Consider the following 72,089-nt stretch of genomic DNA (forward strand, 5'->3'; position numbering starts at 1 on the left):
CTTATTTGACAGAGAGAGAGAGAGCACAAGCAAGGTGAGTGGCAGAGGGAGAGGGAGAAGCAGGCTCCCAGCTAAGCAGGGAGCCCAAAGTGGGACTCCATCCCAGAACCCTGGGATCATGAACTGAGCCTAAGGCAGACACTTAACTGACTGAGCCACCCAGGCGCCCCTGATCTAGTCCATTTTTCAATTTTTGTTTTATGTGGGGTTTGGGTTCTGGTTAGGAAATCTTTGTCTAATCCAGTATTATAAAGATTTTCGTTTAAGCTTTCTTAAATAATTTTAGCTCTTACATTTAACTTTATGGCCCATTTGGGGTTAACCTTGGTATATGGGGTGGGATAAGGGTTGGAGTCTCTTTCTTCCCCCTGCATTTATTTATTTGTTCCAGCACTATTTTTGAAAAGGTGATATTTTCCTGCTGAATGACTTTGGAACTTTGATTGAAAATCCACTGAACATTTAAGTGTGAGTGCCCTTTCTGATGCGTTTCTACAGCTCCAGCTAGGAAACACCACATTAAAACAGCGGGTCGCCCATTTAAGCCTAGGTGGAGCCGCTTGTAATGGGTCATTTTTAGGAAGAACTCTCAGAAATGTAGGCAGGTTTCACTGGTGACTTATACAGCCAAGAAGCTACCTGATTCTCCATCTCTTTGAATATCCAGGCACTTTTTGGCAGGCACCTGGGAAGAATGAAGTAAACAACATATTTCTTTAGATATTTTAAGCGTAGTTTGGCTGTCCTTAATCTTTGATTTTGGTGAGGGGATTTGATCACTCTGAAGCATCATATAAATTAATAAATGACGATTGAAAAGAGTGCACGGGTTACGATCAGCCCTTGTGAGTCTTTGTCTTATAATCCTGCATATTATTCTAAATTTTTGCAATGTATTTATAATAACTGGCATTAAGGGAAAACAACAGTAATAAATGTTGTGCAGGGAAAATAACAGTTAATGTGTTGTCGTTTTATGACTGATACTGGCTCTTAATGCAACTGATTCATTTTGTGACCAATGGCAAAAAAGAGAAAACATGAAATTAGCAGCTGACAGAGCCACCTAGCCATCATCCTGATCAAGGATCACTGTTGAAGCTCCCAGGGCCTGCATTCCCATGATTCTTTCCCAGTGCAGATGTGTTCCCAGCCTCTCGAGTCCTCGTTGCTCCAATCTGCCTGTCCCTTCCTATCTGCTCCATCTGTCACTCTCCTGCCTTCCCCACTGGCCGGGCCTCACTGTGGATTATGAGCTTGTCTCTTCCTGTCTGCACAGACTTCACCTGCCTGGAGTAATGAAATGGTATTCTCACTTCTCTGGACATACAGTCTCCTCATTTGAGCCCACAAATGACACGCCGGGACCAATTACAGATCCTTGGCACATCATTTGGTAATTTTAAATGATCTATGAAAACAGAATAAACATGGATTGATTTTTATGTCCTGCTTTGATTCTACTCAGCCGCAAATTGTGATAAAACTTGTTTTGAATAGAAAACGAGGGAAAGGTGAGGTGAAAGTCACAGAAAGATGGTCTGTAACCTATAGGTTGCCAGTGTCTTTCTGTATTTCTCCCACCATTTGCTCATCAAAGATACTTGCAAAATCAGGTTATATCACTTAGGACCTCATGTGTCAGAGGTGGGTACTTCATAGAGGTTTAGCTGCCTGCCCCATATATGCAAATATTTAAATCATAATATCATAGAATTTCAGAGCTGTAAAAGAGCTTAGAATTAATCTTGTAAAGTCCAAGCTCCTAATTTTACAAATAAACTAAATCTTACAGAAGTAAAGAAATTAACCTCAAATCACAGAACAACTTAACGATAGAGCAAAATGTTGAATCCCTGCTTCCAAAGTCCCATTTTAATGCTACCTCCTCAGACTCTAGAATCTGGAACAATACTCTACACTGTAGAGAATCTCATGAATAATAATCTTGAAGGATGGAAGGAATCCATTTTCTCAGATACAAATAAGAGTCCATTCTTATAACTTACGATTTACATGATTTTCAGGATAAGCATATTTTCCATGCATAGAAATATGGAATGCATAGAAAATGTAGCCCAGATGAGTGCTAAATGTTTTAAAAACAAAATATGCCTGGAAAAGAAGCAAAATTACAGCAGTACAGGAGGGAGTCTCACAAATCCATAGTCTGAGACTTTGAAGACTATCTCAAGTCTGTGGTATCACAAAATAGTTGCAAGTTTCTAGATACTGAGATCTTGGAATGACTAACTAAGGCCTATCTGTTAAAATGCATGCCCTTGGCATTGTTATGATTCAGTTAGATGGTATCATTTTAATCCAAACTGGGCCCTTGATAGCCCCTATCCACACCCTGAAAGGAACCGCCTCACCATCCCGAGATCACCGTAACCAAACTTTGTGCAGATAACCCTCCTGAAACATTTGCACGGTCCATGGCACATCGATGCTTAATAGGGAAAATTGTTGAACAGGTGAATTATCTCTTCGCAGAAGACTGAGAAATTTGTAGTATGAGACATTGGAAAATACGTAGTTTGAAGGTACACCTGCAGATAGTGACCAACCCTAATACTGGTGTTACTAAATCAGCCTCCATACCACTTGTAAAGGAAAAACATACTGACCATAACTTTCTCACCCTCTGGAGCCTTGTCTTGAAAAAGAGATAGAAATCTTCTCTGTATTTCGAAGAAAACAACAGTCTTTAAAAAAATTCAATGTACTGGAGCGCCTGGGTGGCTCAGATGATTGAGCTCTGCCTTTGGCTTGGGTCATGATCGCCAGGTCCTGGGATCAAGCCCCACATTGGGCTCCCAGCTGGCTCAGTGGGGAGTCTGCTTCTCCCTCTCCCCCTGTTTGTGGGCTCTCTGTCTCTCTCTCAAATGAATAAATAAAATCTTTTCCAAAAAAATTCAATGTACTTATTTTTCTAACTACATTAGTTTCATGCCAACAATGGATTCTCCTAAAGACAGAGCAAAATCTTGACATCCATTGTAGCTTCAACCTCCCCATACCTCAGGAAGAAAGTTCTTTTCCTGTGTCTTGAACTAATAGAAATTCATCCTGGCACTGTAGTCCCTGGGCCATGGATGGAGGCAAACAACTTCAGGTAATGCCCTTTGGATACAACTCACAATCCACACATTTTGGCATCAAAGAAAGTGTTGAATCAGGGGGGCTTTTTGGTCAAGCATTAGCCAAAAATATTTTTAATATTAGGAGAGAAGGATACATACATAAGTCACCATACTGTAAAGCAAAAATTATTGCTACAAAGGAAATATAACCAAAGTACTATAAAGTACAAGTGGGATACTCTATGTAACTGATAGCATGAGAAAAGTTACAAAATGCAGTCAAATTGGGCTTTGAACAATTTGTTAAATTCCAATAGGAAGAAACATAGAGACTGCATGCCATGCTGCAGTAGTGAAAGCATGAACATTTGTCCTGTGTTTAGGAATGGAGAGAAGACCAGAGGTCGCAATGTAAGTTGTGGGGAAGAAAAGAGGTATGGGATGATCCGCTGCACCTTCGCCTCCAGATCTGTTTCTCAGGCAGGCACCTCATTCCACCCAGTGTCATAGAAAAGCCCACTTCTGGGCATCTGGGTGCTCAGTCAGTGAAGCATCTCCCTTCGGTTCGGGTCGTGATCTCAGGGTCCTGGGATCAAGCCCCACATCAGGCTCTCTGCTCAGCAGGGAGTCTGCTTCTCCCTCTCCCTTTGTGCTCTCTCATCCAAATAAATAAATAATCTCTTAAAAGGGAAAAGGAAAGGAAAAGAAAGAAAAGCCCACTTCTGCAGGCTGCTTTCTCCAGGCTCCCACCTCAGTGGGTTTATATCTGGGTCTGGCCAGTGCAAGGTACCTGCTAGAGATGGGAGGGCAGACGTGGGAGACCCTGGGCTCCTCTCTCACTCTTGGGCATGACCTCTGGCAGCAAAAGCATCCTCTTCCTGGCTTTAGCTTCCTGGGATAGCCCCACCCAGAGCAGTGTCACTTGTCACAAGGAAGTTCCCACTTCTGTTAGCTTCCTCCCAAAGAGCTTTGCCTCTTGGTCCTAGGAACTCTATCTTGTCACATTGTTCTTACCGCCCTGAGGGTGGTAGCGGCTTCCTGTTTTAGTTGAAGGAAATTAGAATACGTCACCCCCAAAATATGCCTCTTGGACATAAAAACTATTTTGAGCTAAAGGCAATTAAGAAGCAGGAAACCCAAGAAAAGCTCTCCCTCTCCTCCCCTTTTCTGCCTAAAGGTAAGCTATAAATTCTCCCTTTACTGGAGACAGTCTCCTATCAGCCCAGGGCAATCTGCGAACAAACCTTACTCGATGAGTGCCCTCCCATGTACTTACCATCCCACAGCTTGCCGTCCTTGGAAACCTAGAACGGCTTTCCTTCTCCTGTCATTTCCCTACAAATTTATTGTTCTTCATTTAAGATGCTACATAAGCTGGAGTGGTAAGCCATAACTTTGCGTTTGCGCGTGCGTGCGTGCGTGCGTGTGTGTGTGGTTTTTTTTTTTTGCAGTTGACATACAATGTTATATACATTTCAGGTGTACAACATAGTAACTCAATAATTCTGTACATTACACAATGCTCAAGTGTAGTCACCATCCAATGTTATTACAGTATTATTCACTATATTCCCTGTGCTGTACTTTTCATCCCCACAATCTATTTATCTTATAAGTGGAAGTTTGTACCTCTTAATCCCCTTTACTCATCTGCCCACCCTCCACCCCCAACCCCTCTGACCATCAGTTTGTTCTCTGTATTTGAGTCTGTTTATAGTTTTTTTTTGTTTGTTTGGTCATTTGTTTTTCTAAAGATTTGTTTATTTATTTCAGAGGTGGGGTGAAGGGCAGAGGGGGAGAGAGAATCCTGGAGCAAACTCCCGGCTGAGTGCGGAGTTCAAAGACACCGGGCTCAATCCTGTGACCCTGAGATCATGACTTGAGCCAAAATCAACAGCTGGACGCTTAACCAATTGATCCACCCAGGCACCCCGTTTTGTTTTTAGATTCCACACTTAAGTGAAATCATATGGTATTTGTATTTCTCTGTCTGACTTATTTCAGTTAGCGTAATACCCTCTAGGTCCAACCACATTGTCGCAAACAGCAAAATTTCATTCTTTTTATGGCTGAGTAATATTCTGTTGTATATATATTTTTTCTCCATTTATCCACTGATGGGAACTTAGGTTGCTGCCATATCTTGGCTATTGTAAATAACGCTGCAATGAACATAGGGGTGCATATATCTTTTTCTAAGCCACAGCTTTGAGTTACTCGTTGAGGTCTCTCCCTCATGATGTGCAGTGTGCATGTGTTAATAAACTTTTTTCTCTTGCTGATCTGACTTTTGTTAAAGAGCTCCAGCTAAAAACACTGAAGATGGGTAGGAGTAAAGTTTCATCTCCCATACTTGGCTAACCTATGGTTTGCTTCTCTGTCTTTCGTTTGACTTCTCGGCTTTCCATCACTTGCGTAGCCAAATTTCTACATTAAATTACATTGCTTAAACGACCTGAAGTTCCTTCTATTTTCTGCCGGAGTCTGAAGAATGCAGATAGCCATTAAGACTGACTATTAAAAGGAGTAATGGCTTCAGTTCCGCCTTTCTTTGCCTTTTCCTACTTTAGTTTCCTACATTTAAAAATAGTTTTTTGTTATTGTTCTCAACTGGCATTAAATGAATCAGAAGGTACATTCCATCAACCTTCATATGTTTTCTAATCACTTCATTTAGTCTCCCAAAACATTATTGGACATCTACTATGCACAGAAACTGTACTGTGTGGACTCCTGCCCACAAGAAGCTGTGTGCTATGTACCCAGTCATGTAGCGAGGTGATTCACATAGAGTGTCGTAATGCCTGAGCGGTATCTACAGAGTCCGCAGAAGGCCAATGGCAGAGAAAACAACTCTTTATTGGTAGGTGGTAGATGGGAGCGGGAGAGGAATATTATACAAGATCAGGGAAAAATGAATAATGGTCAAAGGCAGCTATTTAGTGCTTACTGTGTTTCAGAGGCTTTTCAAAAAAAGTACTTTACATATACTTTCTTATTTAATCCTCAAAATAATCAATGTAGGTAAAGTATCCTATTTACCAGATGAGAAGACAAGGCAAAGAGAAATTAAGTAACTGCCCCCAAAGTATGCCTCCTCCACGGATGCAGGAGGACGCACGAAACAGTGAAGAGGAGGAAGTCACTCAGTTGAGCTCTTGTTTTAGGGTCTGAGATCAAATATGTCCAGATTAGGAAAACCGTCCTAAGAAAGGGTTGGACTCAATACTATGTAGCTGAAAGGAATCCACTGTAAATCTCAATGCAGGCAGCACTGACATGGAAACGGGGCATATTTTCATGATTTTATAGCAATTTGTTATAGTAACTAATTTGCAAACTCTTGGTTCATATGTAGTAATCCTAAATCAAATAGAAATTAAAATTGACAGAACATGGCACTTGAAGTATAATGTTTCTCCTGTTCCCCACAACTGTGATTTATCTATACAAATCAATTCCTGTATAAGTGGGTTCAAGACTTCATTATCCAAAAGTAATATAATTGGGGGTCACATTTATGAAAAGCAAAAGGCAAAAGTACCCATTTTGTGTGTTCATTGGTCACCATAAGCCTTAAGTATTACCTATTAAATTTCTATTCTGGAGGTTAGCAAAAATGCTAAAATAGGACACATTAATGTTTAGCTTAAAATGCAAATATGCATACATAATAAGTCTAATATAATGCCAGAAACATTAGAGAATGCAGACCACAGCATTTCCAAGTACTACCACATCTTCAACACCAGGAGAAAATTATCTTCTATTTAAATGTTGCGTACCTTTAACAAAATAACACATTTGAAAATTTGTCTGTTGTGATAGATTTTTTAAGAATTAGAAACCTCAGCAGTTTCTATTCAAGCTTTCAAATTCAACCTTCAGCATCCTTTCCACTTTGTAAATTAACCAGTAGGGGGCAGGCGTGACCAAGCCATTTAATATGTTTCTATTTGCTATTATAAAGCAAATGAATTTGAGTTACAGTATGCTTTTGAAGCCAAAGGTATGTTTTTTATAAAAAATCGCATATCAAACAACCAAAAGCAAAAACTCTGATAATTTGGCTTTCGGTCTCTTTCATTTTTTTATGAGCTATCAAAGTCCAAGTCTTACCTTTGTTTTCAACTACAATAAAATTAAATTTACAATAGAGAGACATAGTAACTTATCAGTTTGTTGTTATACAAGATTGGCAATGTCCATCAGCACCTGAGTTTCTAAGTGCCTGCACTGATAATCTAGCTGTATCTATTATCTACTTTAGCTCTTACAACATATCTATGAATAAAGTGTTACCATCATCTGTAAGATAGGAAAATGAGAGACTTCTTAAAGTTCACATATTATGTAGCAGAGACCCAGTTTTGTCTAATTCTAATGTTTGTATATGATATCACTTATCATTTTTTTCTGTTTAATTATGAAACATATAATACATGCAGAAAAGTACATAAAATACAAATGTACAACTTAAAAATAATTATAAAGCAAAGATCCATTTTACCACCACCCTGTTTAAAACAAAGGACATTTTTAGCTTCTGCAGAACCAGTAGGTGAGCCCCTGACTCTTCACAACTCCAAACCTTTGAAAGGTAATTACCATCATTTCCTCTCTTTTATTCAGAAATTTTGTGCGATTTACACAAATCTATTCATAATGTATAGATTCATTCATGTCTTTATCCTTTTGGTCAATATTATATTTGCAATATTTACACTGATATATATAGTTATAGTTCTTTAATTTTCTTTGCTATATGAAATGAAGTACTCTATATAATATACCACAATTTATTATCTTTTCTACTATTGATGGGCATGTGGGTTGCTTCCAGTTGGGATGCTACTACAAAAATTCTTATACAAGTATTTTGATGCATACTTAAGTACCCTTAAGATATGTAACTGAGAGTCAAAATGCTAGTTCATTGGGTCTGTCTGCATAGCATGTCCTTTACTGGAAACAATCCAAAAGGAGTCTATTAACAGGTGAATGGATAAAGAAATGTGGCATATTCACAAAATGAAATACTACTCAGCAATGAAAAGAACTATTGTTACATGCAACAGCACGGCTGAATCTCAAAACACCCTGAATAAATGAAGCCAGACACAAAAGAGTATATTCTGTACAATTTCATGCATACAAATTCTAAAAAATGAAAAGTAACACAGTGACAGAATACAAACCAGTGGTTTGTCTGAGGACCAGAACAAGAGGTAGAATAAAGAGAATGGATTACAAAGTCACTCTGTCATTTTTTTTTTTTTGGAGGCGGGGTTAGAAATATTTGTTATCTTGACTGTCAAGACTATTTTACAGGTGTATTCATGTGTCAAACCACACTCAATTTTACACCTTAAATATGTGTACTTTATATGTCAATTAAATTTCAAAAAAAGTAAAAAGAATCAAATTATTTTAGTTTGGAACTATATCTATATAGATATAGATGATATAGATATAGAACATGTTTCTTCTGTACTGGATATTTGAATTTCCTTTTTCTTTAGAGCACCTTCTCAAGTCTTTGGTTCATTTTCTTTTATATTTTAGCTTTCTTCTAGACCTGTAGGATTTCTTTGTACACCCTTTCATTAGTTCTTTGCTAATATGTTCTCCCACATTTTGCTGTGTCTTTTCACTATCTTAATGGGATTTGTTGAATATAAAAGTTACTGATTTCAATGTAGTTGAATTTTCAGTCTCTTTTGAGATTAAGCTTTTTGTATCTGGTTTAAGAAATATGACTTAAGAAATATTCCCTTACCCCCAAGTCATAAAAGTACCCTTCTATTTTATCTTCTAAAAGCCTCTTAGCATTTAGGTACTTAGTCCAACTAAAGTAGACTTTTGTGTATGATGTGAGGACTTCGGTTTTATTTTTCCCCATATGGATGACCAATTGACTAGACCATTTATGAATTGTCTGTTGTTTTTCCATTCATCTGTAATGCTACCCTTATCATAGAACAAATGTCCAGACATGTTTAAGTCTGCTTCTGGACTCTCCATTCTGTTCCATTAATTTATTAATGCACCACAGTCAACTTACATTTCTTAATATGTCTCTTTATACATGTTTTCCCACTTCGTTCTTCAAGAACGTCTTGGCTATGTTTGACCCTTTACACTACTCTGTAAATTTTAGGATAATGTCAAATTCTTCATGATGCTACTTCTCATTTTCAATCTATACTTACAAATTGAAATATAGTATGTTTCCATTATGGAATCTTTATTATTATACAAAATTGGAAAGACCCAAAATCATATGGTTTATTTCTATGTAGCTATAAATCAGAAAAATGCTTAATGCAACACATATGGAATGTATTATTGACCTATAAGGAGAGTATTAGAACTACCCATTAACATCACGATAATAGGATAGATGAGAATAAACTATCTTTACCTATGTGCAATAATATGAATCTAACAAATACACTATCTCATGAAAGAAGTCAGACCCAAAAGGGTAAATAGTGCATAATGTTATGTAAGGGATAAAAAAGGACAAGACTAATCTATGCAATTAGAAGTCAGAATAGTGGATATCCTAGGTAGCTAGACTGAGGCTTAAAGGGGACTTCTAGAGTGTTCTGTTTCTTACCTGAGTTCTAGTTTCATGGGTTAAGTCTATCAAAATGTATTGAGCCATATAATTATGAACTGTGTACTTTTTATGTCTACACGTTACTTTAATAAAAAGCTTTTTAAAAGTAATTGTTAGTCATTTTAGACTTATTAATAAGACTTTCTTTATAATCTAAGTGAGAAACTAGGTAGAAAACTTCCCTAACCCATAAGATACATATTGAGGTGCCCCTCCAGCTCAGTTAATCCAACAGTGGCCAGGTCCATGATTAACTCCCTTCTTCTAATAACAAATCACTCTTCCTGGGAAAGTATGACTTAAGATGGGATGATCATATTTCTCTCTCTTCTGCAGATAAAGTGATTGTTCCTGGGGTAGGCATATGATTTGAACGAAATCAACTGCAGTCCTTTTTTGGATTATTTCACAGTGAAACTGGAAAAGAAAAGCCCTCTTCCTTTTTGGGTCACAAGACTGAATGAATGTCAACCTGAAGCTTGGATTCAAATGGCTTAAGATTTATGGAGAATGCTAGCCTGAGAGAATGACAGCAATAGACACGAAGAAGGAACCAGAATGTGTGTGTGTGTGTGTGCGTGTGTGCACGCGTGCGTGCGTGTGAGTGTGAGTGTGCATGCATGTGTGTGAGAGAGAAAGAGAGAATAGCTTTTGAATCCCTAGATTCAACCATTTCTGAGGCAGTTAAGTTCAATCCCAGCCTTTTATATAGTTTGATTATTTTTTTATCATGTAATTCAGGTTAGGTTTTGTCACTTGTAACTAAAATAGTCATAATTGACAGAAAAATCAAATTATAGTCTTTGTCAGTTTTAATCCTCTTAAACTCTTACGAATATTGTCACTTCTCGGAAGAGGGTTTCGGATATTAAACAAACAAAAAAATGGCTTTAGGTTAAAGAATATAACATTAACTGGAGACCCAAAGAGAAGATCAAATACTTTAGAAATAAAACAAGAAGACAAATTTAAGATGATGTGGGTGAAGACCAGAAGACGCTGACAAATTAAAAAAAACTTTTCCAAAATCACACACACACACACTTAAGTTAAATTCAGGTTTTGTAAAAAGAAACTTTCGATTTTCACAGATACAGAACATAAATCCAAAAAAATTATGATCATTTTTTCCCACCACTAATGGCTTTAAGCCCACTGTTCCTCATTAGTTGCAGGTATTATGATTTTATATATGTATCTTCATCCCAGACATAAATAAAACATGTCCCTTCTGTTTCAGCTACTTCTCTTTTTCCTGTGTTTTCTTATTTCTCAATTTTCAATCTTCTATGATGAGATAAATATTATTAGTATGTGAAGGGTTCACATATTTTTTCCTTCTTTTACACACTTGATTATTCCTTTTCTTTGATCTCTGAGAAAAGAGAAACAAAATATTCTTATTGGATTATTTAGGGAAAAGCAACCAGAAGGAGGAGGAACACTGGGCTACTGGGGGGTCTAAACCAACCAGCCCTGACTTAGGGAGTTAATGCTCCATGAAGAAGAAAAGACATGGAGAAACCAAGATGGTGGAATCAGTAGTAACCCGAGAGTTTCTTAGTAGTTTGCAAGTGAGAGAGAATAAAGAGGATATGATATTCTAATTTGATTTCTCACAGACTAAAATAAGATTTGAGAATAAACTGAAACTTCTGTCTGATCTTTGATTGAAACAGTACCGCATATATTCTTGGGAGAATTTGAGAGAGAATACATGTAACGCTAAAATCTGAGGCCAGAAATATGAAAGGCACATACATCTACCTAGCACTGACCACATGGCATTAAGAGGAACTCTGAGGTGGGAGACACGTCAAAAAAGTCGAGGCAAAAAAGGCAAAAACATAAGTCCCAAGAAAGCAGCAAGTAATCAAAGATCACATCTGATCAGGAACAATGCTGATCCAATTCATTTCTGGGTCCCAAGCAAAGAAGCATATTTTTTGAGAGAAGAGAGCAAGGATACAACTTGGGGTGTTCAGACAGTAGAAATGACAGAGGTGCCTCATTTCAAAGATTCTATCTTAAGACATGGGGGAACGAGAAGTAGTGCAAATTCTCTAGGGTGTACCCTAAGTGTGGGAAATCAGGAAATGTGAGGGGAAAAAAACACATCCAGCCAGTGAGTTAAAGGGTAGGACTACTCACAAGACAGTGACCTACAGTGACACAGTGAACTGCCACATACCCAATAGATAGATCCAAGCAGGGATAGCCATATAGGACACCTTCAAGTGTTGATACCACCAAATGCATCTACCTGTTTTCTCAAGAGGCAAATCCTCTAAGAAGTCATCTGCAGCCCGCAGCATCTGTCTCAGGGCAGAGAGGATCAGAATGTCTTTATAGGGTCCAACTCCTACTCTGAAGTATAATTACAAACCACCAAGATGTCAGAAAGAGCAAATCCAAGTTCTCCATGGACTGTCTCTAACTGCAATACAGAAACAGTGACAAAGACTATTTTAGGTCAATATATATTGTGAAAGCAATAACAAAAACAGGAGCTTGGCAATAGTATTCCTGTTGGGGAAAATGAAGGTAGAGATCTGATCCCATAAATACTTTCTTAAAGAGCTTCACAAGTCAATCTCCAGTATCACTACAAATTTTCATCAAGAATACACATAATAGATTCCGTATGAATTAGAAATGAAAGATAACTAATAGTTCCATATAGATTACTTTGAAACTGAAGCATTTTTAATACCCTTATGCTAGAGTCTGTAATTTCCCTGTTTCCTATTAAAAGTTATTCTCATGATTAGTCAAATTTACTAGACTAGTTTAATAATGATATTTTAATTCCTGCTTAGACTAATTTATCTGGGGAATGACACTGCCTGGGTTCAAAATAGGGCTCTGTTATTTCTTGTCACTGTCAAAAACACTGGCGAATGCTTTACTCTCTATGCTTTTGTTTCCTCGTCTACAAAATGTGGTAATGACACAAGGTTGTTGTAAGTATTGAATAAGAAAATTTATCACATATTTAGTGCTCAACAAATACTAGCTATCATTACATCTTCCCAACCGGTATTCCCAAGTCCAGATTCCTTTCGACTCAATTCATTCTGCATGTAGGTAGCAGATTAATTTTTGTGAAGCTTCAGTTTGGTTATACCACTACTTTTTATAGCAGCATTATCTACAATAGCCAAATTGTGGAAACAGCCCAAGTGTCCATCGACTGATGAATGGATAAAGAAGATGTGGTGTGTGTGTGTGTGTGTGTGTGTGTGTGTGTGTGTACACATACATATATATATGTGTGTGTGTGTATATATAATGGAATATTACTCAGCCATCAAAAAGAATGAAATCTTGCCATTTGCAACAATATGGTTGGACCTAGAGAGTATTGGGCTAAGTGAAATAAGTCAGAGAAAGACAAATACCATATGATTTCACTCATATGTGGAATTTAAGAAACAAAACAAATGAGCAAAGGGTAAAAAAAAGAGAGAGAGAGAGAGAGAGACAAACTAAGAGACAAACTCTGAACCATAGAGAACAAACTGAAGGTTACCAGATGGGAGGGGGTGGGAGGGATGGGGGAAACAGGTGATGGGGATTAAGGAGGGCACTTGTTGTGATGAGCACTGGGTGATATATGGATATGTTTATCACTATATTGTTCACTTGAAACTAATATTACACTGTATGTTAACTAACTGGAATTTAAATAAAAACTTAAAAGAAGAGAAAAAATTTGCTATGATTCCCCATAATGCACCTAATTAAGTAAAGTCACCTCATGCAAATATAACTTCTTTATCTCCCCCTACAAGGATTCAGCCCTCCACTAAACTGAATGACCCCATGCTTCCCACTCACACTGCCTCTTCCTACACTGAGGTATTGACTTAGGCTATCCTCATAGCCTGAATTTTTTCCGCATTTTGTCTCTTCACCTCCTGAAATCCTCCTCCTCTTTGAAAGCTATTTCCCAGTGACACTCCAGGAATGAAATCTTCCCCATCCCCTTTAACACAATATTTTCCTCCTCTAAACTTTTGATTTTGAGTCTCTTCGTGAGATTTATCATACTCATACTCTGTTGATTTTTTCCTATCCCACCCCCCCATGCCCTCACCTCCACTAATAAAATTATAAGCTTTTGAGTGCAGAGAAATTGTTTTAGTTTTCTGTGTATCTGGTTAGAGACTATCACACTGACTCGATTATGAAAGGCAATCAATAAATATTTGTTGAATTGAACCTATTTGGGTTAAATTATAATGAATGGAATGATCTGTGTCCTTGTAAAGATGAATATATATTTAATTTTTAAATCTTGAGACATAAGTCTAAATTACCCAAGCAATTGTTTTAATTCTTAAGTTCAGTAGGTGTCCATTTTTATTTTTATTCACAGTAATATCATGTGATTATAGTGACATATCCCAGAAAATGGGTCTACAAAGAGGAACATCATTAATTACCTTGAGCTTCACAGGCATACATCTGTATATGTCTCTAAGGTCACCTCTTGTAATCAGATCCATGCTATTCACAAGAGTGAGCAAAACCACATGTGCTACACCTAGGCCGAACAGATCCGTGTCACTTTGATCATTAAAGACAGCATCAGAAAGAAAGAAAGAAAAAAAGAAAGGAAGGAAGGAAGGAAGGAAGACAGCATCAGTATGTTTCAGTTAATCAGCTATCAGTTATGCAACAGGCTATCTATGGAGCAATTTCAGAGATTTGGGAAGGCCCACCACCCCTAAAAATAGCCCGCTCAAGTACTCATCAGTACCTGGAATTCGTCTGACAGAGGAAATTCCCTTCATTGCTTTCCATGGTAAGAAATGAGGCTTCAAATGACAGCACCTCTTGGAAAAGATAACTGAAGAGATAACTCTTGATGCTACAATATTGCTGACTGGTCTTCTGTCCTGTCCAAAGAGTTGTTTTTATGGAGACTAGAGAAAAGAGATCCCATAAACAAGATGGGGGAGAAGAATCCTCAAGAAGGAAAGAGCATGTGTCAAAGCATCACAGATACATTGCTCTTCTGTCACAGTTAGCAGGCAGCTCCCTGCACCCCTCCCTGGCAAAGTCTCAAATTTCAGTGAGCAAGTAAATCACTCCATGCTTCTAACTTAATCAAAGTTGTGATAAACTGGCTCTTTCCCAGACAGAATGGGTAATAAAGCCAAGAAAAGCCAGTATGGGGCACCCTAATTCCCTGATCCTGTTTACCTTCTCCAAAACCTTTAGGCTACCCCGCCCTACCTAACATCTTACTTCCCTGCCGCATTTTCTTACTGAAATACTGTTTTCCATTTCTAATCATTTAAGGCCCAAGGGGAAATCTAGAACTTCTGGCAAATTAATTCATGTTAGGATACAGTGGTAGCAGGTAGTGAAGACTGTGTTAAACTCTTCAAATATATGGATTTCTTTAATCCTTATAATAAATTTCTGAGATAGGTGCTATTGTTATACTAATTTTATAGATTAGGAAATTGAGACATAGAGAGTTTAGGTCATGGCACGAAGTCATACAGCTATCAAGTGCTTGATTTGCTTGAACCACACTGATGGGCCAGGGAAGATTCATATATGCAATTTCTCAAATTTTTCATCCTGTTCTAAAATCATTCTACAATATAGTCTAATTACCCTTAATAGCAAAGTGGAATGAGACTCACCACACTTTATCAACTCCCTTTGAATTTTTTTGATCTTCGCATCATGTCACAGGAGAGGTGTTCAACAGAGTTGATGTTGAACGCAAATGCCACACAATGGATTCTGTCTTTCAGCAATGGGTAATCAATATAGTTACTATGACCTGGTGTGATTGGTTTTGTGGAATTAAACTGTAAGGTAAACATAAAGCAACATATTAATTCCATAGATATTCATGAGCACATATCAGACAGTGTGCAAGTCTCTGATATTATGAGGCTAACAATCCTATAGAGAAGACAGTTTATGCAAGTAGCTAGCAGCCCATTCATGCAGTCAGGTGAAGTTTCTGCAAGAAAGGGACATGTAATCTGGGAGCTACAAAGTAGGGGGAGTTGGTCTGATAAAGGGAATGAGCATATGGACGGAAGTGTTCTAGATAGAAGTAATGTGGTGGAGGTGAGAGCGTTCATAAAGAAATCTGGTATCATCACACAGAATGTAAGGGCCAAAAGTGGTTTGAGATGCATTTACTCTTGAACTAGCAATCCCTCTTGCTGGGAATCTGTCACAGGTATACTGGTAAAAATACAAAATGATGCATGTGCAAGCCTATTAACTTCAGGACTATTTGTAGTGGCAAGATTCTAATATATCAATAACATAGAGTATTTCGTGACTTCTCTAAAAAGAGGAGAACCACAAATCTGTAAGTATTTTCTTATGTACTGAAAAAGGAAAGTAAACCATAAATTTTTATATGGTTGCTTATAAGAAAAGGGAAAAATGTATTTGAAGGGGCAGAGAAAGAAAATGGATTCTTTGACTCTGCCTTATTTTGTAAACTTGAATTTAAACTACATTTCAGTACACCAAAACTAATTGCATGTGGTTTGGGTACTAGTTGATTAGTAAGGGTGGGTTAGGTATTTGTCATCAGAGTTCTGGTGTACTTGCTATGATTTATGGATTAAATGTTATGATGTATTAAATTCGATTCCAAGTAATACAGGAAAGGAGAAAGTGGATAGACACAGATGATGGGACATGAGTCAAAAATTGTTGAAGCTGAGTAAATGGGAATTCATTAAATAGTTTTGTCTACTTTTGTGTTAGTTTAAAATTCTCTATAATAAAGTTGTTTTAAAAAAAGAATATTTAAAAATAAACTTTACCTCCACAAGACAATGCTATACTACAGAATGAAACGTCCTTGCATGAATAGAAAAATAAAACATGCTGTGTTTCTGGATAAGAACACTGGATATGTGAAGATGTAAATCAAATTTTGATATAAAATTTTAATGTAATTTTAATCAAAGCACCAACAAATCAAACACAAACAATCAAAACACAAACAGGCTCACTTGGAAAATAATATTGTGAAAATAGTCAAGGGGGCGCCTGGGTGGCTCAGTTGGTTAAGCGACTGCCTTCGGCTCAGGTCATGATCCTGGAGTCCCGGGATCGAGTCCCGCATCGGGCTCCCTGCTCGGCGGGGAGTCTGCTTCTCCCTCTGACCCTTTCCCCTCTCATGCTCTCTATCTCATTCTCTCTCTCAAATAAATAAATGAAATCTTTAAAAAAAAAAAAGAAAATAGTCAAGAAAAACAAATGCAAGAAATAAATAATGAATATGACTTGTCCAATGAGGTATCAAAACATAGTTGATTGCTATGGTAATTAAAAAAATTAAATGATATGGCAATAAAAATAATATCATAAAGGAATTGATAAATACATCAATAGAACAAACCAATCCCTATATTTGGTAGGGAAAAGATGCAAAGACATTCAATGAAAGATGCTGGCACAATTGACTATTCATTTGGAACAAAGTAAATTAATGATTAATTCAAAATCTACATGTCTATAAAAAGGACTAGAAAGTTTTAAAAAATGACAGACTAAAGTGGCTTTCTCTTTAATCCCCCATCCTCTTGCCTAGAACACAGACAGTGCTCAGTGCGAACATCTGGAGAGCATAAGGATGAAAGCTACATGTTTTAGTCAGCTTGGGCTGCTATAACAAATTACCATGTTTGGTGCCATAAAGAACAAAAATTACTTCTTACAGTTCTGAGGGCTAGAAAGTCCAAGATCAAGGTGCTAGCTGATTTGGTGTCTGATGAGAGCCTTCTTCCTGATTTGTAGACAGCTACCTTCTTGTTGTGTCCTCATAGGGCAGAGAGAAAGATCATCTCTTTCCTACCTCTTCTTGTAAGGACACTAATCCCATTCATGAGGGATTTACCCTCATGACCTGATTACCTCTCAAAGGCCCCACCTCCAAAAACCATCACACTGGGGATTTAGCATGTGAATTTTAGGGGGACACAAAGCACCCCATACTGAGGGTCTCATAAGAGAAAGTGAGATGGACTTTTGAAATTGATAACCTCAGAGAGCTTCCACACTGACCCAAAGCTGCCTACATTCAGACTTCTGTTACATAAGAAAAATGACCTATGTGAGTAATTGGATTTCTGTTTCACATAGCCAAAGGCAATTGAATATATAACAACATTCAGAGTTGTTATGACAGCTATGACAGAAGAGTCTTTCGGATGTTTTAATTCTTCATAAAATAAAATATCAAAAAGGAACAAATGACCTTGAACAAGAATAGTTCAAGAAAATAAATGGCAATGCATTAAATTAGACTAGTATCTGCTGTTGTCAATAGTGAGCAAAAACAAACATTTTAAATATCAGTTATAATTTCTCAATGATTAGCCCAATCATACCTGGTATCTGTCAGAAATGTGGCCTTTTAAGATGTAGACTATGTCATCCATGCACAACCCTTTTTCCTTCTCACCCAGCCCCATTGAGTCACACAGAATAAACAGCAGGGAGTTGCCATCCTTCAGCTCCTTAATGGAATATGTCCTGTACTACAAGAGGAGAAAAAAAGCAATTTTAAGAGTACATTTTTTAATTGCAAACGGAGATAAAGTCTACATGGAATGAAGTCCATCAGCAAAAGACTTTTCAAAACTAATTAACTTGAACAAAGAAGCAAAGGCTGAATAACCTTGAATGGACATAACTTGTCAGATACTCCAGTTGTACCAGAGCCCACCAGAGCCTGGTGTGTTACATGGCCTCGGAAAACAGACTTTACTGAGTTGAAAAGCTAGGCTTCCCAGCCCCATTTGGACCCAGGAGCAGAATCCGCATCTGGTGAACAAGGTCTCTATGTGGTTTGTAAGTTTTCATGTCAAACGGTAATCTCTTGTGGAGTCTGTTTAGACAGGACAATTGACTGAGGGTAGATCACAAGAGCTTACCATAAGTTGTCCTAGAATTTGTTTTCTTTTCTTATATATTATTAATTATTTTTGATTAGCAACTTGCTTTCCTGTTAAAAGGACAAGCAACTATCCTACTTCAAAACCTACTATATAAAAGAAGAAAAAAGCAAAAATAACACTTATAACAAAGCCAATCAGACATAAAACCTTTCAGATTTAAGCAACCAGACACATATAAACCTTGTAATAAATATGAACTGTGTTAAGTATGAAGATAACTTATTAATAATAAACTTCAAAAAGCACAACATAACATGTGACTTTTGAGGTTTATGGAAGTAGATAATTTCTAACATGTTCTTGAAGTTCATGTAAGTATTCTCCACCTACCAGCCACCCCTTCCAAAGCAATTCCCTAAAGTAGTTGAAACTGTAACTTCAAGATGTCTAGCAAAAATGTAGACATGCAGCCAAATAATTATTTTCCTTCGAGTATATAAAAACATTAGGAATGTTTTCCCTTTACTCAGCATTCTTTCTGTTTTAACATTGGTATTATCAAATAGTCTTATGATTATAAATATAATTATAGTTTATTCTTGATGATCCACAAGTTATGTTATAATCTGTGCTACCAATTTGACAGAATCTATAAAAGAATAAGTCTAAGGTAATAAACAGAAAAACAGAAGATTAAAACATTGACTTACTAAGTAATCCCTTTCATGATTCTTTCGTCCAATAAATCTAGGGAAATAATCAAAGAAAAATGAAAAGTACAAGTTGTTGAATGACTGGCTAACTGAATGTCAAGGCATTCACTAGGGAAAAATACAGAAGCAGCTTTTCCATGACAACAGCACAACATAAGGAAAGCAAGTGGAGAAAATTCTGGCAAATCTCCTTAACATCTCATGTGGAGAATCTAGAGCTAGAGGCAAGATGGACACGGTAAAACTAGATTGTCCACAGATCTCTTCTCACACAATTACTCAGCAGTAGGATGTGGCTTGCTCCAACATGGGCAATGAAAACTGGGGTCCTTTCTGAATCAGAGAAGCAAGGCATAAAGGTGTGGACAGGCCAGGGAAAAACTGGGAATACTTTAAAATAGTTCCTCTCCATAATCCAAGAGGTCTGAAAGGGATAAGGTACAGAGACATACAAACAAGAAAAAAATCACAGACACCAAATTCTCTCCAAAACCTACTATCTACAATTGGGGTTCCTGGAACTTTCAGCCCAATTGATTTTCTTTCCGGCTCCAAAGAGAATGTAGGACTCCATCCCTCACCCAATCAGAGCACAGTGAGTGGTTCAGGGGAGGGCTGAGGACTTTATGTGAACCAATGAGACTCAGGCCCAGAATGACTTACTTTCTGTGAAGAAGAGACACTCTTTGGTGGTGGATTTAAAACTGAAAGGATCAGCTGCAGGGTGCCTGGGTGGCTCAGTGGGTTGAGTGACCAACTCTTGGTTTCTGTTCAGGTCATGATCCCCCAGTGGTAGGATAGAGCCCAGGTCAGGCTCTGCGCCCCACGTTGGACTCCATGCTCAGCATAGGGTCTGCTGTTGATTCTCTCTCCCTTTCCTCCCCCAACTCACTCAGTCTCTCTCTAAAATAAATACATGAGGGCGCCTGGGTGGCTCAGTTGGTTAAGCGACTGCCTTCGGCTCAGGTCATGATCCTAGAGTCCCGGGATCGAGTCCCGCATCGGGCTCCCTGCTCAGCGGGAAGTCTGCTTCTCCCTCTGACCCTCCCCCCCCCATGCTCTCTCTCTCTCTCTCTATCTCATTCTCTCTCTCAAATAAATAAATAAAATCTTTAATAAAATAAAATAAAGTAAATACATGTTAAATAAAATCTTAAAAAGAAAAAAAACCTGAAAGGATCAGATGTAGTGATGCTGGCAATTCTCTACACTACAAAAGAATACTATGTGAAACATTTAAAAATATGGCTATACATGTGGAAAGAAAACCTCTTTAAATAACCGAAAGTAAAAATACTGAAGACTTCATACAATGACTATAATAAAAGGAGAAAAGAATAAGTATAAACAAAGAGAAAAGCAACCTTTTGGAATTTTACAAAGAACTTCTTTAACATCCAAAAGGAAATTAAAAATCAAAATTGTAAATATAAAGAAAATAATAATATAAACACTTTATATCAACCTTGTGATAAAAGTACACTTGGCTAATAACAAGAAAGAAGGAAAGTTTTGAAAATAGAAACAGAAAAGAATATAGAAACAAACTTTAGAAATATAAGAGGGAATTAACAAAAATACAAGACACATTTTATAAATTGAAAAAAGGATAAATTAATATAGTAATTGGTTTAAACTGTAAAATAAATAAATTACTGACTAGTCTAATCAAAGAAAACCAAAGTCACAAAATGTCATGCCACAGTTCACATACCAGAATGGCTACATATTATAACAAAAAGTGTTGGGAAAACTTTAAAAGTGACAGAAACTCTCATGCACTGCTGTGGCAGTGGAAATTGGTATGGCTACATTGGAAAGCTTTGTCAGTATCCACTGAAGCTGAACATACACAAATCCGATGACCCAGAAATTTTATATTTATATTCTTCAAAAAATATAAATGTGTGAACCAAAACACATGTACAAAAAGGCTTATAGCACTATTACTTGTAATAGCCCCCAACTGGAAAACTCAAATGTCCACCAACAGTAATTTTATTTAAAAAAAAAAAAAAAAAAGCAGGTTTTTGTTTTTTTTTTTTAAAATAGCACCTAGGTGGCTCAGTTAAGTGTCTGACTCTTGATCTCAGCTCAGGTCTTGATCTCACAGTCATGAGTTCAAGCCCCGAGTTGGGCTCCACACTGGGCATGGAGCCTACTTAAAAAAAAAAAAAGTATGATGGAATCATTATACCGGCATCCTATTTGACAATGAAAATGAACAAATGACTCCAACACACATAATATGGATGAATCAGTAGGGAGGTAGGGAGCTAAAGCAGCTGTCCTGAGATGCATTCACTCACTTTACCAAGTTAACACTCAGGGAAAAAAAGAAAAGTGACCCAGCCTAATTTCTTTGAAAATATGCTAATGATCTTATCTCCAGGTAAATAGACTAATGATATTTCCTACAAGGAAAGTACTTATCTCTTGAATGTCCTTAACAGGATGCTCCTGGCTAAGGATTACTTAGAATAAATAAATATAGCCTCTATGGATTTATGAGGCATGTCTTCATGGGAATTGTCATGTGAGCTGATTGTCTTAGTTGGCTCAGGCTGCCATACAAAATACCATGAACTGGGACAACAGAAATTTATTTCTTACAGTTCTGGAAGCTGAGAAGTCCAAGATCACTGTGCAGCAAGGTAGATTTCATCCTGAAGCCTCTTCTCTTTCCTGGCAGGTGGCTGCCATCTCATTGTGTTCTCCCATGACCTCTCCTTGTATGTTTGTGGAGAGAGTGTGAGCTCTCTGGTGGCCCTTCTTATATAACTGCTATCCTATTGAATTAAGACCCCACTCTTATGACCTCATCTAACCTTAATTACTTCCTTAGAGGCCCCTTCTCCAACTATAGTCACATCAGGGATTAGGGCTTCAACATATGAGTTTGGGGTGGGGGGAGCACATTCAATCTATAGCACTAACATATAAATGTTCCATAACGTAACCACTCTTCAATACGTAAGGTGGCCCACAAACTTCATAAAACAATCCTGCCTGTTCTTTTATCCAGAAAGCATATGCCTAATATGCAAAGGAAGGACCTAGGAGCCACAAAGAATAATCTTGTACCCTTTCTGCCTTCTCTGAGATTTCTGATTGCCTTTATCCTTGAAATGATTAGTCAAACCTAATACTACGTAAGATATCTGACTTGTAGAAGTCTGATTTTATAATCCACTCCCTTGTTTAGCTCAATCCCTCAAATGTAATATTGAATGTAAGAGGTCAGACACCCAAGAGTACATATTTTGATATGATTCCATTTATATAGAATTCAAAAAGAAGAAGTTATTAATGTCGACACAAGCCAAAGTAGTAGTTACCTTTGGCTGGTAATAACCAGGAAGAATCAACAAGGAGTCTTTTGAAATGATGATAATAATCTATTTCTTCATCCAAGTAGTAGCTATATTAATGTGTCTAATTTATAAAAGTTTGTCAATTGGTACATTTATCAACTGTGCATTTCTCTGTTTATGTGTTATACTTCCATAAAAAGTTTCCTTAACTGATCCAGGATTGTCAACATCATGACATATCCAAGTAAATTGACCAGACATCAACAAAAAATTTTTTAGATGTTTGAGGCAGCCAGGGAGAAAGATCAAATCATTCAAAGGGGAAAAAACAAAAACATATAAGTAAGTCTGGCCCTAGGTTTTCCACAGCAACATCAATCCTGTAGAAACAGTACAAAATCCCCCAAAGAATTACATACTCTGATGATCATTCAAGTATAAAGACCACAGACAAGGAGTTTGGAACATGAAAATACTCAGGGGATATTATTCCTAGGGTCCCTTCCCTTAAATGGATAGACATAAATAACTATTTCAGAGAAGAAATGTAAATGGCCAATACACATAGACTTGCTAGTAATCAGGAATAAGCAAAGAAGAAAATGAGAAACCATCTTTTGACCATCAAATTGCAAATATTCTAAAGTTTGATAATATCAAACATTGGCAAGAAGATAAGGAAATAGGCATTTCTATAATGCTCTTGGGAAAGTATAAAAGAAGTATTTTTGTGCACAGTTATATTCACAAATACATTACAAAAGCATTGTTTATAACAGCAAATATTGGAAACAATGTCCTTTAGCAGAAAAATAAGTAAATTCATTTTGGTCTTTTAATATAATAGATACAATGGGAAACTGCAGGATCTAGTACCAATTGAGAGAAGTTTGAGCTTTGGTTTCATTCCAAGAGAATCTCACAATCTAAGTCTGCTGCCCCTTTCTCTCTCTCTCTCTCTCTCCCCCTTCTCCTTCCACCTTCCCCCTACCCCTTCCCCCACACAAACACACTCCAGAACTCTATATATGCTACTTTTGACCACAGCTGGGTCTCAGCAAACAGTGTGTGGCCAGGTTTCAGTCTTGGTCACCCAGAGATAAGGACATTCTTCCTTAAAGAGATGAGTTGCCTCAAATCCGCCGAATGTTCAGGAGAGAGCTCTATATAAGATTATCTGATTAAACCTACCTTCACAACGAAAAACTTCACATTCCTCAAAGGAAATAGGTTGATTTTGAAGCAGTCCAAGTTCTTTAATTGCATCTAAGTTCATAGTCACTTTTTTTTTTTTGCTTCGGATTAAGGAGGAATTTGAAACCATCCCATCCTTTATGATATTCATAAAGAAATATAGATGGTGAATATGTTCCTATATTGCATTCTGAAATTTCATTCCTTTGAAAGGCAAGAAGGACAATGGGAACTTTGTCATCTTTCTTGTAACTCTCTTTTATATAGGCCCCCAAAACATAATGTCCACCATAAATCACCATCACAGTAGGCCCTTGGTCACAGCATTTCTGTCCAAATTATGTCCAGAGAATTCATGGACACTAGGTTTATATAGAAGGGTAAATTGTTTTCCTCCAAAATAATTTTGCAGCTTCTTTTCTTGCATCCCCGTCAAACGAGGTGTCACTGCCATGCTTCTCAATCTAGCAGAAAATCAAATATATTTTCCATTAAATATTGAAAAACAGGTAACATATACTGTCACAAAGCTTGCATTTCTGCCTCTTATTTACTCTACATTACACATAAGATGAGTAAAAAGAGGATAAGCAGATAGCATGAAAAATCATTAACTAGTTTTTCATTCTAAATGATTTTTTTTTTAATTAAAAAGGAAGACTACTTTGCAAGTGGCTAGGAAAAGTGGAAAGCAGCAAGTCACTTACCTGTTTGTAGAACCTGTACAAGGACTGAGGCTGAGTGTAGCTGCTCTGTCTGGACAGCTAAGCAGATACAGAAAATTCTTCAGCAACCTCCATGGTTCAGGGACTCGGAGAAAAGGAAACTGAACCGTAGTGAAGGCCCAGCCCACATGGCAGAGTGCCAGCCTCCACCTGCCAGGGAACAGGAACTGAACCAGTTAAGTTTTCACAGTCGAGTCAAATAAAAATATTAGGAAAATAAAAGAATTGAAGTCAGAGAGAAGAAAACCTCACAGCTCACTAGATTTTTAAGTGACTTCTTTAAAGAAAAATTCAGTTTCTGTATGTCGAAATACAGAAAAACTGCTGTCAAGTCCAACTCCAGGACACATGCCTCAAATTCATCCACTTCTCTGCTGTCAACTTACTCTCATCAGGGTCCTCTGTTTTCTGTGCTGCTGGGGGTCAGGCCGATTTCAGCAAAAACCCACAGATTTCTGACAATCTATGACAGAGGAGCCGCAATCCCAAACAGAGAATCAACTGAGGTAAAACAGAAGTCTTTTGGAGATCAGCAGGTGTTGAAGACCATGTCACCACCATCTGAACACCCTGCCATGGTCAGGTCCTCCCACTGTTCCCTGACTTAAAAGAGCAGGAGATTCTTTCTCATTTTGCAGACCATCTCAAGAACTCAGACTGAAGCTGGAGGGCCTAACATCACTCGGCAAACAGCCATCACTTCACTAAGGAAACCAGGAATCTTCATGTTTGATGAACTGCTTGTATCATCAATGGAACGGAAATAAAAAAGGCTTAGCTCCTTAATAATAAAGAAACAAGACATGGAGATGGTAGAAGACATCATTTGGTAGTCTGTACTTAGCTCATCTTCTTCTAAGAGAGCCTGTAGAATTGGCATTGAAGACACAGTTTCAAACCTGCCTCTCATTCCCCTACACACACAAATAATCCAATAATTCAGGTAGCCCTTGCTCATAAATTGTAGCATTTGAATAAACAAGCACCTTCCAGAAATTAATATTCCCAGCTCTCCCTTCCTTGAGCTTTTGGAAGACACCGGCCCCTCACATGAGCTCAGAGGTGTGATAGGTCCCATCTAAAAACCTGTGTTGGAGGGCGCCTGGGTGGTTCAGTTGGTTAAGTGTCCAAGGCTTGATTTCAGCTCAGGTCATGATCTCAGGGTGGTGAGATGAAGCCCCACATGGGGCTCTAGGCGGGGCATGGAGCCTACTTATGATTCTCTCTCTCTCTCCCCCGCCGCCCCGCTCTCCCTCGGCCCCTCCCCCTTCTCCCTGCTTGTGAATGCGCATTCTCTCTCTCAAAAGAAATCAATTGTTTTAATAACTTTGACAATTATATTTACACACCATTATTTAACATAGCTTGTTCTTCTTCTTTGCCATCTCCACCCCCATTCCTACAATCTCTACCTGCAGTTTTGCTTCCACTGTCATTCCTATCCTGGAGCCTGGAACAGCTCAAATCCATTGTGTGAGCAATGGATATTGGCCATAATCCTAATTCCATTGTCTGGCTGAGCCCAGCGGTCTGCATTTTCTCCAACTCAGAACAAGATTTTGCAAAGATTTGCAGCTAGTATGCAAGTTTCCATCTTGCTCAGATTGATGGCAAGAATCAGATCTACTTAAATCTGCTCTCTATAAATTGGCCCAGAGACTCACCACATTTGGGATGGGATTTGGGAACATCCAAATTCTCCCAGCTTTTACAACACCAATGAAGACTTCAATCAGCTGTGCTATCAAGTAGCTACTTCAGCATCAGATTGAGTTTGGTCACTTCGAGATGATTACTCGTCAGCTGGTCTCTGAAGCATCTGGGGGCTTTCTTGAGTCTCTCAATCAGTTTTGTTGTATTCAATATGAACTTGCATTTTTTATGAAAAAGCAACATATAATCTTTAAATTTAGCTTTCTAAAAAAGACACAGGCTTACACATCACCCACCATAATACTCCTCTCGGTATTTTATTAAATAAGTGGATGCTGGCTGAATTTGTACAACGCTACAAACTTTTGTCAGAAACAGCCACTTTGACTTTATTTTTTTTCCAACTTTATTAAGATATAATTGATACAAACAGACTCTTACCTATAGATAACTGATGGTTGCTGGAGAGGTGGGCGGGGGGATGGGTTAAATGGGTGCTGGGGAGTAGAAGGGCACTTGTTGTGATGAGCACTGGGTGTTGTATGTAAGTGATGAATCACTAAATCCTACTCCTGAAACTCATTGTACACTATATGTTAACTAACTGGAATTTAAATGAAAACTTGAAACTACCAAAAAAATTAATTAAAATAAAAATAAAAATAAATAAGACTGAAGAAAGTTGATTGTTTTCAGACTTCATGTGTTACTCAAGAACCAGTGGATTTTAATACCAAATAAATAAATAAAAATCCCCAGAAAAAAAAAAACAAACAAAAAGATATAATTGGTATATAAAATTGTGTAAATTTAAGGTACTCGATGCAATGATTTGACACATGTCTTTATTGCAAAATGGTTACACCATAAGGTTAGTTAACACATCCATTACCTCAAATAATTACCTTTTTTGTACATGCAGTGAGAACATTTAGGATCTACTCTCCTAGCAACTATCAAATATATAATACTGCATTGTTAACTACAGTCACCATGTTGTACATTAAATTCCCAGGACATTTTCATCTTATAACTGGATATTTGTACCCTTCAACCAACATCACCCATTCCCTGCACCCCTCAGCCCCTGGCAACCATCATTCTACTCTGTTTCTATGAGTTTGGCTTTCTAAGATTTCACATGTAAGTGAGATCATGCAGTATTTGTCTTTCTCTGACTTATTTCCCTTAGCATAATGCCCCCAAGGTCCATCCATGTTGTCTCAAATAGCAGAATTTCCTTTTTATGGCTGAATAATATTCCAGTGTGTGTGTCTGTGTGTGTGTGTGTGTGTAAATGTATATATCAAATTTTCTTTATCCATTCCTCTGTCAATAGACCCACTTAAATTCAAAACAGTCACTTTTTAATGCCACAACCCACCCCACCCACCCACCCACCACACAGTCTCTAGTATTGATGCTTAAAGTGTCTACAACATCCCTCTCACTTTAGGTGATATTCTACCTCCCACTACATTTATGCTTTATCCACTATGTCCCTTAGCACTGTTATGGTAAAAAATAATGACTTTGGCTGTACTGTACTTCTAGCTCAAATTTAAATTATGTAAACTTTCAAAAATCCTGGATGGCCTCTAAAGTGTGGCAAAGTGGTAAGTCCTACTGTTAGGATGGTAAAGAGAGATCAGCAGAATCCTCAAAGTCAGGAAAGGTCCTTTCCCAGATAAAAGAGACGTCTCTCCCTTTTTGAGGCACCCCTTACCAATCCTTTCCAGCCTAACCCCCAAATATACATTTAATTCCATTAAAATGTTTAATCATTCCCAAAGTAGTACAGCATTAGAGAATTAGGAATTGTGACATCCTTTACCTAACACTGTCATTTGTAATACAAAAAGGGAAACTTAGCCTCAGTATTTATACTCTCAAATGATATTGATTCACCTGGACAGTCCCTCATTGTTTATCTCTCTTGATCTCTCCATTACTCCTCTTCCTTTCAAGGTCTCCATCTCCTGCACGAGGGTATTCTACACTACCCCTTCAAACAGAGTAAAGAAGTTCCACCTTGAATCTAATTTGGCATCTATCAAAACCTTACTCTGCCCAGATTTTTGCTGACTCCACCTGGAGATTGATGAGTTACGGCCTTAGAGGTGGTGAAGCACAGTAGTGGGTCTTCAATCACCTTCAGTCTTCTAATCAACAATGGTTGTGGCTTGTTTTTATCGTGGATTACATGGAGACAAACCCATCTTACTTTTTGGACTTGTTGCTCCCTACATCCATTTCATAATCATCCTGGCAGGAACTCTACTTTTGTTTCCAATATCTACTTCTGGCTCTACTCTTCAGTATCTGTGACCATTCTATTCCTTCTTTTAAAGACCCCAGCCATCTCTTCCACTGAATCATGGCTCCTGAACATTCACTGGAGCACAGCTTTACCTGTAGCTTTGCTTTAGAAAATAGTTCTTTTTCCAAAACTATCCCTAAGTAATTCTTGCCCTCATCATACCCAGGGCTTGCCAAAGAAGACAATAATTCTGACTAAAAGTATATTAGATGGCTTTAATATAGATAACTATTGAACTAAACATATTCACTTGAAAAATACTAAGAAACTGGGAGAAGAGAGTTAAGGTTTTAGGGAGAAAAATCTAAAACCTATCTTCTGAAATTCCTTTTTTCTTTATTAATGGTCCTAACTTCTACAGCTACCCAGAGGATTTTCAAATCATTTGGGGGCACTTGTATAAAATAACCTTCTTATTGACTTGCACTTGTAACCTCATTTGATCACTCTACTTGGGAGACATGGCTAGGATGGTTTGGAATTCAATTAATGAAAATCAGGTATGGGTTCATTAAGGGAAGAAACTTTGTTTTTTCACAGAAATAACACATAAGTCCTTAAGAAATATCTGTTCTTTTTAATTAGTTTAAATTCATATCTTCATCCAGAGACAAGTGAAACATTCTCCCTCCTCTATGTTCACTTCTTCTCTCCAGCATTTCGTTCTCTTCCAGTCTTCCCTTCTATAAGGAGAAAAATTTTCAGTACATGTTATCAGTCTGGGAAAGTTGGGAGGGATGCATAATGGCAGGCATGCTTGCTCGCTATTAGGCACTGTGCTAAGTTCTGTGAATACAAAGGTATGTAAAATCCAAACTCTGCTTCTTAAAGAACTCACAATCTAGGGAAGTGGATATCCATGTAACCATTTTTAAATTGTTATTCAAAGTATTAGTACTCACATAGAGTTCTAAATAAAGTGCTAACGACAAATAAGTAAGAGGATAGTCAATTTTGCTGGGAAGGTTGAGAAAAATGTCACAGAAATTAAAATCTCAAATGGTAGTTTGTGGTAGGGCATATCTTGGCCCACCACTGCTCAAGGTTGACCTTTGAGCTTGAGGTATGACTGATCCTAGAAGAAACCATCAGTTAGATGCTCTCAGGGATCAAAGGCAAAACACGAATGAAAGCATAAGTCATAAGGAGGCTGTCAGCAGAGACCGACTCTCATTGGGGCCTGCCAATCCAGGATTGGACCAAGTATCAGAACCAAGGCAACTGATGGAACATGGAGAGCTGGAACATTCCTACAATTTTGTCTGAAAACAAAATAAAAAAGAATAGAAACAAAGCACATATCCTAACATGGCTGTCAGGTCTAGAGCAAGCTGATGGGCATCAGCCATCCAGTGAGGTAGAACTCTGCGATTTTCACAAAGCACCATGCTTTATGAGAGGGGCATAAGGGGGCCAGATCACCTGTTTCCTCAAGGCAAGTCCTCAAAGAAGTCCTCTGCTACCCGTAACATCTGCCTCAGCACAAAGAGGATCTGAGTGTTCTTTAAAGGGTCCAGCTTCCACTCTGATGTATAATTTTCAACCACAAAGGTATTATAAATAGGATCATTTAGCATTTTGCTGACATGCATTATCTGTGGAAAAATTAATAAGCATAACTCATATCTGAAAATTGACTGAATTCAAATATAATTCAAGAAAGAAACTGAAAAAGCAATAGCTTGATAAGTAGTTCTCTTCTGAATATAATTATAATGTAAATAATTATTGTTTTAAAGTGGGACATAAACTTGAATTAACTAAGCAATTGATCCATGTCTTCGTTTACCTGTGAATATGTAGTATGAGCGTGCACACACGCACACACACATGCACACACACATACTATAACACTATTACAATAATGCCTAGTTAGAAATATATTCTTTACCTGGCTTTGGGAAGTCATAGGTTTATCCATGTTTAAAAAGTTGTCCTGAAGAAATTCACTGCAATTAGTCGCTTTAGGAAGCAAGAGGACACATGCTGTACCTATATCAAAGAGATAAATCAGTTCTTTTGTATCATAAACAGCAATGTTTCAACACAGTAATTAAGTATGAGTGAAAGCAGCTCTCCTAAAGAATGAAATAACCCTAGTAAATGTCAATATAGAACCTGAAGTTCTGCTAATAGGAGAAATGATCTTTTTCTTCCAGCATGAGAGATCATTTCTAAATGCAACTAAATTCATACTGCATTGCAATCATCTACTATTCCAAATAGTGTGTTTTAAAGTGATCAGGGGGAGCAGGGGGAAAGTGGTTGCTGGACACTAAGGACTGAAAAAGAACCCCAGAAATTGAGGAAGGTTATGTGTGAGTATTTGTAAAAGCAAAGCACACTGATTTCACAGTTCTACTAAGGACCCCTTGTCCTCTCCCAGTTGGCTTCTAACCGAATCAAAGTTCTGCTTTACTAACAAATGCTTCCCCAGAAAAAAATATAAAACTGAGATTTCCAAATGCCATTCAAGGATACCCCTGAGAGACTTCTTTACCGGAGCTTTTAGTATTTTCCCTTTACATATCTCTTGTGTTTGTGATCCCTATTATTAAACGGTTGCTTTTATCATCTTCCTTTCATCCAAGTCCCAGAAGATTAACTAGCAAGGTTGGCCAATTAAATAAAACCTGATTTGTATAGAAGGCAGTTCTCAATCGACACATATAATTTCTTTCCAACTTCTGCTAAAATGGAATTCTTCTCTTTCAGAATTAATGCAAGGTCTTCTTAGAGGCTCTAAATCAGCCCAGTTGGATGAACAAAGCCTTGTCACCCAGCATGGGGTGTGGCCAGATGTCCTTGAAAAACATCATTTCCCAAACCTTAGCACTTTGTAACTCAGTCTTATCCCAAACCCAGCATAATTTCAGAGCTGTTACATGTTTATACAGACAGTCCCTGACTTCGCATGGTTCAATGTAAGATTTTTTGACCTCACAATAGTGCAAAAGCATTATGAATTTGGTATAAACCATACTTCCAAATTTTGAATTTTGATCTTTTCTGGGGCTAGAGATATGAAGTATGGTTATTTCTGTCAGCCGTGTGACCACAGGGTAAGCAACATAAAGTTACAACCAGTCTGTGCCATACAACCATTCTCTTTCTCATTTTTACTATAGCATTCAATAAATTACGTGAGATACTCAACACTTTATTATAAAATAGGCTTTGCGTTACATGACTTTTCCAGCTACAGGCTAATGTATGTGTTCCCAGCATGTTTAAGATAGGCTATGCTAAGCTACAGTGTTGGTAGGTTAGGTGTATTAAACACATTTTCAAGTTACAATAAGCCCATTGTAAATTGAAGTAGATCTGTATATGCTTATACTTACACTGAGTACATCTCATGTTTATTACAATATTTAGATTCAGAACTTATTCCCAATATATAGGAGACTAAAGTCCAGTGCACTTAAGTTAACTTTCTCAAGATCAAATTATGACTATTAAAAATTCTAGATTTACTTAGTCAATAAGACAATCCTCTGTACATTAAGCTGCACAGCTTTTCTGTATCAAGTGGTATTTCTATTGATATACTAAACAAAAGGCTCTAGAGTATAAACGACCAACAATTCTCTTCTTTAAATGTCTTTTTACCTTTTGGCCACCTTCATCCATCACCTATTTCTCCCACCCCCAAACCCCCACCTCTGGCAACCATTGATCTGTTCTCTGTATCTATGAGCTTGTTGTTTTTTTCTTTTAAATGTTTCACATATAGGAGAGATCATACAGTGTTCATCTTTCTCTGTCTGACTTACTACACATAGCATAATGCCCTTGAGGTCCACCAATGTTGTTGCAAATGGCAAGATTTCATTCTTTTTTATGACTGAATAATATTCTTGTGTGTGTGTGTGTGTGTGTGTGTGTGTGTGTGTGTGTGTGTGTACACTCCATCTTCTTTATCCATTCATCCATTGATGGACAGTTAGGTTGTTTTTATATCTTGGCCATTGTAAATAGTGCTGCAATGAACATGGTGGGGGAGTGCATATATTTTTTTGAGTTAATGTTTTCATTTCATGGGGTGTGGCCATGAATAAATACCCAGAAGTAGAATTGCTGGATTGTATGGTAATTCTATTTTTAATTTTTTAAGGAACCTCTGTGCTATTTTCCATAATGACTACACCAATTTATATACCCACTAATGGTGTACAAGCGTTTCCTTTTTACCACAACCTCACCAATACTTGTTATTTCTTGTCTTTTTTATAACAGCCATTCTAGCAGTTATGATATGATAACTCATTGTGGTTTTATTTAGCATTTCCTTGATGATTAATAATGTTGAGCATCTTTTCAGGTACCTGATGGCCTTCTGGTATGTCTTCTTTGGAAAGCTGTTTACTCATTTTCTGCCCATTTTTAATTAGATTGTTTTTATGTTTTGTTTTGTTTTGTTTTGTTTTTGATTGGTGTGAATTCTTATATATTTTATTTTTTAAGGATTAATTTATTTATTATAAGGAGGGAGAGCAAGGTGTGGGAGAGGGGCAGAGAAAGAGTGGGAGAGAGAATCCTCAAGTAGACTCCCCACTGAGCACAGACCAACTTGAAGCTCTATCCCAGGACCCTGAGGTGGTGACCTGAGCCAAAATCAAGAGTTGGACGCTTAACTGACTGAGCCATCCAGGCGCCCCTTTATATATTTTCTATATCAATCTCTGATCAGTTATATGATTTGCAAATATTTTCTTCCAGTCAGTAGGCTGCCTTTCTATTTTGTTGATGGTTGCCTTTGCTGTGCAGAAGCTTTTTAGGTTACTGCAGTTCCATTTGTTTATTTTTGCTTTTGTTGCTTTTACTTTCGATGTCAGATTCAATAAATCATCTCCAAGACCTACAGCAAGGAGCTTACCACCTATGTTTTCTTTTAGGAGTTTTATGATTCCAGGTCTAACATTCAAGACTTTAATCCATTTTGAGTTAATTTTTGTGTATGGTGTAAGATAGCGGTTGAGTTTTATTCTTTTGCATGTGGCTGTCCAGTTTTCCCAACATCATTTATTGAAGAGATTGTCTTTCCCCACTGTATATATTATTGGGCCCTTTGCCATAAATTAACTGACCAAAATGTGGATTTATTTCAGGGCTCTCTATTCTGTTCTCTCGATCTATATATCCATTTTTATGTTAATACCATACTTTAAAAATCACTATGACTTTGTAATAGACTTTGAAATCAGGGAGCATGATGCTTCCAGCTTTGTTCTTCTTTCTCAAGATTGCTTTGGCTATCTGGGGTCTTTTGTGGTTCCATACAAATTTTAGGATTGTTCATTCTATTTCTGTAAAAAATGCCATTGGAATTTTGATAAAGACAGCATTGAATCTGTACATTGCTTTGGAGAGTATATGCACCTTAATAGGAATTCTTCCAATCCCTAAGTACAGAATATCTTTCTATTTATTTGTGTCTTCTTCAATTTCTTGCATTAATGTCTTATAGTTTTCAGTATGTATGTCTTTCACCTCCTTGGTTCAATTTATTCCTAGATATTTTATTCTTTTTGATGTAAAAGACTATTTTCTTAATTTCTCATTTTGCTAGTTCATTATTACAATCACAATATGGTGGTGAGGTCTCTAGGTTTTCTTTTAACTCCATAAATCCTATATTGGCTGCTGGAGAAGTGCACCACTAGGGAAAACCAACTGGAGCTGGTAAAAGGAAAAGGAAAGAAAGGAACAAAAGGGGAAGGGAGAGGAAAGGGAAGGGGGGAGGGAAGGGAAGGAAGGAGACGGCAGGAAGTCTGTTGTCTCTTGCCAAGCATGAGAAGAAGAGCAACCTAGCAAGATAGAAAACTTTCACACAAGAGCCACACTATCCCAGCCAAACACCATGAAAGAGCCTCAGTCCCATCCACAGAAGTCTCTTCCCTTCTCTATCCTCCACACTCCGCCAGGACAGTATCATAGAAGAAGAATGGGTAGGGAGCCAGGACTTTTATACCTGTACTGTGCTATGTCCCTGTTGATGGTATCAATGGAAGTTCCTTGGGGATCCTGGATATCCACCCCCACCATCAGCAATAGGGTGCCCCTCCCTCCTTACCAGGGTCCAAGGAGGCCAACTGAGAAAGTGAAACTATAATCACCATTCCCCCAGCTTTAAGGAGACTCCTAGCCTCCTTTGGTATCAGTGAAGATCATATGGGGAGCAATAACAAAGTTCGCTTTCCCCCAGAGGTGTCAACCAAGGCCTAATGGGGAACCTGCACTTTTACTTCCACAAGCAGAGTGTAATAAGAGGTCTGCTAAAACACAAGATTTAAATAAGTTCCAGGGGCACCTGGGTGGTTCAGTCAGTTGAGCACCCAACTCTTGATTTTGGCTTGGGTCACGGTCTCAGGGTCTTCAGATGGAGCCCTGAATTGGTCTCTGCACTTGAAGTGGAGTCTGCTTGTCCCTCTCCCTCCCCCCACTTGTGCTCTCTCTCTCAAATAAATAAAATCATTTTTTAAAAAGAAAAATAAATAAATAAGATCCAGGGTCTCATAGTATAATACCCAAAATATTAAAGGTATAATCAAGAATCACTTGCCATACCAAAAACCAAGAAAACCTACCTAATCAACATTTGTAGAACATACACATAATTTTCAAGTACCCCTGGAACATTTACCAAAATATAATACCGACTAAGCCATAATTTAACTTCAAAAACAATTTAAAGAATTTAAATCAGAGTGTGTCCTTTGACCATAATGGATCAAACTGTAAGTCAATAACAGAATGGTAACAAGAAAAACTCCAAGCACTTAAAAACTAAACAATACATTCTAAATAATTCATGAGTCATAAAGGAAGTTTCAAGGGAAATAAAAAATACATTAAACTGGAAGATAATAAAGATACAACATATCAAAATTTGTGTACATAACTAAAGAAGTGTTTACAGAAAAATATGTAGCACTCAATGCTTATAATAGAAAAGAGGAAAAGTCCAAAATCAACAATCTAAGTCCCTCCCCTCAAAAACCTAGAAAAAAGAAGGCAAATTATATCCAAATCAAGAAGATGAAAGAAATCCTAAAAAGCAGAAATCAATGAACAAACTGAAAACAGGAAAACTATTTAAAGTATCAATGAAACAAAAACATGGCTCCTTGAAAAGACTAATAAAATTGACAGACCTTTAGAAATAGTGACAAAGAGAAACAAAAGACATAAATCACCAATATGATGAAGGACACAGGGGATATCCCTACAGACCCCACAGACAGAAAAAAATAGTAAGGAAATGCTATGAACAATTCTACACACATAAATTTGACAACTTAGATGGAATAGACTGAACTAAAAATTACAAACTATCCCAACTCACCTAATATGAAACAGATTATTTTAATAGCTTGCTAACTATTTTAAAATTAAATTTTTGGTATTAAAAACCCTGAAAAAGGGGCACCTGGGCTGTTCAGTCGTTGGGCGTCTGCCTTCGGCTCAGGTCATGGTCCCAGGGTCCTGGGATCGAGCCCCGCATCGGGCTCCCTGCTCTGGGGGAAGCCTGCTTCTCCCTCTCCCGCTCCACCTGCTTGTGTTCCCACTCTCGCTGTATTTCTCTCTGTCAAATAAATAAATAAAATCTTTAAAAAAAAAAGGAAAAAAAAACCTGAAAAATAAATCACCACTCTAGATGATTTCATTGAAAAACTCTACCACAGATTTTAAGAGAAATTAACACCAATTCTTCACAATCCCTTCAGGAAAATGGAAGAGAAACTCTTCCCAACTCATTTTATGAAGCCAGTGTTACCCTGACACCAAAACCTGACAACAGCAGGAAAAAAAAAAAAAAGACCTACACTACAGCTCAATATCCCTCATAAATATAGATAAAAATATTTTAATAAACTATTATCAATAAGATTCCATAATATGTGAAAAGAATTATATATCATGATTACATGGGTTTTATTCTAAAGAGACAAGGCTGGCTCAAGATTAAAAAATCAATGTAATCCAAAAAACAAACAAACAAAAAATCAATGTAATCTTCCATATTAAGAAAGCAAAGATCAATTTCATGATTATATCAAACTGTGGGAAAAAACTATTTGATAAAATCCAATACCCATTCATGATAAGGAAACAAAAACTCTCAGACAACTAAGAATAAAGAACTTCCTCAAACTGACAAAGAACAACTGTAAAAAATAACCTACAGCTATCTTTGTAATGGTGAAACACTGAATACTTTCCCCCTAAGATCAGAAACACCACAAGGGTATGTGCTCTCATCACTATTATTCAACATAGTACTGGAACTTCTAGCCAGAACAATATGACAGGAAAAGGAAATAAAAGGCATGCAGATTAAAAAGGAGTAAATTATCCCTATTTAAAATGGCATGAAAATCCCAAGGAATAAAAGAAAAAACTTTCCTAGAACTAATAAGTGAGTTCAGCAAGATCACAAGAAACAAGATCTACATACAAAATTCTATTGTAAATTGATGTACCAGCAATAAGCATTTGGAAACCAAAATTTCAAACATGATACCATTTTTAAAAATTAAACACTTAGGTATAAATCTAGTAAATTATGTATGGACTTGAATGTTAAAAACTGTGGAACACTGTTGAAAGAAATCGAAGATCTAAATGAATGGATAGACATATTATGTTCATGGATTAGAAGAACTCAACAGAGTAAAGATGTCAATTCTCCCAAAATTTATATATGTGTTTAATGTAATTACTATCAATATCCAATCAAATTTTTTGTAGAAATAGGCAAAGTAATTTTAAAATTCCCATGCAGGGGGAATTGAAGATGGCAGCATAGGAAAACTGTGAACCCACCTCCGCCTACAGACACAACAAATTTACAACGACGTATGGAATAATTTTCCTCTGAAAAGGACCTGACAACTAGATGAATAGCACCTCCACAAGCAAAACAAAAGCAGTACATCCAGAAGGGTATGAGAGGCAGAGACACTGGCTTACCCAGGACCCCACTCCAGATGCAGTGACCCCACAATCAGGTGGGATTTAAAAAAATATGAACTCTTTCTCAAGGAATGAAGAGATTGTGCCCAACATCAGGCACCCCAACCCTGGGGGCTGGCACCAAAAAGACAAGCCCCAAAATGTCTGGTTTTGAAAATCAATGGGGATTAAGAGCAGGAGAATCATAGAACTATAAAGAACAGAGATCCCAATCCTAAAGGGCTCCCACACAAACCCAATTGCTGAGAAAGCAACAGACTGAAAAGCACCTAGTGAGTGAGGCAGACCCACTCACTACTTTGAAATCTACACGTGATAAAACAATACAGAGCTACGTGCACACATTATAACAGTGTCAATTTTCTGGTTTTGATCTTCCTTGTCAGGTCACATAATGTGGGGAGGTGACTATCAGATCAAGCCACTTGAAAATCACATGTGACAACAAAATATGTGAATGATCTCTGTCTCCTATTGCCACCAACCAATGTGGGACTCAGGAAATTGGGTGAAGTGTCCATAGGACCTCTCTGAACTCTTTTTGCAACTTCCTGTGAATCTGTAATTATTTCAAAATGAAAGTTTTTTGATAAGGACAATGAGACTCACCACAGCTCAAGACTTCTTTTTGAACTTGTTTGAACTTTGCGACCATCTTAGAGGAGAGATCATTAATAGAGTTGATATCTAAGACATAAGCCACACAGTGAATCCTGTCCTTCAGTGATGGAGAGCTGATGAAGGTAGGATGATTGGGCATAATTGGTTTATTGGGGCTCAACTGTTATAGAAACATAAGATAATATTTAGAGAGTCTTTGCTGAGTTCTTTAAGACATATTCATACCTCAAATGTGACTACCACTAACCTCCAACCCAAAACTGTCCTCCCTCTAGCTACTCTTCACCCAGGTTAATTAGTAGTACCCTTCCATACCTCCTCTCCACTATGAGTGTAATATTATATCTTTCTCTTTTTTTAATATTTTTTATTTATTTATTTGGCAGAGAGAGAGAGACAGCAAGAGAGGGAACACAAGCAGGGGAATGGGAGAGGAAGAAGCAGACTTCCTGCTGAGCAAGGAGCCCAATGCAGGGCTCGATCCCAAGACCCCGGGATCATGACCCAAGCCAAAGGCAGATGCTTAACCAACTGAGCCACCCAGGTGCCCCAATATTATATCTTTCTTACAGAAAGACCACTTCATAGAAGTGGTGAAAATGAGAATTACACATGCTTTACATTATCCATAATGGAAATATTTCAGGAAGGTACAATGTTTAAAAAGCTAATTTCAAATCCCAGTCTCCAGGAAAGAAAGAAAGAAAAAGAAAGAAAGAAAGAAAGAAAGAAAGAAAGAAAGAAAGAAAGAAAGAAAGAAAGAAAGAAAGAAAGAAAGAAAGAAAGAAAAAGAAACTACCATTGACATTGGTTACACATCATTTAAGACTCCTCTCTAAACATTTTGTGTACTCAAATGGACTAATGGATAGAGAAAAAAGGAGAGGGGAAAATATATTGAAAATGCATTTTTAAATAAAATACTATAATTTCTTTAATTTCACAGAAGAAAAAGAAACAAAAATGAAACAGAAGAAATACCAAATTTTAAGTTAGTATCTCCTTACAACAGAACAATAATCTTTCTAGGATTGAGAAGATAGATTTAAAAATACAGTAAAGGGACCTCCCTACAGGGGGAGGCACCTGGGTGGCTCAGTTGGTTAAGTGCCCACCTTCAGCTCAGGTCATGATCTCAGGGTCCTGGGATCAAGCCCCGCATTGGGCTCCCTCCTCAGCAGGAAGCCTGCTTCTCCCTATCCTTCTGCCTGCCTGTCACTCTGCTTGTGCACTCTTTCTCTGTCAAATAAATAAATAAAATCTCAAAAAAATTAAAAATATAGTAAAGGGCTACATTCATTATTTTTTACCCATATGTTTCAATGTTGGACTGAACTGACTGCCTCTCTGTTATGAAAAATGAAGGTTTTGGGGTGCCTGGGTGGCTCAGTTGGTTAAGCGACTGCCTTCGGCTCAGGTCATGATCTTGGAGTCCCGGGATCGAGTCCCATATCAGGCTCCCTGCTCAGCAGGGAGTCTGCTTCTCCCTCCGACCCTCCTCCCTCTCATGCTCTCTATCATTCTCTCTCTCTCAATAAATAAAAATCTTTAAAAAAAAAAAATGAAGGTTTTCGTAGGCTCACGATTTCTCCCATCTCTCTGCTCTGTTGTACCTCCCTGTATCTTATGTCTCCTTAGATTGTGAGGATAAGAATTATGTTCTTAGTCAACTCTGTGTTTCCAGTAACTAGCAAAGTATGTGGCACAAATGAGGTTTTTAATCATGGCTTTTTAGTGTCTGAGTACATAGTTAAGGTTTCTGATCAAGCACAACTGAGAAGCAATGGAAGTCACTGTTCGGAAATTGAGGCTGATTGTATTATACCCAATGCCTAAAAGAAAGGGGATAATAATGGTTGACCTTTTGAGAATATAAAGTACATCATCTCATTTATCTTCTCAGGCACCCTATGAAATGGGCATTATTATTACCTACATTTCACACATAAAAAAGTAAGACTTACGGAGACAAGTATGTTACTTGCTTATGGGTGCACATCTAGCTAGTGGCAGAGCCAACCTTTGGATGTTATTTAGGTAGCATTTAAGTAGTGAAACCTAAGTATTTACAGTATAATAATATCACACTTCAACAAAAAGTGGTTAATTGTTCCAAGATTTTGTCTAATTGATCAAAAAAGTGCATGAGATTGAACTATTACTTTCCTATCTATTTTACAATAAAGAGTGAAATAAACACAATCTCCTCCTGTCCTTTTTCTGGGATCTGTATGAGTAAAATGCTGCCTTTTGGCTGTATTTCTTTTCTTTTCTTTCTTTCTTTCTTTTTTTTTTCTTTTGAGATCACCTTATTTTTTTTTTAAGTTATCTCCACGCCCAGTGTGGCGCTCAAACTCATGACCCTGAGTTCAAGAGTCACACGTTCTACCAACTGAGCCAGCCAGGCACCCCATTAAGAATTCAATTAAGATTGAGTTCAGAGGCAGATATGAGAATCTTAATGCTGTAGAAAATAAGTTACTCTACTTTACTTATATGAATACTTATTCATTTAAAGCAGAGTAGTGTTGGTTGATGTTGAAAACACTATGACAGTTGAAACTGCCTTATGGGGTAAAAACTTAAAAATAATTGATGAAACTGATTTTAAATGTTTTAGAGATTGGAGAATTCTTACCTGATTATCTGTCTGGCACACAGCCTTTTGAGATGTAGGGTATGTAATCCACACACAAACCTACTCCTTCTTTCTCATGTAGCCCCATGGAGTGACACAACCTAAATGGCAGACATTTGCCATCTTTCCCATCTTTAATAGGATATATCCTATACTATAAAACAAAGTATATCAAAGGGAAAAAATTCATTCTTCAACTAGCATTCAAGACATGACAAAAGGAAGAACAGAAAGTGGCTAATATTTTAACACTGTGGTCCTCAAACATTTTGGTCTCAGGATCACCTGATATTCTTAAAAATTATTGAGAATCTCAAAGATATTTTATGTATGTAGGTTATATCTATTGATATTTAACATACTAAAAATTTTAAGCAAAAAAATTTAAATATTAAAATACAATTATGAATCTATTGCAATATCAACCTAAAGGACATTTTTATGAAAAAGTTATTTCCAAAAAAAAATATTAAAAAGAGCAGGATCAATTTACTTTTTGCAATTCTCTTTACTATCTGGATTAATAGAAGATGGCAGGATTCTTATATCTGCCTCTGAATTCAATCTATTGTGATATATCATTTTGGTTGAAGTGTATGAAGAAGATTTAGCCTTATGTATATATAGTAGTAGGAAAAGGAGAGAGTATTTAATTTAACAGCTTTCAGAGAATTGTGGATATTCCTCATTAATAATGCATCAAAGCTCAATAAGTGATAATTTATCCAAAGGTTAGCTAGGATCTGTGACATTTTCATACTCAGCTACATTAAATTCATTGATCTATCTTATGCGTTGAATATATTTTTTATCCATGCATGACTTATAAACCCAATGCATTTGGTCATTTGAAAATATTGGCTCTAGATAAGATCTTCCAAACATTGGCACATTTCACCACACAATATTAAAACATCATATTTGTTACTAGCACCATTAATCTCATCAGGTAAGTTTTTAAGTATTGAGAAGTTATGAACCTCAAAGTGGTGGATCCAAGTTTCCCAAAGTTCTAATTTTTGTTTTCTTAAAAGCTCAGATGTTATCACTGGCAACAAACATTGCTGGTTGGCTGTTTTTCTTGTAGTGATATGCTAACTTTGTGCATTGTCCATAAATGTCTACCGAATACCTAAGTATGAATAATCAAGCCTGTCAATTGTTTTCTCATTTATAAAGGATGTTACATGAAAAAAGTTCAGCTCACAACTCAATTGCACCAGTGTCTTTACTTGACAACCACCATATCTTGATATGCCTTAGAAACCCTTTGTATGTATTTCCCATTTCATCACACAAAATATATATATAAAATAATAAAAAGTGAGTTTAAATAAAATCAATGGTTGTTACTTAGTCATCAATTACATTCTTAAATGAAACTAGCATTTTGTTTACTGCCAGTGCTAGGAACGTATATAGTGACTACTAATAAAGCTTGGTGCCATTGCTTGATTCATGCTAAGGCGCCACCCAAAAAATAAAACTACATGTGTATGATCAGTTCAAATGTCAATACTCTAGATAAAGCAAAGCCATCTAAGCATTATTACACAAATAATTTTAAACTCATAGATCCCCTAAAATGCCCTCAGGGACTCTTAGGGGTCTACAAACCCCACTTTGAGAAGCTCCACTTTAACAAATCTTCTTTCCTAAATAAAAACACTCATTGTGATCCCAAGAGTATTTTTCAGAACTCTGAAAAATTTTTATTGGTCAAATATACTTCCACAGAGGCATAACTCTGGAACACTCAGGAAGATTCACAAAGAGAAGTACTTCTCAATGATACCAGACAACACTTGAATCGCGAATCTCCCATTCCACACTAGGCAGATGAGAAGCCCTCTACTACCTATTGTAATCTGTACTGGAGTCAAAAGCTCCCATTGGTCCATAAGTCCAATGCCCAGGAGCAATACCATTAGATATTTTGATCTAAATGAACAGGACTTACTGGTGCCTCCACGTGAAAGGACTTACACTGATGCAGTAGAGTTACACACTTAAAGTGCATTGTAAAATTTCGAGATCAATAGGCACATTCATAGTTTTCATTAATCTGTTTACTTCATAAATGTAATTCTTCAGGGGTGCCTGGGTGGCTCAGTCGGTTAAGCATCTGCCTTCAGCTCAGGTCCTGATCCCATGGTCCTGGGATCGAGCCCCAAGCCCCGCGTCGGGCTCCCTGCTCAGCAGGGGAGCCTGCTTCTCCCTCTCCCTCTGCCACTCCCCTGCTTGTGCTCTCTCTCTCTCTGTCAAATAAATAAATAAAATCTTTTAAAAAAAATTTAATTCTTCAAAGAGAAGGGTCTCTGAGAAATGAAATAAAATACTCTGTTTCCCCAACAAATGTTCTGTCTTGTATTCCTTCAGTTTATATAGTAGTATTTGCATTTCATTTGGACCTAAAGATCTACATCTTCTCTTAGAGCAATGCCTTTGGAGCTTTCAACATGAAAGGAGGGAGATAGAGCCTGTCCTGATGAGTACCTCCATTACAGCACCTATCACATTGAATAGTACTTATTTGTTTATTACCTACACTGAAATCCCTGAGTAAAAAGACCAGCTCTCATTTGTATTTAGGTCTTTATTGCCAACACAATATTTCACAAATAGAAACATTTCAATCAATGCTTAGTGTATTGAAGTGCCATTGCAGTACCTTGCTTTGGCTTCTGAGACTAGGCTAAGATACCAAAATAAAGTCAGTCAAATAGATAGAATCTAGCCAACATCAAGAAATAAGATGTGATTCTTGAAAGTCTTAGAAAATGTTTTCAGCTATTAAATGTGACACAAAACTAAAATGAACCATTACTGTCTTATGCTAAATTTTGCATTGACAGTGCACTCATATTTCCAATCAGAAGATAACAATATTTGCTTGTAGCAATCACAGAAAAATACAGCTTGATGATGAAATGTTCTATTCATTCCCCTTAATTTTTTTATTTGATTGTGTAACATTGACAAGCATAGAAGGGAAATAAGTTTTTCCACAGTAATTTGTAGATCTAAAGTAACAGTTTTAAAAATGGTATTAGTACTTACATTTGTTTACAAATAAGATAGTGTTTGTAGGATCACTGATAAATTTACCCTTTGAAGGTTGACCCACCAAAGTGAATTGCTGTCTTGCTTTTCACGATCATTTCTTATAAAATGGTCTTGTAAAATGGACAAGTGTTATAATACATAATTTTCATTATTTTATTACCAAAAAAAAGAAAAGAATTTCAATCCAGGTAAAACCATGTGGGACATAAGTAAAAACAGACTTCTAATATAATGGACAAAGATTTCCACAAATTTTTAAAATTTTAGTGCTGTTTTTTTTACAAGTACCAAAAAGCATTCTTCATATAACTGCTTCTTGCATGCACAAAAATGAAAAGTGAAACACAACGGAGGGAATTCTGAATCAAATTTTACTCCTTTTTTACATTTGATTTAGCATTTAATTGCTTGTAGATCAGGAAGAGGTTAATGTTCTAAGAGAAAATGGCAAAGAAATGAACAAACCTGATAATTGTAATTGATAAAACAAAATCCTCAGGAAATCCTTAAATAACTTACCTTTTAAGTAATACTGGTGACATCAGACGCCACTGTGGCTTGGTGAGTCACATGGCCTCGGAAAACAGACTTCACTGAATTGATAAAACTAGACTTTCCAGACCCAAATGGACCTAGCAAGAGATTACGAATTTCTGAAATAAAGTCTACACAGGGTTTGTAGGCTCTGAGTTCGGCTAGCAGGGGATTTCTGTGCCTGTCAAATAATATGCGGTAGGTACTTAAAGACAAGAGCCAAACTTCCATAGGAACAGCACAATTCTGCTGCTTCTTTCCTTCCTTTTAAAAGTATGTTTTAATTACTTATTATCTTGGCATTAACATCTATCATATGATTTGAAATGGTCTAAGGTTATGCATTTTGTGCTTGAAGAAAATGCGTTTATCTATATCTGAGTAAAGAAACATTAACCAGCAACCAAATCATTGTTAAACTATGAACCTTAGACCACACAAATCTAACAAATAGCAGTAACAATGAAGATGAGTATTATTTCAGTAATAAGATTATATTAAGGAGAAATAAAATATATGCAATACAGATATTTATGTATAAATTGGGGAAAGGGGGCTTTGTTTTTAAAACTTACTGAAATTCCCCCAAAAACTTTATTCCCAGGGAAAGGCTTTGGACAAATTACCTGAAATAGTCGTCTAGACCTTTCTGTCTGGAAAACTTTGAATCTAGCAAGTCCAAAGAGAAACATAAAGCCAAACTATTGCCTGGTAGATTTTTAAAGGTTCACAGTTGGTAGTGATTTTGTCTCTGTTGTTGCCATAATTGCCTCGAACGTATTACATAAGTAACATTATAACTCATTTTTATCACTCCAAGTTATGATTTTTATCTTACTATTTCATTTCCAATGCCATTTATAGAAGTGTTCTAAAATAAAATGAGTAACAGATCGTCCAAGAACCTAACTTACTTCGTGGCTCTTGTTATCTTGTTATGTAGTTCGTATCATCCTCAGTTCCTGTAGGAAATAAACATAGCATAATAAGCTTTTTAACTTGCCTGGCTAAATATGCCCAAGTCTACCTTCTAAATGAGGCAGAAAGTCTGCTTATATAAACCAGGGCTGAGCTGTCCAGTTGGGAGTTAGGGTTGGCAACATCATGCGAAGAGAAGGGAAAATTAACCTCCCTGCACAGTAACTCACTCTGGAAACTCTCATATAACTATCCCTACAGATCCTAGAGCTGACCCCAAAAGGGGTCACTGTGCCAACATAAACCCCACCCTCACTGGCTCTCCCTCTCCATGTCTCCACTTCTCCTTCTCAACTCATTTTGCTCAAAGCTGCCTATACTTTCTGAGTAATACCTCATAACTTTTATGCTTCCTAGGTTTCATTTTGAAGTTTATGAAAGAGAAATTTGATGGCATGAAATCTGATGTTCCTCTCATTTTTCCTTGTTCTTGCAGCTAAATTATGACCACAAACACAAAGAAAGACTAGAATCAGAATGTAGGATTATATAATTTAACAAACTTTCAACTCAAAAAACTTCACATTCCAAATACTTGATGTCAGACAGGATATATACTCCTAAAGCTTTGCTTAATGAAGCATCCTAGAAAGTCTCTTTTTGCCTGGATCTACAGACAACATCTCTTGACTAAAGGAATAAAATACCAGTTATCCAGAAGCAATTTTTGTTTCTGTTTCTAAAACTGCAGTTGTCATTTCAGTTGCATTATTCTTTTGAAATGAAAAACAGAAGGAGGGATTGTGCCTTTTTAAATGGTCAGACATTTCAGGATAATGCCCAAGCATAAAGACCACAAAAGTCGTCTTTATATTAAAGTAAATTATTGTTACAGTAAGTCCCTGACAAGTGCACCTGGCAAGCATACCAGAAATGTTACTGTCGTGGACACTAGACTTATAAATAAGTCTCAAGGACACATTCCCAAGCATCTTCTGCAGACTTTTCTCCTCACTCCATGTCAATCTGGTTGTCACTGCCATTGTTCTGTATCTGATAGAAAAACAATAATAGATTGAGAGGCTAGTTAGTATATCGTAGTGGTTTAAAGCACAGATTTCTGCTTCTAGCTTCAGCATGTTATTTTTTTTTCCTCTGGCCCCAATTAAAACATGTTATTTGTTTATACACAAGGCAAATATATATATATATATATATATATATATACACATATATATATATAAATGGAACAATAGTAGGTACCTATAAAAAATAGATAATTTAGAAATAAAAAATACCATTACATTTTTTAAAGTCAGTAGACAAAGTAAATGGAAGCCTAGGTAAAGAATAAAGTAAAATTAATGAATCAGAACAGTGATCAGCAAACTTTTTTCTTAATGACAGAGAGTCAATACTTTAGGCTTTGTGGGCCATATGGTCTCTGCCGTAATTACTCAACTTTGCCAATGTGACACAAAAACGGAGACAATATATGAACAAATGGGCATGACTATATTCCAATAAAGCCTTTTTTATCAAAACAGGTTGGTGTCACACAGACCATAGTTGGTCAACCCATGAATTAGAAGGTAGGAGAAAGGAATTTATACAGAAAACAGTTCCCAAAGGAAGAAACTGACATATGAAAGGAGTTAACAGACATCGAGGTCCTACAGCAGCAGAATAAACCATGAGCCATCATGCCAATTCTTTCAATGAGAAAAATGAGAACACAGGGTGAACTGTAAATACATGTATTTGAAAGCATTGGAGGGCTAAGATTTGGAAAAGCAGTGAACACTGAGAGGTAAGCTTGGCATTTGGGAGCACATTTCTCTAAGGAGCATCTGTTAGCTTTAGAAGAGGTGCCAGAGATGCTGAGATGTTGGGCAAAACTTTTGCTGGACTCCCAGAGCTAGAAGAATAGAGCACAGCAAAGAGGATGCCTTGGCAACCCTCCTCTCAGGCCGTGGGCAAGGAGAGAGAGAGAGAGTTAGCAAGCCAGAAAGAGAACACAAGTCAGGGGGAGATGCAGAGGGGGAAGGAGAAGCAGGCCCCCACTCACTGAGCAGGGAGCCTGACAACTTGGGGGGTGGGGGTGGGAGGGCTCAATCCCAGGACTCCAGGATCTTGAGCTGAGCTGAAGGCAGTCGCTTAACTGACTGAGCCACCAAGGCACCCCTGTGGGCAAGGATTCTGAAGAGCTACAGGGAAGAAGGAAGGGTGGGCTAGAAGTGGACAGACTTAACTCCATCTTTAAGTAATTTCAGTCTATCATTGGGTTAGTATAAATGAAGTTTGCTTTTGTCCCCAACTGCATGGCAGATGCAAAACAGATCTTGTTTAGACGAAGAAAACATCTTTCTAGGTTTAATTTTTTTTATATTCAGTGACTCATATTCATCATAAACACAAGAGAGGAAATGAAACAAAAGGATAGAAAACCAAGAGAAAAAGCAGAACACAGAAATAAACCCATACTGTTTATTCATTTGTTTTGTTTTTTAGATTCCACATGTAAGAGAAATCAGATGGCATTTTTCTTTCTGACTTATTTCACTTATCATAATCCCTTCGAGATCCATCCATGTTGTCCCAAATGGCAAGATCTCATCCTTTTTATGGCTGAGTAATATTACTCTGTGTGTGTGTGTGTGTATGTGTGTGTGTGTGTATCTCACATCTAATGGAAAAACTGTCTCTAATGGAAAAGCAGTCAAAGTATATGAAGAAGACATTCACAGATGAGGTAACTCAAATGAATTATAAACATACAAAAAATGTTCAACCATTCTAGAAACAGAGAACTATAAATTAAAGAATGAGATATCATTTCACATCAAACAAAAGTCCAGCAATACCAAGTTGACCGGGATATGGAGATTCAATAATATTCACATTATTTTGAGAGACACACATCATTTTGGGGAACAAGTACATTCATAGCAGCATTGTTTAGGATGACATTAGAAGACTGCATGTACAAACTTTGGCATATGCACACAATGAAATACTAAAGATCATTAAAGTGACTGAACTAGACCTATTTGTATCCACATTGATAAAGCTCAAAAAATTAATCTTGAGTGGAAAAAAGCAAGTTGAGAATGATACACTTAGTATGATATTATTTAAATAAACTGTTGGGGCACCTGGGTGGCTCAGTCATTAAGCTTCTGCCTTCAGCCCAGGTCATGGTCGCAGGGTCCTGGGATCGAGCCCCACATTAGGCTCCCTGCTCGGCAGGGAGCCTGCTTCTCCCTCTGCCACTCCCCCTGCTTGTGCTCCCTTTCTCACTGTCTCTCTCTCTCTCTCTCTCTATCAAATAAATAAATAAATAAATCTTTTAAAAATAAAAAAATAAAAATAAACTGTTAACACAAAGCTATACTCGAGATCATGTTTAGATATATACGTATATACAGCAAACGCATAAAAACCAGCAAAACAATACTTTATCCCAAAGTCTGGATAATATTTCCCTAGGGGGAAGGAAGGGAAAAGAAAGGAATGTAGGAGAGATTCACAGAAAACTTCAACATTATCTGTAATGCTTTTGTTTTTCAGGGGTAAAAAACAATTCCAATTTGATAAAGCAAGTCATTTTTAAAAATCTGATAGAACTGAGTGAGATTACACTGGAGTTTACTTACTCTCTGGAGTTCCCTGTGTTTGAAAAATTCATTAAAAACAAAACAAATAAAAGGGGAAGTTATGATCATTAGCAGCAAGTTTCCTCTGAAATTCTTTTTCAAAAGAAAGGCAAACAAGCAATTTTCTTTACACACAGCTAGGAAACATTGGATGGCAAAAAGTCACTTACCTGTTTTTTAAGAGTTGGATTGAGCTTACATGTGGTGTTAGCTGTTCTGTTTCATGTATCCAGCAGCCCCAGTTTGGAGACTGGAAGGTTCTGCTGAGATTTGTGGCTTCCTGTTTGAAAGAAAGGAAAGTGAAACTCAAAGCAGCAATCAGCAGGCAGCATGCGACCTGTCATTTTCTTTTACCTTGCTAGAAACAAAGAGACAGAGAAAACGAAAGGGAAAAAAAAAAGATTTCTGCCAAACACATGAGAAAGATCTTTGGTCCCCTCTGTAGCCTTATGTAGGAATGCATGAAATGGCAATTAATAAAAAAACCTGCACTAAAACTAATAGCTAACATTTCTTTACATTTAACTATGGACTTGACTGTGCAACTGTATGCATTTTCCTCATTTCTTCTGGAAACAATCTCATACAGTCATCACTCTTAGTATCTTTATTTATCAAAGTATGCAAACGAAACTTAAGGACATTAGGTGACTTTGGCCAAACTAATTCCACGAGCAGAGGGGTGGCACTGGCTGGTATTCAAAACCAAGTCTTTCTGCATGGGAACAAACAGATGAGGATTTGACTTCTCCAGAATTCATTTATAAGGCAGTGCACAGCTTCGTTTCACATTTACACATTCAATCATTCAACACAGGCTTAGACCCTGGGGAAGGATAATGCTGAGTAAGATAAAAACCCTGCCCTCACATCGAATGTCGTGTGCTCAGGGAGACCGTCAGGTACACAGAGAGCTATATTCATGTCCTACGTGCTACAAAAGGGGTAAAAACCAGATCCCCTGGGCACCAGGATGACAGTGGACTCACCCAGGCTTAGGGCACTAGTAAAAGCTAGCAAATCAAAGTTTAGACCGAGACACAAAGTTGTAGGGAAGGAAGAAATTTCCTTCTTCCCTCCAAGGTTTTTCCAGCTGGTTTAGGAACTAAACTGACATGAGACAGATTAACAAAAGGAAAAAACAAAGTTTTAGGATATGTACAGGGAGGCCCAATAATAAAACTGAGACCCGAAGAAATGACAAAGGCAGGCAGTTTTTATACAATTTAGACAAAGAGACAATAAATTTGTGAGAACTTGGCAGGATAAAGAAAAAAGATGTTTGGGAACTTTCATTAGTAAGGAATTCTAAGTGGAATTTGGGCTGAGGTAGCTATAGGTCTATAGATTGGTACACACACACATATACACACATACAAACACACACACTGAGGTTTATTTCTACTGCTTTCTTGGCTTTAAAGTCCCTCTCTTTGGTGATAAGGGTGTCTTTTTACTTCTTAGTACAGGGAGGATATTTTTCATGTAAGAGATTTATTTCCTGCTTTCTGGGGGTCAGAGAAGGTCTAAGTGTCCTTGCACCAACTCTTTCCCAAGTAGCTTCAATTCAAAATAATCAATATGTCATTGTGGTACCTTTGGGGGCAGCCCACCTTGGGCCCCTACAAAGTATAAGGAAGAAGTGAAGCAAGAGAGAGCACAGTGTCATCAGGGACCTCCAAGGATTTTAGACTGCCTGGAATGGACCGATATCATCAAACTGGCAAGCAATGAGGCTAGGGAAGTGATTAGGATTTTAAAAGTCTTTATTTAAGTTGGATTTTATCATGAAGACAATATGAAGATTCTAAAGGCAGAAGAATGGCATGATCAAAATTCAAAGTCTTAGGAAGAAGAGTTAGTTTTTTCTTGCTTTGTAACAAATATCATAAACCTAGAGGCTTTAAAACAACTCACATTCATTATGGCACAGTTTCCATGGATCAAGAAACCCAGCATGGTTCAAATGAATTTTTTGCTCAGGGTGCCTCACTCAAGGCATTGGCCAACTGTGGTCCCATCTTTCTATGGGAAAGAATCTGATGCAAAACTCATTTAGGCTACTGGCAGAATTTAGTTCTTTGTAAGTGTAAGACTGAGGTCCCCTTTTCTTTGCTGATTGCCAGCCTGAGGCTACTCTCAGCTCCTAGTCGTTGCTCTCAGTTTCTTGACAACAACCTTTGCACTCATCTTATACAAGATGGCAGCAACAGAATCCTCCAAGGTCAGCAGCAGAATCTTCCCTGTGTCAAATCTCCTTCATGCCTTGAGTCTCTGCCTTCAGAAAGAGTCCCTTTCTTTTAATGGCTCACCTAATTTTTTCAAGATAATCTCTTTCTTAAAGACAATAAATGAATCATGGAAGTGATATCCCATCATCTTCAGATCTCTGCCGCACTCAAGGGGAGGGAGTTGTACAAGCAGGTAGGCCATTGGGGGGCCATTATAGATTTCTGACTATAACAAAGGACAAGACCAGAATCAAAGAGACTAGTTTTTAGCCTTTTGCATTTACTTATTCATTCATTCATCCATTCACCCATCCATTCTTTCTTCTTTTAATAAAAAATATATTGAGCACCAATATAAAACACTCTGTGTTAAACCCTGGGGACATAAACAGACATAGATTTTATGCTCATAAAACCAACACAGAACGAGATTAGGTGAGGCAATGCATCAACCTAAGAATAAGATGAGGTGCAATAAAGAATTTAAGCAAATAACAATGGCATTTCTCAAAGTGCTGGAGCAAACAATCCTAAAATTTGTATGGAATCAGAAAAGACCTTGAATTGCCAAGGAAATGTTGAAAAAAAACAAAGCTGGGGGCATCCCGTTGCCTGATTTCAAGCTATATTACAAAGCTGTGATCAACAAGACAGCATGGTACTGGCACAAAAACAGACACATAAACCAATGGAACAGAATAGAGAGCCCAGATATGGACCCTCAACTCTATGGTCAAATAATCTTCAACAAAGCAGGAAAAAATATGCAATGGAAAAAAGACAGTCTCTTCAATAAATGGTGCTGGGAAAATTGAACAGCTATATACAGAAGAATGAAACTCGACCATTCTCTAACACCATACACAAAGATAAACTCAAAATGGATGAAAGACCTCAGTGTGAGACAGGAATCCATCAAAATCCTAGGCATAGCCAGTAACCTCTTCGACATCGGCCACAGCAACTTCTTTCAAGACACATCTCCAAAGGCAAGGGAAACAAAAGTGAAAATGAACTTTTGGGACTTCATCAAGATAAAAAGCTTCTGCACAGCAAAGGAAACAGTCAACAAAACAAGGAGGCAACCCACAGAATGGGAGAAGATATTTGCAAATGGCATTATAGGTAAAGGGCTGATATCCAAGATCTATAAAGAAATTCTCAAACTCAATTTGCAAATGGCATTATGGGTAAAGGGCTGATATCCAAGATCTATAAAGAACTTCTCAAACTCAACTCAAAAAAACAAGTAAGTCCAAAAATGGGCAGAAGACGAATAGACACTTCTCAAAAGAAGACATACAAATGGCTAATAGACACATGAAAAAATGTTTATCATCATTAGCCATCAGGGAAATTCAAATCAAAACCACATTGAGATACCACTTTATACCAGTTAGAATGGCAAAAATTGACAAGGCAAGAAACAACAAATGTTGGAGAGGTTGTGGAGAAAGGGGAACCCTCTTACACTGTTGGTGGGAATGCAAGTAGGTACAGCCACTTTGGAAAACAGTGTGGACGTTCCTCAAAAAATTAAAAATAGAGCTACCCTATGACCCAGCAATTGCACTCCTGGGTATTTACCCCAAAGACACAGATGCAGTGAAAAGAAGGGCCATATGCACCCCAATGTTCATAAAAGCAATGTCTGCAATAGCTAAACTGTGGAAAGAGCTGAGATGCCCTTCAACAGATGAATGGATAAAGAAGATGTGGTCCATATATACAATGGAATATTACTCAGCCATCAGAAAGGGTGAATACCCAACTTTTACATCAACATGGCTGGGACTGGAGGAGATTATGCTAAGTGAAATAAGTCAAGAAGAGAAAGTCAATTATCATATGGTTTCACTTATTTGTGGAACATAAGGAACAGCATGGAGGACATTAGGAGAAGGAAGGGAAAAATGAAGGGGGGGGATAATCGGTGGGGGAGATGAACCATGACAGACTATGGACTCTGAGAAACAAACTGAGGGTTTTAAAGGGGAGGGGGGTGGGGGGATGGGTTAGCCTGGTGATGGGTATTAAGGAGGCACGTACTGCATGGAGTAATGGGTGTTATACACAAACAGTGAATCATGGAACACTACATCAAAAACTAATGATATAATGTATGGTGACTAACATAACATTAAAAAAAAAGAATTTAAGGCAAACACATAATAATCTTCTGGTTCTTTTTAAAATATTTTTAGTTATTAGACCATGGGCAATAGAATATGAAAAAGCTACCTGCACAGAAAAACCACAGAATGAATTAATGTCGCCTTTGCTGGATTAGGAGGTAACATGGCCATCGTTTTTGAGCTACTAGCGTACTTACAAGATCTGCTGTATATACCTTTTATCAGTTAAAAATATATTTTTAAAAACCACATATATAAAAATATATTGATATTTTCATTGAGTTTTGAGAATGCCATTTATTGATAAAGAAATAAATCTTCTTAAAAGGTATACAGAGGCTGTTTAAAGAGAAAGAAATGGAAGATGGAGAAATATGAAGAGAGGATATTTCCATCTCCCAAGTCCTAGGTTGGTGGCAATAATGAGTGGTTGAAATCATTCCTGGGCCTCCCTGGAGTAAAGCCCTAAATCCTACACTCCAGGCCTCAAAGACTGAAATGGCCAAAGTTTTGTTTGTTTGTTTGTTTGTTTGTTTGTTTGTTTGTTTTTGTCACTTGAGATATTCCCGGAGCTGGATAAGGGAACCCCCTCTCAAAGCAGGGAGTATCATCCACTTCGTGTGGCCAGTCGGGAACACCGAGGAGCCAGGGCTACCTCACCTGAGGGAAATCAAAGTGTGGTTCTGCCTTCCCTCTCCTTCATGGCTCTCCCCGTTCTTCTTCTGCAGCCTCTTCCTGCCACAAACTTGGGGTCATTTATTTCCCAGTACTGTCTTGCCTCGAAGATTTCATTTTCCTGCCATCCCCTTGGCTTCCTATCTCATAGTTCCTTCTTATTTTATTCTGCCTTCTCAGCATGTTTCCTTCTTTGGCCTTCTCCTTCCTCCTCTGTAGTTTTCCCCCCTCTCTGCTTGCCATACCTTAGCTGCTTGATATACATGAAAAATGAATTAAATGAAATAGATGAATGACAACTTAGAAGCCCCAAAGATTAAAGAAGAACCTAGTAATAGCCATTTAGACACAATCTACTTTTCTAAAGGGAGGTAGAACATATTTAAAGAAAAGTGTCTCTTTGAGAAAATAAAAATAATAAAAATGAATGGTTTCCTTATGATTAAATGATTCCCTTATGATTAAACATTTACTTTATCATTTATTGATTTCATATTACTCTGTATTAGAGATGAAAAGTGAACTGATTTAAACTCAGACTTAGTCTCAGGAAGAACAACCTACAATGACACGTTCATTGCCATAACACGGGTGTTTTTACATTGAAAAAGCAATGTAATTTGGCATATTAATAAAAAAAGATAAAAATAACATAATAATATTAATTCAAGGGTAAAGCACTTAAACTCCAACACCAACTCACATAATAAAATAAAATTTAAAAAAAAAAAGAATTAACCAAACTTAAAAAAAAAAAAAACTTTAGGGGCACCCAAGTGGCTAGGTTGGTTGAGTGTCTGACTCTTGATTTCAGCTCAGGTCACGATCTCAGGGTCATGAGATTGAGCCTCCAGGCCTCCTGTCCGGCAGGCTCTGTGCAAAGCGTGGAACCTGCTTAAGAGTCTCTCTCTCCCTCTCCCTCTGCCCCTCCACCCTGCACTCACACTATCTCACTCTCTAAAAATTTAAAAGAAAATTTTTTTAATTTTTAAAATCCTTAACTTGGAATAGAATGAACTCTCCCTAATCCAATAGCGTGGCTGGTAATAAACAAATACAGCATGCATCATATTTAATGGTGTAAAACTGAAACATTTTTCCAAAAGCAAGACTATTTGTTATTACCAGTTCTAGTCAATATTTGAGGCCTCAAATCTAGACATGCAGTAAGTCAAGATATAGGAATAAAAAGTATAAGGATTAGAAAGGAAAAAATAAACCCAGTTATTTACATAAGCAAGATTGTGTATGTGAAAAATAAGGAAGAATATACAGACACACTATTAGCTTTCATATGTAAATTTATCAAGCTCAGTGGATAAAAGGTAAATTGCCAGAAATCTACTAGATTCTTATATAAGAACAACAGCAAAATTAATAATAAAATACAATACATGAAAAAATTAGGAATAAATGTATCATATGATTTACAAGAATAGAACTAACAGAAAAATACCATGTTCACATAGTGGAAGACATTATTATAAAGATGTTATATCAGCCTGGATACAACTAGGAGAAAGAAACCACACAGTAAGATCTGGGAAAGTTTAATTTAAAGAACAGTGTATGGTAGTGATGAGGGATTAGCTAGAAGAAAAAAACTAAAAACCATAGTAGAGAGCAGATGTCAGGAATAATCTTACCCTTAGGGTGAAATAGGACACACAGGAAGATGTCCCAGCAGGTGTACGAGCAAGACCTGGTTACGGCCTTGGCTCACTAAATGGCAAAGAAGTACCTGCAGTGGAACTGTGAAAATGGCTGGAAATTCACCCCCTTGGGTGCTAGGGAAAGCTGCTCAGAGGAGTCTCACTGGAGTCCCTGGGCTGCAAAACCGCTCAAAAGGGGGAATACGGGGGAACGCGGCGGGCTGCCGGGGGCTGCAGGCCACCATGCACCAAAGTGGCCCGGCATTGAAATGGCTGTGTGTGCGGCAGGAGCTGGACCCTGAAAAAGCCCCACTTTTCAGAACTTGCAGAACCAGGAAGCAGAACGCCTCTCTTGCAATGTCTCTCCAGTGCCCTCTACTGGCAAAACTGAACTTTGAGCCAGCAGGCAAGGAAAAAACATTTAAAGGGACCGTTTCCATTTCAGAAACTCCGCAATAAAGGATAAATTTGGAACTAAGAGGCAATAAACTAATAACTGGAACAGAAGAAGAACAACAAAACTTGGGGACTCACTACTACAAAACTATTGTAAAACCATCATAAATACGACAATGGGTTATTGATGAAAGAGAGACAAACTGACCAATTGAACGGAATAGAGTCCAGAGACAGAGGCACACATACATAGTCACCTGATGCGTGACAAACACACACTGGAGTACAGATAAGAAATGGTGCTTTATTCAATAAATGGTTCTGAGTTAACCAGATAGCCTTACAGAAAAGACATTAATTTCGATCCACACTCAAAAGTTTCCAGATGAATTGTAAATCTAAATGTGAAAGATAAAACAATCATGCTTTTTTAGAAGAAAATTATATGAGAACGTTTCCAGACTTCGGAGTAGATGAAGCATTCTTAAATAAGATGCAAAAAGTGCCAACCATAAAATCTGATAAAGTGAAAAATATTAAAGTGGAGGATTTCTTATGAAATGACACATCATTGGGAATGAAAATACATCCCACAAATTTGGAGAGGAGGTTTTCAATTCTTATATTCAACAGAGAACTCATCTACAGAATATTTCAACACCCACAAATCATATGCAGTGATTTTCTATTGAAAGATGAGCATTTCCTGAATGGCCAGTAGGCATATGCAAGGGTACTCGACTTCATCAGTCATCAAGAAAATGAAAAAGTAAAACCACAATGAGATACCACTATTCACCTAAAACGAAAAAGACCAACCACATGTTAGCTAGAATGTGGCACAATGGCAACTCGGGTTGTGGAGCTAGAAATGGGTGCGATGACTTTAAAAATCCCCCGGGACAGTATCAGTGAAAGCTGAGCATATGCATGGCTTATGACCCAGCAATTCTAGCATCTCTGCATTCTCATCAGCATATTCATCAGAGAACATGCACAAGAATGTTCCTAGCAGCACTGTTTACAATTTCCCAGACTGAAAACTACTCAAATGCCCATTAACAATAGAACAAGTAGATTAGGGTGTATGCACAAAATGGAATACTGTACCGCACTGAGAACGAAAGAACCATATCGACAACGCAGTATGCAGACATGAATCCCACAGACATAATGTCAAGTGAAAGAAGCCAGATGGAAAAAGAATACATATGGTGTGATTTACCAAAGTTCAAGCATAATCAAAACCTACTTGTGGAAGTATCAGAATAATGGCTGCCCTTGCAGGGATAATGGTTAGAAGCAGGAACAAGGGGAGTATTCTGGGTGCTAGTAATATTCTTATTATGGATCTGGGTGCAGTTACATAGGCGTGTTCAATTTCTGATAATTCATTGATCTATACACTGGTGATTTATATACTTTTCCGTATGTATTATGCATCAAATTGCTTTTGAAAGAGAAAAGAAAACCAAACAAAAACAGAAAAACATGATGACATCAAATTAGTGAACGGGGTACAATGAACCCACGATTTAAGTGTGCTGGGTCTGTGATAAGAAAAATCTAACTAGCTCTAGTTAGTCTTCATTTGGAATAAATATTCTCCGGCCACAAGGGGGTTGTCTTGCTACACTCCCTTATTTATGATGGTACATGTTTTCTAGATTCTGTTGGTGTCCTAATGCGTTTTACCTATTTATCTTTAAAGGGCTCAACATGGCACATGCTTTTCTGAAAAGCTGTAAATGTACAGAATACAATATACAGCATGAAGTTTCTCCACAATTACTCTGAAAATAGTCATCCAACAAGTACTAGAACATGTTTCTCCAAAAACTATTATCTGATCACTAGAAAAATGTATCCGAATTTAATATTTAAACCCTACTCCTTGTTATTTCTAGTCTCTGTTCCTGCTCTGCTTCTTACAACCAAAAATCTCTGGTTTTGGACAAGTATAAACTTCTACGAAGGCAACTGAGGTATTTTTATTGGCTTCATCCTGTCTCTAATTTCTCTTAAACTGACAGCTAGGTAACACCCACAGATGGCTTTTTTTTCTGAGTGTTGTCATGTTTAAACCATTTGTACAATCCACTTTGTAGGACTCTGCTAATTCCTACGTTAATCCTTATTTGCTTTGTTAAGTGTAGACAATTATTTGTTTAATTGCTTTGTTAAGTGTAGACAAGTATTTCAGCCTTCATTCTAATTCAGTTATCAAACTAGATTCCACAAATCTTATGTTAGACATAGATGTACTGAATGCCTCAGATCTCAAAATGTGTCTAGCATAAAGTAATAGCTCAATAATATTCATCAATTTGATGAAATAATATACTTAAGAACAGAGCAATTTGAATCCAAATAATTGTAAAGTGAATTTACATTTCTCTATCTTGTCCACATATATTTTAAAATATTTATCCTTTTTCTTTTTTTTTTTTCTGAAATCCGTATATCCCACGTCTGCAGCATGACCCAAGCCTTTGGATCTAGCAAACCTACTTCACAGAAAGAATTAGGACCTGTTTTTGATTAATTTATGGTGGTACCTGATGATAATTGTGCTTCCTTTATAAGTTTGTTCATTTATTCATTCAATCATTCATTCACCAAACATATATGCCGTGCCTGCAAGGTGCTAGGCACTTTTCAGAAGCTGGGGATGGGGACCTTGAATATGACATAGGTCCTACCTTCAAAGACCCTTATTTTCAGTGGGATAAAAATGGAAAATAAGTAAGTGAACAAAAAAATTAGTGAGTTAATATCACATTGCAATATGTTCTGATAAGCTAATAAAACCAAGCTTGGGGCAGTAGAGAGTACAGGGAGAAAAGACACTTTCGATAGGGTGGTCAGGGAAGATCTCTTTGAGAAAGGATCATTTGAGTTGAGACCTGACTTAGCCATGTCAGAGAGCTTATGTTTAATTCCAAGTGCATTAGGGAGCCACCGAAGATTTCCAGGGAAAGAAATTATCTGCTTGATGAATTAAAAGCAACATTATGAATGCTGGGAAGAAGAAGATGGATTGCAAGAGAAGGTGGCGAATTGGGTTATTATCCAAGTGGTTACGATGGATTGGTATAGGGTGGCAATGGTCAGGATAAAAATGAATGAAAAGATAGGGAAAATACTTTGGAGGTAAAGCCAGGAGACCTTGCTGATGGATTATATATGGGACTGACAGAAGGAGAGAAACAAAGAACAACTCCTAAATGTTTGGCTTAGGCAATTGACTGTATAGAGATGTCACTTTCCGAATCAAAAGGAAACTGAGGAAAGATCAGATCTGGCACCCAGATCCAAAAGTTCCATTCCAATGGACAAGGCTAAATGGTAAACATCCACATGGTGTTTCATGGCTGTCAGACATGAGAGCATTGAGGGGTTCCTTAAGAGCGCTTGTCACTTTATGATTTGTTCAGCCCCTTGCCTTCCCCTCCTTTCTCTCCCTCTGTGAGCTGATTTTTAGAAATTCCAGGAGAAGGCACAGCCCAGGTTTTATTTAGATAATGTCAATTATTCATACCTCAGCTCTTACAGCCTAACATGTCCCCAAACAGCCCTTATTTAAAACAGAGAGTACAATTTAATCTACCTTATACACTATATATTTATCTCCTTCCCCTCCCCAGAGAGGAAAAAGTTGCAAGAATCAGGAAACATTTCTCGTTGCTGGGAATCAGGAACTGGATATTTTTTTTGTCCATTTTTGTATTACTTGAACCAATGATGAGATTTATATAAAACACATTAATTAAAAACAGATTATGTAAACAAAATGTTACCATTTCAAAAACACTTTTAAGCCAGCTCAAAGACCCAAACTTTGACAAGGTTTTTATAAGCCACATAAAGCGTTGCTTGCCTGACAGGTTTGTTTTCTCCAGTAACCTGATACGTGAAATCAATCCTAGCAGCCAAACCTGTTTGGCAAAATAGATGGAGATTTACCTAAGTGAGATTGGACACCACTTCAGGAGTGGTGCCACCAAATGACTTCACCTTCTGCTGTAAAGAAAGCTATTTGTAAAAATTCATGTTTTAATTTTAGTCAGAACGTAGAATAATGAGAAGTTTAGGAGAGAGTAGGAGGGAGTGACAGAGACAGACAGACAAGTGGACAGAGAGGGACAGGGAGAAAAGGAAAGAAACAGATTACAGAGAAATATATTGGTCTGTTTGTAAATATTTAGGTCTGTTGGTAATTAAAGATTTTATATCTTAAAGGTACTGTAAATAAAATTTTCAGTTTTACAGTTTGTTCAGTAAAATATAAAAACAATATTTATTTGGGGCGCCTGGGTGGCTCAATCAGTTAAGCATCTGCCTTCAGCTCAGGTCATGATCTCCAGGTCCTGGGATAGAGCCCCGTATCGGGCTCCCTGCTCGGCAGGGGGAGTCTGCTTCATTCTCTCTCTCTCTCTCTCTCTCTCTCTCTCTCTCAAATAAATAAATGAAATCTTTTTAAAAATATTTAGTCAAAATAATAAAAGGATATATTGGGCACCTGTGTGGCTCAGTTGGTTGGGCGGCTGCCTTCGGCTCGGGTCATGGTCTTGGAGTCCCGGGATCGAGTCCTGCATCGGGCTCCCTGCTCGGCGGGGAGCCTGCTTCTCCCTCTGACCCTCTTCCCTCTCGTGCTTTCTATCTCTCATTCTCTCTCTCTCTCAAATAAATAAATAAAATCTTTAAAAAAAAAGATATATTAATAATGACAGTGCCATGGGCAACAAATGTATTTTCTTAGCATGAAAATTATCTACAACATACCAAAGATTAAAAGAATTATAAGTAAAACTCACTTTTCTTTTTATAAAGTGATCATAAATATGTTTAGTTCTTGAAATTAAAGACAAGCATTCCAGATTCCACCATATCAGCAAACATTGCTCCCTGCAAGGATCCAAAAATTGAAAGATGGTGGCACCTGGGTTACTCAGTCAGATAAGCATCTGATTCTTGGTTTCTGCTCAGGGGAACCCCACAATCTTGGGGTTGTAGGATCAAGCTCCATGTCTGGCTTCTGGATGAGCGTAGAGCCTGCTTGGGATTCTTTCTCTCCCTCTGCCTCTGCCCCTCCCCCTCCTCCTACCCTTCCCTGCCCACCCACTCATGCTTTCTCTCTCCCTAAAAAACCAACAAACAAAAAAAGAAAGCTAAAGAATGATAATAGAAAATATATGTATATAAGTAAAAGCTTCTCTTATCATTTGAAGTCTGATTTTCAATTCATTGATAAATAGTGTGTTGTGGAAAAAAGCATGGTATATTGAAAACAATTCGTTGCAGCTGGTAGGACCTCATTGGAATCTTTGGTCCCATTTAGGTCCAATCAACAAATAATCCTATCTTGTACGTCTACTGCAGCAGATCATCAAAGTTCTAGCTTATTAAATCTCCTGAAAATCTTCCAAGAAAATTGAATAAAATATTGAGAGAATTATATTGATCAAGCTTTTCTTTTTGCTGTTCTAGAAATTCAAATTTTTTTTAAAGATTTTATTTATTTATTTGAGAGAGAGAATGAGATAGAGAGAGAGAGAGCATGAGAGGGGGGAGGGTTAGAGGGAGAAGCAGGCGCCCTGCCGAGCAGGGAGCCCGATGTGGCACTTGATCCCGGGACTCCAGGATCATGACCTGAGCCAAAGGCAGTCGCTTAACCAACTGAGCCACCCAGGCGCCCTAGAAATTCAAATTTTAAAGCACCTCTTCATTTTTATTATTCATAGCCCCTACTATCTTGCTTTACATTCCAGTATGTCTATCTACACTATACCAATAAGGGTCAAGAAATAAAGAATTAACAACTGATAAGCAATGGCAGGGTTGGAGGATTGGACAGAGAAATTTTAAAACCATTTTCCATTATCATTAATTTACCTAATCTTTATTGGCCATCTTGTATGTGCCTTGTTACTAAGCTAAGTACTGAGGAGAAAGTGGTTTGCAGACTAAATATGGTCCTTGCCCTCACAGAGCTTTCCATGTAGTGCAGGACACAGACCTTGGAAAGTGTTCACACAAATATCTGTAAGTTACAGAGATTAGTCATAACCATTTAAATCTCCAACCTTTGGGGTGCCTGGGTGGCTCAGATGGTTGAGAGACTGCCTTTGGCTCAGCTCATGATCCTGGAGTCCCGGGATCGAGTCCCGCATCAGGCTCCCTGCTCAGCAGGGAGTCTGCTTCTCCCTCTGACCTTCCCCCTTCTCAGGCTCTCTCTCTCTATCTCATTCTCTCTCTCAAATAAATAAATAAAATCTAAAAAAAAAACTCCAACCTTTTTCCTTCACCAAACAAATTTATTTTTTAAATGTTTGCATCAAATAGTCCCATAAGAGTAGGGTTGAATACAACTGGATGGAAAATTTACAAGCTCAGATACAATGGGATGAAACCACACATACCTGTGGATAGGGAGAGATGAGGAACAACGTTGTTCTAATCATTGGATTGTTGTGACTTCAGACCACATACTAGCCAGTAGCTTTGGGGTATAACTTGGAAAGTTGCTTCCTGGTTTTCTCTCAAATACTTGGCATTTAAAAAATATGTGAAAAAGTGCTCAACTTTGCTCAGCGTCAGGGAAATCCAAATCAAAACCTCAATGAGATACCATCTGACACCAGTCAGAATGGCTAAAATTAACAAGTCAGGAAACGACAGATGTTGGCGGGGATGCAGAGAAAGGGGAACCCTCTTACACTGTTGGTGGGAATGCAAGCTGGTGCAGCCACTCTGGAAAGCAGTATGGAGGTTCCTCAAACAGTTGAAAATAGAGCTACCCTACGATCCAGCAATTGCACTACTGGGTATTTACCCCAAAGATACAAATGTAGTGTTCTGAAGGGGTACGTGCACCCCGATGTTTATAGCAGCAATGTCCACAATAGCCAAACTATGGAAAGCGCCAAGAAGTCCATCGACAGATGAATGGATAAAGAAGATGTGGTATATATATATATATATATATATATATATATATATATATATACATATATACAATGGAATATTACACAGCCATCAAAAGGAATGAAATCTTGCCATTTGCAACAACGCGGATGGAACTGGAGGGTATTATGCTGAGCAAAATAAGTCAATCAGAGAAAGACATGTATCATATGATCTCACTGATATGAGGAATTCTTAATCTCAGGAAACAAACTGAGGGTTGCTGGAGTGGTGGGGGGTGGGAGGGATGAGGTGGCTGGGTGATAGACATTGGGGAGGGTATGTGCTACGGTGAGCGCTGTGAATTGTGTAAGACTGTTGAATCACAGACCTGTACCTCTGAAACAAATAATACATTATATGTTAATAAAAAAAGAAGATAGTAGGAAAGGAGAAATGAAGGGGGGCAAATCGGAGGGGGAGACGAACCATGAGAGACTATGGACTCTGAGAAACAAACTGAGGGTTCTAGAGGGGAGGGGGGTGGGGGGATGGGTTAGCCTGGTGATGGGTATTAAAGAGGGCACGTACTGAATGGAGCACTGGCTGTTATACGCAAACAATGAATCATGGAACACTACATCAAAAACTAATGAGGTATTGTGTGGTGATTAACATAACATAATAAAATTTTTTTTTAAATGTGCAGTAAGAACATTGCATCTGAGTATCTTTTGCTTTCAATCTCTTCAGGCTTCTCAAATTCTAGTCACTAAGATGATTCCTGACTCACCATACAATCCTATATCTATGATTGATGAAGTATAATCTGACAGAATTTATTCCGGAAAATACAATTGTGTGTGTAGGCCATATATTCAATACTGTGTAAACATTATGTTTATTGTTTCCAACTAATAGATAACTTACAAGTTTTGAAAGCTGAAGATCCTTTATAATTCTATTTTATAGGCAGTTATACTCTCCAGTTTCTTAATATCTTTGCTAATATAATATTAAATGTGTTTGAGTATATTTGACATGACTTCGTTTAAAATGTCAAAGTATCTAGGACTTAACTTTTGTATACTTCATAGCTCTTACTATTATTTTTTTAAAATATGAATACTATCCTTTTTTGCCTCTTATACAAGATAACTAACCTTGGTGAGAATCATTCAATTCACTAACTTTCAGAATGGTTTTCATGTCATTACTTGTCTCAAATTTAGAGTTACTGCTCTCATGATTTCATAAATGTCTGGTGTCACTTTAAATCATTGGTTAGAATCTAGGAAGAATGTTTAAGGAATTGTGTGTGTGTGTGTGTGTGTGTGTGTGTGTGTGTCCCCACACATGCACTTTAGGCTTTTTCCAAAATATAGAGTTTTACTCAAGTTATTTCAGTTAATGAGGTACTAGTTGGTTGGCTGCACAGGGAAATGAGAGAAGTAGGAATCATAGGCACTGGTTAGTTGTCAAGAGAATTCAAGAAAAGCCAAGCACCCTGACCCTAAAGGAAGAAAAGGTACCACAGTACTGTTGGCCCTCACAGCACCAGGGCAGCTTTAAAAATCTGGTCCACTTGTCACCGTACCACAGTGGGAGTCCCTTCCTCCCACGGTAGTCTTCTGCTACCAATGTGCTCAGCTACTATGTCCATTTCACCTCTAGCAACCAATCTCAGGTTTCAAGATATACTACAAAGATATAGTAATCAAAACACTATAGTACTGGCACAAAAATAGACACATAGGTCAGTGGAACAAGAGAGCTTAGAAATAAACCCAACCTTATATGGTCAGTTAACCTACAACAAAGGAGGCAAGAATATCCAATGGGAAAAAGACAGTCTCTTCAATAAATGATGTTGGAAAAACTGTCAGCTCCATGCAAAAGAATGAAACTAGACTACTCTCTTACACCATACACAAAAATAAACCCAAAATGGATTAAATACCTAACTGAAGCCATGAAACTCCTAAAAGAAAACATAGGCAGTAATCTCTTAGACATCGGCCTTAGTAACATTTTTCTGGATATGTCTCCTCAGACAAGGGAAACAAAAGCAAAAATAAACTATTAGGACTACATCAAACTAAAATTAAGCTTTTGCACAGTGAAGGAAACCATCAACAAAACAAAAGATGACCTACTGAATGGGAGGAGGTATTTGCAAATGATGTATCCAATAAAGGGTTATATCCAAAATATACGAAGATCTTATACAACTCAACACCAAAAGCACAAATAATCTGATTAGGGTAGAGGACATGAATAGACATTTCTCCGAAGAAGACATACAGATGACCAACAGACACATGAAATGATGCTCAACATCACTCATCATCAGGGAGATGCAAATCAAAACGATGATGATATATCACCTCACACCAGTCAAAATGGCTAGTATCAAAAAGACAAGACATAACAAATATTGATGAGGATGTAGAGAAAAAAGAAACCTCATACACTGTTGGTGAGAATGTAAATTGTTGCAGCCACCACGGAAAACAGTATGGAGGTTCCTCAAAAAATGGAAAATAGAAATGCTATATGATCCAATAATTTCACTTTTGAGTATTTACCCAAAGAAAATGAAAACACCAATTTGAAAAGATAGATGCACCCCCTGTTTATTGCAGCATTATTTACAACAGCCAAGATATGGACGTAGCCTAAGTGTCCATCAATAGATGAACGGATAAAGAAGATGTGGCATATAGGCCCAATGGAATATTACTCAGCCATAAAAAGGAATGAGATCTTGCCATTCATGACAACATGGATGGACCTAGACAGTATTATGCAAAGTGAAATAAGTCAGACAGAGAAAGATAAATACCATATGATTTTATTTATATGTGGAATCGAAAATACAAAACAAATGACCAAACAGATACAGACTCATAAATACAGAAAACAAACTAGTTTGTTTTTTACCCAGAGGAGTAAAAAGTAAGGAGATGGGTGAAATAGGTGAAGGGGCTTAAGAGGTACAAACTTCCAGTTATAAAAGAAGTGAATAGGTTACAGAGATGAAAAGTACAACATAGAGAATATAGTCAATAATATTGTAATAACAGATGGTAACTACACTTATCATGGAGAACATTGCGTAATGTGCAGAATTGTCAAATCACTAAGTTGTACACCTGAAACTAATATAACATTGTATGTCAACTATACTTCAATAATAAAATTTTTTTAAAAGAAACCAAGTACAAATTCTTTTGTGCTTAAAACTGCCAGGTGCTATTAAGTTAATAATACCCAATATAAGTTTCAAATTCTCATTGTGCTTTCTATTCTTATAAAAGTAACATTGGCCACTCAGTTGCCATGAGCTTAATGATTAATATGTAGTTTTAATACAAGGCTTTTGAAATTAGGAGATATTGAAAGAGTTTAACAAATATTTGTTTCCATGGAAGGAAGAATCAGTACTTCCCATGAAGATGATATAATGTTTCAATTTACACAGACTTATTAGCACAGGAAAATTAAGCACCTGTTTTGAAGAACACAGACTGCAGAGATCAGGATCCAACAGATGTTGTTTCTATTGATGTACAAAGTGCCTGCTCATTTCCTAATGCTCTGTTTCACTGCCATGCTTTTATGCCTGATGACGTCATTGGAAATACTAAGAAGTTAAAAATCTGTCTTTCATTATTTATGGCCTTAGGAAAGCTGAGAACAAATGAAGCATGGACTTCACACTGAGGTTGTTTATTTTAACCCAAATTTCCAGCTAAGACCTCTGAGGCATAATGCATTTAGGGGAAGCTGTAAGACTGAATAAATTTATGCTCATGCTTTGGTATCTTACCAGAACAAGTGTATATTTTGGTGTTTACAAAGACACTCCAAATGATCTCGATCTTAGGAACTAGCAAACTGCTTCAAGGAAACTTAAAAGAGTTTTGCAAATATTGGATGGCTTATATGAACAACACTCTATGAAAGATGAGAGTAGAGGCACATGACAAATAAATTATCATATAGGTAGATAGAGATATAGCATGCAAAATTATTATTAGAGTGACTGGAGACAAAACAAATAATAGATCAAACAATGTTTTGACCAAAGTAAACAGTAATAGTGTTTAGATTCTGAAGTCTAATTCAGTCTGTGCCGTTATAAAAGACTAAATACTGCTCACATTTTTAGCTTTATTGAGATATAACTAATACACAAAAGTATTGCACACATTTAATGTATGCAAACTCTTGATGAATTTGGGCAAATGCAGAGTTTCTGTGCAAAATGAACAAGATCTGCTCTACAACATAGTATCTGTAGTTAACAACATGGTTTCTTGCACTGTAAATACTCTTCGTTGTTTACAATGAGTGTCATGTAGGAGAATTGGAATGAATAGAATGAATAGAAATAATCAACTTTATCCAGTTTATTTCATATATAGCACAGAATTGTGTATAATATTTTCTTAATTTAAAAAATAATGTAGACATGTGCTACTATATCTAGCTTCTCATTATTGATTTTAGTAGTTTCTTCTTTAACCCAGTTATGTTTGCTAGGCGTTTCAAGAACATTGGATTGTTGAGTTTCCTCCAGACAAGTAACAGTTTTTTTAGATTTTATCATTTCTCTTGTTTTAACTATTTTCCAAGTTCTTGGTTCCTTATTTGCTCTATACTCTGTACCATTTTTGGCATTGTGCTCTTCCTCTGACTTTTGGAATGAAATTACTTTTACCTTTCTTACAGAATTTTCCCTTCAGTCCATAATGCTTTCAATAACTCTTTTTTTTTTAAAGATTTTATTTATTTATTTATTTGACAGAGAGAGAGACAGCAAGAGAGGGAACACAAGCAGGGGGAGTGGGAGAGGGAGAAGCAGTCTTCCCGCCGAGCAGGGAGCCCAATGCGGGCCTCGATCCCAGGACCCCGGATCATGATTTGAGCTGAAGGCAGGCTCTTAACAACTGAGCCACTCAGGTGCCTCAACTTTCAATAACTCTTTGGCTGCTCATTTTCAAATTTCATTGGTTAGATGTTTAATTCAATTATTTTTAAATTTCGTCTGCTTGAGCTATTAAATGTTCAAGGTTTTGGATTTGCTGTGGAGTAGCTCCTTGGATACATGTCATGTTTTGATATGAAATAATCTCACTTTACTTTCTCTAAATAGTGTAAAGTTGAGTTTGGATTTTATTTTGTATCTAGTAATAATTCAGGTGGTTGTACATAATAATTTATTTTTTTGTGTATACAAATTTTTAAATGATTAACTTTGTTATTGAAATATCTGGCCTTTGGATATAATTTGTTTCTTTAGTTGCATGTTTCATAATATTCCACAGTTGTTTTTATCAAGTTCTCTGTATACTTCTAAAACCTTTTTTACATGAACTATTTCAAAGATACATATTCTGCTAAAATGGTTCATGACTATTATATCGTCATTGTGAACCATACTTATTGATATAAAATTATCCTGTTTAATAATTTGCCTTGAATTATCCTTTCTTTGAAATTTATTGTTTCTTTTGCTATTCGTTTCTACTTGCTTTATAACTTTCATCATCCCTTCATTTTTTAATCACCTGCCTCATTACTTTAGATGAAACTTTACACACAATTTATATCCGAAATATCCTTTTAAATCAATATGAGAATGTTGCTATGTAATAGGAGAGATTAACCCATTTGTGTCTATTCTCACAACTAAAATAACTGTTCTCTTATTTCATACTTCCTCTTTTAAGAAAATATACTGTTAATTTTTTGTTTTGTTGCATAGTCTAACTATTCTTGGGTTTTATCTAGTCCAGTGATTTCACAGAGGTATATACAACTTTAATATATACTGCTTGTCACATTAAGATTAAAAAATAAAAATACTATAATTTTCTGATTACCAAAATCAATAGTGAATTTACCTTACCCCACTCTATGTAAAATGGGAATTTACTTAGTTTTACTTCTCCTCATCCTACATCAGTAGATATAATCTGGGGAGTTCAATATATGTTAGTCACATCAAATTATTGTTTTCAGTATTACATGTTTGTTTCTTTTAAGAATTACTTTCAACATTTACAACGTTTTAAAGCAATATTTAATATAATTGCTGGTTACTTATTTTGTATTAAAATGTTTCCTATACTCAACCCATTCCTTTAATACCACAAACTCCTCATTTTTGGATTATAAACATTTATTTCTCTGTTGACTTGTGAATGCCTGGACATATTTCTCGAGAAGCATATTTTTGGAGTTATATTTTCTGCACTATTGTGTATCTGAATTTATCTTTTCATTAGCATCATATATGAACTATAATTTGAGTGGATATAATTTTCTTTGATCAAAACTTTCCTCTTCACAATTGTGTAACTATTGGCCCAAACTGATGTCTGATGGACATTTGGGCTTTTTCCACCTTTTGTCAACACGTTGGTGCACGAGGTTTTGTGTGAATATCTGTTTCAGTTCTTCCCCATTCTTCTCCATATATTGCTAGAAAGGGACTTGCTGAGTCATATGGTAATTCTATGTTTAACTTTTTGAGGAACCTCCAAACTGTTTTCCACAGTGGCCTCACCATTTTACATTCCCATCAGCAATGTGCAAAGCCTCCAGTTTCTTCACATCTTCACCAATATTTGCTATTTCCTGTTTTATTATTATTATTATTATTATTGCCACCTTAGTGGGTGTGAATGATACCTCATTGTGGTTTGACAGGGTTTCAATTACTGTAATCTTGTAATACATTTAATATCTGCTTTAGCAAGTATCTCTTCCAGTTTTTCTTTGGAAACTATTTTTGTTTAGCTATTTTTCCAAATGGACTTTATAATAATTCCTTCAGGTTCTAAAAAAATGCAATTTTCATTAGTATTGTGCTAATTTTAGCAGTTAATTTAGGAACAATTTGCATCTTTATAATTTTCAGATATTCTTTTATATCTCTCAATAAGACTCTGTGTTTTTCCTTTAGATCCTGCTTGTTTTCACTACATTTTATCCTAGATACTTGCTACTAACTGGTTTGGCTATCATATAGGAAAGCCAGCTACTGGTATTATAATTTTGTTTTGTAGCTGGTAATCCAAAGGCTAAATCCAGACTAAAAGCAAGATATTTTATTTTGAAATTTTTTTCATTTCAAAAACTTTAATTAGCAATATTTCTAACTTCTTTTGAGAAATTAAGAGATCTGGCCTGTTCTCACTAGTTATCAATTGGCTGTGGTTAAGTTGCTCTGTCTCCCTTGCATAGAGAATGCCCTTTCCAAGTTACTTTCATCTCCACTAGTCCTTTTATTGCCAAACTAAGGCTGAGTAGAAGTGACACACATGACTGTTCTTGTTGAAAGGCTGATGTATTTATCCACATAGTTGGAGGTTGCACCTAGGGACACTTCTGTCCCACCCCCACCTCCCAGCTCTAAGGCAGAATCCCAGGCTCCCAGGGCTCCGGGTAAAGCCTTGAGGTAGAAAAGCTAAGAGATACAGATGGTGCTGGAAGTGGGAAGCAAGGAAGTATCCTCCAGATCACAGCCAAAATCAAAGGTGGGCAGAGAGGATGTGGCAGGAGACACCGATGGTGTCTCCCAAGGCATTTCTTTGTCAAAGTGGGAAAATAAAGATAAAAACCAAATGGAATGCATGTTTGAATAAAGTATTTCTGTGTCAAAAAAGATACAACTTAAGACTCCATTATGAAATAAACCATAATGACAGCTACAACTGTAGTACAAAAATATGCAAGTTATAAAAGTCAATGTACCAGGAAAAAGACTGAAATTCCACTGCTTTTCAAATGCAAATAAACTATGTGATATTGCTATAAAATAGAGTGATGAATTAAATGAAACATTGCCCAGCATTATAATATTTTACAGACAGTAAAATTGTTTTAAATGTGCCAGGAAGCCCAGCAGAAGTTGGGTGCCCCAAATGAAGACAAGCATTCATCAAGTTAGTCCTCTTGGAAACACTGGTGTTCGCATTATTGAAGCCAAGGAGGATAAATCACAAAACACCTTTCCTTTCACATTAAAAAAAAATAGTAAATCATTTGTGTCTTCTAATGTAGTTAATCAGTGCTCAGTAATAAATCAGAGCACCTGCTGATCTATAGCTATTGTGGTGTCAATGTGTATTTTGTTATGACTAAAGGCATTTAGGGCATAGTGCTCAAGACAATTAAGATATACAGAGGAGTTTTATAGGTTTGTTCGTGTGCTGAGAAAATTCTGAACATCTCAATGCAGTCTGCTTAAAAGTAGTACATATGATTACGAATGATGTTCTTATAATCGTTGGGGTTAACACTGAGCTAGTTAGAATATGAAATAGATAACAATTATACACCACTGTGTGCTAGGCATTTTACCGAGCAATGCATGTGTGCATATGTGTGTATACATACACTTATAGCTATTCAGTTTAGATTTATTCAGTGTACAACCCTCTGGGGTGGTTACTACATTTGTTACCATACAATAGTTACGTACAATAGTTACAATATTTGGTAACTACCATATGGTAGTTACCATATTAGTCTAATTTTACAAACAAGGAAAATGAGGCCCTTGTTTCTGATTACCTAAATTGTAGAGCCTGGGTCCCATCTAGTCCTTTTTTCTCCAGACCTCATGACCTTAACTACTAATATATTTGTCTTCATTCATTCTACAGGCATTTATTAAACACCTACCATACACTTAAACTTTGATTTATTATATGATCCCAGTTGCTTATAAATTCTGTTTACCACTCTTTCAATCATGGTGGGATCATTTTCATCTGATGTAATGATTCTGACTTTGTCTCAGAGACTACCTTTTATTTACCTTGTCTCTTTTCTGGAATTCACCCTTAACCCTCCTCGCCTTCCTTTTGTCATTCTGTCTAATCTATCCACTATTGTCCCTCTTCATTGCATGCTAGTCCAGACCCATTCTTTTTCATCCTGAGTTGATTAATCCTAATGCTATCACGGAAAGAGTGTGAGTTCAGGTCCTGATCTTATTATTTACAATCTGTGTAGTTTGGCAGGCTTAGTGCCTTCATGTTAATGACATAGCTTTTACCCCTGGAGGTGATTAATCCTTTTGCATCTTTCTCTGTCCTAATGTGTGCCCCAGGAGGCTGACATCAATGGTCTGC

At 37.1% G+C, this 72,089-nt stretch overlaps 2 protein-coding genes across 2 annotated transcripts; both read right to left on the reverse strand.

The window, feature by feature from the left end:
• Positions 1–5,945: 5,945 nt before the first annotated feature.
• Positions 5,946–24,635, reverse strand: LOC114208502 (interferon-induced protein 44). Its single transcript, XM_028102587.2, is given in 14 exon segments — positions 5,946–11,086; positions 11,975–12,058; positions 12,061–12,148; positions 14,160–14,260; positions 15,375–15,413; positions 15,416–15,545; positions 18,102–18,251; positions 18,392–18,492; positions 18,495–18,601; positions 19,322–19,358; positions 23,830–23,999; positions 24,001–24,166; positions 24,169–24,296; positions 24,540–24,635. Coding segments are annotated over 13 exon segments (1,311 nt in total). The 5' UTR covers positions 24,287–24,296; positions 24,540–24,635; the 3' UTR covers positions 5,946–11,066.
• A 2,985-nt stretch (positions 24,636–27,620) lies between these two features.
• Positions 27,621–40,922, reverse strand: LOC114208478 (interferon-induced protein 44-like). Its single transcript, XM_028102561.2, has 6 exons — positions 40,774–40,922; positions 39,217–39,220; positions 38,119–38,290; positions 30,422–30,522; positions 29,953–30,125; positions 27,621–29,213 (listed from the first exon to the last, which is right to left on the reverse strand). The coding sequence occupies exons 1-5, from the start codon at positions 40,854–40,856 to the stop codon at positions 29,961–29,963; spliced, it is 525 nt and encodes a 174-aa protein (XP_027958362.2). The 5' UTR covers positions 40,857–40,922; the 3' UTR covers positions 27,621–29,213; positions 29,953–29,960.
• Between the last annotated feature and the right edge of the window lie 31,167 nt (positions 40,923–72,089).

This window comes from Eumetopias jubatus, unplaced genomic scaffold (genome assembly GCF_037043125.1).
Source record: "Eumetopias jubatus isolate StellerSeaLion01/CBP00866 unplaced genomic scaffold, mEumJub1_p1.0 scaffold_4, whole genome shotgun sequence".
NCBI lineage: Eukaryota > Metazoa > Chordata > Mammalia > Carnivora > Otariidae > Eumetopias > Eumetopias jubatus.

What these genes read in the sequence shown, in the direction of transcription:
- LOC114208478 (XM_028102561.2), bottom strand. Translation starts at nt 40,856, where the DNA reads ATGGGGCTACATGAGAAAGAAGGAGTAGGTTTGTGTGTGGATTACATA. An exon ending in AAAAGAAGTCTTGAGCTGTG is followed by an intron (nt 30,523 to 38,118) that starts GTGAGTCTCATT and finishes TCTTTGATATAG; the next exon opens with GTACAGCATGTGTCCTCTTG. An exon ending in CTATGACTTCCCAAAGCCAG is followed by an intron (nt 30,126 to 30,421) that starts GTAAAGAATATA and finishes ATTTTTCCACAG; the next exon opens with ATAATGCATGTCAGCAAAAT.